The 68628-nt window shown below is 37.9% G+C and overlaps 1 protein-coding gene across 1 annotated transcript; it reads right to left on the reverse strand.

The window, feature by feature from the left end:
• Window positions 1-1604: 1604 nt before the first annotated feature.
• Window positions 1605-43498, reverse strand: LOC133861446 (callose synthase 7). Its single transcript, XM_062297238.1, has 42 exons — window positions 42998-43498; window positions 40490-40590; window positions 39623-39735; window positions 39433-39520; window positions 39227-39337; window positions 38956-39117; window positions 31311-31418; window positions 31101-31192; window positions 30873-30996; window positions 28800-28934; window positions 28637-28713; window positions 28470-28554; window positions 27749-27871; window positions 27548-27665; window positions 26975-27306; window positions 26763-26815; window positions 26465-26525; window positions 17408-17489; window positions 17270-17319; window positions 17070-17156; window positions 16556-16660; window positions 16226-16320; window positions 16053-16134; window positions 15794-15957; window positions 15525-15648; window positions 15315-15412; window positions 15106-15205; window positions 14871-15022; window positions 14366-14475; window positions 14160-14279; window positions 14000-14068; window positions 13711-13888; window positions 13502-13613; window positions 11739-11861; window positions 9611-9729; window positions 9391-9474; window positions 5192-5304; window positions 4887-5116; window positions 3271-4068; window positions 3106-3156; window positions 2615-2800; window positions 1605-1946 (listed from the first exon to the last, which is right to left on the reverse strand). Exons 1-42 carry the CDS (start codon window positions 43200-43202, stop codon window positions 1713-1715), a joined length of 5754 nt encoding a protein of 1917 aa, XP_062153222.1. The 5' UTR covers window positions 43203-43498; the 3' UTR covers window positions 1605-1712.
• Between the last annotated feature and the right edge of the window lie 25130 nt (window positions 43499-68628).

Raw genomic sequence — 68628 nt, forward strand, 5'->3', positions numbered from 1 at the left:
ACTAAAACATTTTCGAGAGTCACCTCTATCTCCTATTTATTAGATAAATTGTAGCAGAAAGTAAACACAAGTTACAATATCACTATATTTTCTTTGTACAATAACAATTACAACGACGTAGTTAGAGTGCTAAGCACCATTAATGTCAACACTTGCAAGACCAAATAAAATTCTCTAACGATAGTTAGATCCGCAATTAGATTTTCATCATCTGCTCATCTGCAGCACCAACTACTTACTTTATAAAACAACAATATTTTATAAGTAAAAAAGGAGACATGTGAATTCATAACTTATTGGAGCTATTGTTTTTTCCCCGATGAATCCCTCCCCAAGTTGATTTAATTTAACCTAATTGACATAGGCTACTCCCCCTTGTGGGCATGTATTTGGAGGTGGAGGCTAGAGTCTTTTCTTTCAACTTCCAACAACCTACATGAGCCTATAAATAGGAAACTTGTGCAAGCATAATTTGCACATTGTGTTGTTAAGAGTTAACGAATACAACTTAAGAGCCCACTGTCTCAGTCATTATTAAATCATTGGAGAGAAGGTTTAGAGGTTCAATAACCTTAACCTAGCTATGTTCTTGAAGTGCGAAGAAGAAAAGCAATTCAGCTCATTGTTTAAAGTGAAGACCAAGTTCTTCCTTTGTGCATATGATGTACATAATGCCAACAACTATATCATTCGTATGAGCGTAAAACTCATCGAACGGCTCATCCTCCTTCATTTTGATTTTCTCAAACTCAGACATTAACATTTGAAGTGTGGAGTTTTTTTTATAGCCTTTGTTCCTTCATGAGTCACCTCTAAAATCTCTCATGTCTCCTTCGTAATTTCACACAAAGAAATTCACTGGAATTCTTTAGGCAAAAATAGCCATGAATATGACATTAATCCCTTACTGTTCCCATTACACTCATTGAGCTCATCCTTAAACCATGCGTCAATAGAAGTAACCGACCTTCTCTATAAACTATAAGGTATGCGTTCATCCAAGGACTTTAGGAAGGCCATCATGCGAATCTTCCAATTATCATAAATATTTCCGTTGAAGTATGAAGAGACTGACATATTGTGACTGAGCCCTGACAACCAGGGTCAAGAATCATACTCAAGAGGTTAATCCAGGAGTAAATCTCACTTTGATACCAATTGAAATTACACCATAAGACCCCAAACTTTACCTTGTTCGGACTTGCAGCAAATCACCATGCGAACGAGGCTCTAGGGAGCTTTAAATAAATACATTCAGTTAGACTACTATCAAACGAGGCACTCAGGGGCTTCTTCAATTTCTTTCGTAAGTGGCTTGCTTGGATCCGTACCGAATGAGTTTCAGAACGATCTTGTCAGCAATGGCTTCTTTATATCAAGACTCGTCCAGATAACGACCGAGATACTGAGCAAAGTTTTTAGTTTTCACCATTTTGATGGATTTATGCAATTATACCTAAATACAAGCTACCCCACCAAATTTCACTTTACACTTGTTTTGGACGATGAATTTTTGCTAATTATAAAACAACGTAACACCTCTCAATCCAAAGAGAGAGAGAGAGAGAGAGAGAGAGAGAAGAAAAAGAAAAAAGGCATGTATGTTTTCTTGAAAAATGTCAATTATAATTTTTGTGAAGAGAAATATTACAAAAATCACCAAATACAAAAAAATTAAAAATTAAAAATTAAAAATTAATGCAATAAAAACTTCAAGCTGCTTTTTCCTTCCTTCCTGCAAGAATCATTGAAATCTGGAGGCCTCTACTAAATGCTTGATTAAAGAGCAGGCGCGTTTGGAACTCTGACAGAAATGGGAACCAAGACAAAAGGGCTATGGGCATGAAGATTATCAGCCCCATTATGCATTCATATCCTCTTGCTAGCTCCTTTATCGAGTCCCAGAATCCTACCCACTTCAACAATGACCTGCATGCTTGCCCAATCTAAGGACAAGATAAAGGAAACATTGATTTAGTGAACTCACAATTCAGCAGTAAAACACATCCATGTCCATGCTAAATATCCTTCTTAGAAAAAGACACTAAAGCTCATCAGCTAATATAAGAAAATTTCACAGGAAGCACAACGTTTGAAAAATGTTTCGACAATTCTTGACACTTTGTCACAGTTCAAATAGGAAAATCACAACTTCAAACAAATTCAAAATCTAGGTCTAGCTTGAAAGTTAGGAAAGTGGAATAGATAAACCTGCAACGTAGTCAATGGGAAGATATGACGTCGATCGTAGTAAACTAGCAGTTAAAAAGATTCTAGGGCCAGAAACAAAAATATGATCATTTCCTAAGCCAGCGCAAGTAAATTGTAAGACAAAAGCACGCAGCATATTAAGACAAAAGCACGCAGCATATGTTGTCACCTAAAGAATATTCAGAATAATTCTCAAAGAAGAATTCCAAGTTATGCAACATTTATTTGGAGATTTTTCTCGAACAATAGTGCAAGTGCCACAACCTTTATAACACTAATTTGGATTTCATCTTCGGCTAAATTAATGGTGATTTCAAAGAGGACAAATGGCATAGTTAAACTGAAAACTCACAAGAACAGTGTGTCCTTTCTACTTTAAGAAGATGCAGTGTTTTAAACTTACAAGAAGAAGGGCCCATCCTGTGGGTGTGAAGGCAAGAATAGCAGCAAATAAATCTGATATAGTGAGTCCACACACAACAAATAAAACAGTCATGACAGACATGAAGCCAAGGAACAGAAGCGCTTTGAGAATCCTGAACATGAGCTGAAAGTCGGTACCAAATCTTCGCCTACCCATTGATACCATCTGATAGCAGCATGGGAAGAATACAATTAGCAAAATACCAAATGAATATGTATGCTTCAGGACTAAACAATAAAAACATAAATGCCAAGGAAAAAGGGGGAAGAACAAGAAGAAAAAAAAAAAAGTTTGATGCATTGTATCTGTAACCTGCTTTTCTTTTCCCTTTAACCTTGTTTTCAAACATAATCGGGTTATAACAGAAGTCCTCAAACATGTTAGTTTCAAAACTGATTAAGCTAGAACAGTTTCATTTAAATTTGCATTGACTTAAATTTAGTGCATATCCATGGATTCCATTTGCATACCTTCAAGACAAGAAGAGCAATCACCATCACTAACCAAGAAAGGCCATAAACCTAAAAAGAAAATTGAAGTAAAAATCAGAAGATTATAAGCTGATACCACATACCTAAACGGACATTGACAGTCCAACAAGAGAATCACAATTCTTTGAAAAGAAGAATTTTTACCAGAATGCTCTTGCTGTGATGAGCAATATCAAGGTGGTAGACAATTCCATACTGGTAAATAAAGAAGCGAAATGCAAGTATTATCTCCAGCACTCTTCCCCTGATAGTTGTGTGTTTGATGTGTTCCTGTTCTTCATCCCACCATGATTCCCAACTTTTGTTAGGTGAAATCCCAATACCACCACGATTTCCCATCCATCTTTTCCAGTCTGTCCAATCATCTACTGTCTTCTGCCAGTCAAAACCAGATGGATTGAACACGAAAGGAGCAAACAACCAAGAAGCAACAAGAAACCACATGGAGAAAGTGATGAATAAATAAAGATTTGAACTTCGATATGATTCCCCATAAACTTGGTATATGATCAATAGAATAAACAGCTCCAACCCCTTCACAAAGTGACTTCGTGAGTACATCCTGTAGTTATCAGCAAACTTTGCATGAAAAACAACAAATCCACGGCCGGTAGCTCGATATTTAGAACCTCCATGCAAAATTGTTCTTCCATAATAATGTGCTTTTGTTCCAAGCTGGAACGTAAAGAATACAGAAGCGAGCTGTAGTTGCATGATGATAAAATCACCCAGGGCCGTACGAAATCCTTTTTCCAGGCCTATTTCCATAACCATGGGTAGAACTAGCAGTAAGCCCAATTGGAAAACAGATTGGGTAGCCAAAGCCTCTTCAAGGGCCTTGCTCTGTTGTATGCTTGGATTCTCAAGGATCTCTCTCTCCACTCCACTCATTACCATGTACAAACGTCCATATAAAAATATGTATACAGTAAGCACAGTCATCTGAAACAACAAAATTTCCAAATCAGGCCGTGAATGAAAATTTCTACATTACACAAAAAGGAGTTTGTGGAAAAGCAATGTGTATGAAATTGGAAGACAACAAGCGTTGCAGCACTACCCTGTAGGCTGGTTGTACCTAGCTGTCTACCCATCTATATCAATTTTTTTTTTTCTTCTTAATTTTGTTCCTTTTCTTGGAAATATAGAGTAAACTCCTTACAGCAATGCCTACCCACAAGTCCCAAGCAGGCCAGAATAGATAGCTTAAAATTAAGTCATGCTCTCTCTGTACCCAATAATATCCATTGTCAATCAATTTGACGGTTAGTGGGTTTGAATTCTATTAATTTTGGCTCAAATTTTTCTTCACTAAACTGACCCACTAAACACAGAAGAAATAAAACTCAGATACAAAAAAATAAAATAAATAACATATATAAATATTGGTTGGGGGACTCAAGAAGCAGTTGGAATTTGCATCAAGTTATTATGAGCACCATTTTCTTTTGTACTATTAATGATTTATTAACATCTTACACAGTAATCACTTTAAAATTAAGGGTTCATTACCTACACACCAATCGACATCACCCCATCTAGTTCTTTAACAGAATGTAAATATCAAACCCTTGATCACATGCAAACACATGAGATAAAATTTGCAAGCTCTCTCCAGTCATGTGTCAGTTGCTATAGTTTTGAACTACATTGGCATACTAAAAAGATATAGAGGAAATTAGTTTTGCTAACATACCATACTACTAAAATAGGAACCCACTGTTGTAAAGATATAGACGAAATTAGTTTGGCTAACATACCATACTACTAAAATAGAAACCCACTGTCGTAAAGTAGAATGACAACATCCTATAGAAGTCAAATCGACGTCCAAGACGATAAACATCACGGCTAAGAGTCTGCTCTCCATTTCCATTTGCAACCTTAGCCTCAAAAAGGGATATTTGATTCATCCCAACATCACGCCCCTTGCCTACTTGAATGTACTCATGATGTGTTATAAATCCCCCACGCAGAGTTGAATTATATCCTGAAGAGATCAGTCCAATATAAGTGAACAGATAATACCAATTTATCAATCATCTTCTGATGAACCAACAACTACCTGCAAATATATCCTCGCTTAAGTTAATTACTTTTGAAGCTTTGCTTATGCCACCTCTTGTGATGTGGAAGATTCTGTCAAATATATCAGGATGTCCATAGTGGAACCGTACCCTGAAAATTAGAATGGAACATTCAATTGACACTCAAAATATAATAGCAGCGAACAAATCTGCTGGAACTAAACCACATAAGTTGTGATTTGTGAACTTTGAACATGCACTGACATATTATATATAAATTAGAATTGATAAAAGATACTAAGAGCTAAGTGTTACAAAGTGCAGAAGAACATACATTTTATCAAGAGCAAAGTGTTTTAAAAGATATCAATATATTTAATCATTACGGGGTGCAAAGGTGTCTCACTGAAGTTGATTAAGTCCATTGTGCTAGCTCATGTCAAAGTGTGCTTAAAAACCAAAGAAATCTCCAAATTAGGTTTAATATTGACATATGGCCTAATTAGAGAACTCTGTAAACAGTATAAAGTCTTATTTTTTTTAATTTGTTGGGTTTTTTGGAGTTGTTAAATTCACGAAATTAGCCTAAGTTGTTTTCTATTTTTGTGATACCCTTGTATACTCCCCCATTTAACAAAGTGCTGTACCTTTTTTGTACTTCATTAGTATCTCATCTTTTCACTTATTATATATATTGGAACCCTGACTCAGTATTTCACCTACCATTTTAGATAAATATTCCATGCTTGGGCTTCACTTGTTGAAAATAATTCACCCTTTCATTTAAGTTAAGCTTTTGGAACAATTGATAATTTAAATATTTAGTGTGAGACTTCAATTTTTTCAAGGTGAGAGTACAAGAATGCCTTGCTGAGAATCCAAGGTCTCTTCCTTTTCTTTAATCTTAAACCACAGTCAGACCCACTCGGATCTCGTTCAACGCCCAAACAATCCATAAATAACTTCTTTTTTTTTTTGATAAGTAATAATTCATTAAAAAGCGCAAAGGGGTGCATCCCTAGTATACATGAAGTATACAAAAGAGCCCTTAGTCAGAGGAAATAAACAAATATGAAAGTAAAAAATCAGCAAACGACATACGACCTAAGCTATGCGCCGACACCCACAAATATAACATATTAAGCACATTTTTACAAATAGCCCCAACTGTAACCTCCACATCCTTAAAAGTCTAGAATTTCTCTCACGCCACAAACCCCACAAAACACATAAAGGAACCTGCTTCCAAATACGGATAGCAGAATCACGACCCAGCAAGGTGCCCCCACCACTCAATAAATCCAAAACACTACTAGGCATAACCCACTCCACCCCGAACAAGCTATAAAAGTAACTCCAAACAATCCGCGCCACGTCACAATGAAGAAGGATGTGATCAACGGATTCCCCATGCTTTTTACACATAACACACCACTCTACCACCACAATACCACGCCTACGTAAATTATCATGTGTTAAAATCTTTCCTAAAGTTGCTGTCCAAACAAAAAACACCACCCGCTTTGGAGCTTGAACACACCATATTCCCTTCCAAGGAAAATAAGCCGCCTTGTGACAAACTAAAGCTTTATAAAAAGTCTTCACTTCAAAATTCCTCTTCTTAGAAAGATTCCACACCACCCTATCAACCTCTCCGTGCTGAATCCGAATAGAGTGTAACTGTTCATAGAAGGATATCACCATCTCCACCTCCACCTCCCAACCCTGAGCATTGCGCGTAAAGGGAACATTCCAATGAGCCACACCTCCTACCACAGACAAATTATCCACCACCCAAGCATCCGGAAAACTAGCAATAGAGTACAAAATTGGATAGCAAAGCTTGAGCGGCCTGTTCCCACACCATAAATCATGCCAAAAGCGAATATAAGACCCCTCACCCACCTCAAAACGCAAGTACTTGACTAAAATATCCCAACCCCTTCTGATGAACTTCTAGACACTCACACCATAAGACCCCGTCGCCGGTAATGAACTCCACCCTCCCGTCACACTCCCATACTTCACCTCAATCACCAATCTCCAAAAAGCATCACATTCCTGCGAAAACCTCCATATCCACTTCCTCAATAAGGCTTGATTAAACTTAATAATATTACGAACTCCCAATCCACCTACCTTGATTGGAGCACAAACCCGATTCCAATTGACTAAATGAAATTTAGTCTCATCCCCCAAACCACTCCACAGAAACTCCCTTTGAAGTCGCTCCAATTTCTTGGCTACACTTACAGGAATGGGAAACAGAGATAAAAAATAAGTAGGAATGCTGGACAGTGTACTATGAATCAACGTCACCCTGCCACCCTAGGATAGATAGAGCTTTTTCCAACTAGCCAACCTTCGTTTTACCTTCTCAATAACCCCATTCCAGATAGAAAGAGACTTAAACGATGCCTCCAGTGGCAGACCCAAATATGTCATCGGCAAAGACCCAATTCTACAACCCAGAATATGTGCCAAAGACTCCGCATCATCCACCTCACCAATTGGGACCAATTCGGATTTGCCAAGATTAAGCCTCAATCCTGACACCGCTTCAAAAAATAAGAAGGTACACCTCAAATTTCGAACATGTTCAGCCTGTGCCCCACAGAAAATTAATGTATCATCAGCAAACAACAAATGATTCACCACTAAAGCTTCATTATCCCTGATGCCTACCGAGAAACCAGACAACAAGCCTTGGAGCATAGCCTCATTCAACATCCTCATTCACCACATAGTTATCCATAAATAACTATGCTAGAATAACCGAAACCCACAATAAACTTCACCCTAAGTTTATTAACAAAAAAAAAAAAAAATCCAAATTAGTTTGTTCAAGGTCATTAATAGCCTCATAATAGTCTGAAACACTTAACTTATCAAGATATGGGTCAACAATGTACTTCAAGCAAATACTCACCTACCAATAAGCTTTAGCTCTAATGGTACTTCCTCCCTTTGTAGCAAGGCGGAGGGGAAGGTCGTGGGTTCAAGTCCCACAGGGTGCGTGTATAACTTATCAATAAGAAAAAGAAAAAAAAAAAAAAAAAAAAAAAAAAAAAAAAAAAAAAAAACCCTTAATACTTGTTTCTAGGCAAATAAGCAACCATGAAGATTGATCTTTCATCTCTTAAGACCATAAACTTACTGCTCTGTTTGCTAATGTATTCTTCAAGTGTTTTCTGTTTGACGTGTGTTATTTCTACATCATCTTGGTGTACATCAAGTGTACACCAATACACATTGGGTGTGGGACCCATGCATGTGGGTTTCATACACCAAATGTGTCTTGGTATACACTTGATGTATACCAAGGGGATGTAAAAAAATCATTAGTCTTTATATTTTTAGTTTGAACAACACACTTTCCTCAAACACTTTTCTTACTTATCAAAAAAAAACTTCTCTCAAACACCTTAACAAACAATTCAAAATACAAAACACATTTTATAAAACTTTCTACAGCTTCTTATAGGAATATTTTAACAAAGCAGATGCTTAACTTTTGCAGGGCTAGGATTTGACTTATTATTATTATTATTATTATTTAAAAAAAAAAAAAAAAAAGAGGGGTGGCTATCTTTTTTTTTTTTTTTAGAAAATAAATTTTACTTTTTATAGGGAGTCAACTCTACTTCTATTTGTGTTTTCTCAAAATAAGCAGGTATAATTCACATGAAACATTTTCTCAAATGTGAACCCCACCAGAAAACACTTATCACATTTATGTCACATCATAATACTTGTTCATAACACTACAACTTATAATCAATTACACAAATAATGTTATCATAATCATCTAGGGGGATAAATCTATTTTCATATTTATCTTGGGTTGAGAAAAGTGGTGAATATACATGAAATTTCTATAGATGTTGTTGCTTCATCTAAACATGCCATATACCTATTTGTAACTGGATTTTTCTTTTAGGGTAGCTTTAATTTGTTTCATTCTTACCTTGAAGCCAAGTACTATAAAAGATTTTTGTTCTCTTTAGTGCTTGGAGCAATCTTCATTTATGAGCAAAAAAGTAACTAAGAATGCTGCTTTTTATATCAGAAAGAAGAATTAGAGAGAGAGAGAGAGAGAGAATCCCATCTGCAGTTGGGGGAAAGAAGAGATAAAGAAAAAGGACATACACAAGACACAGTAAAAGAGCAATTTAAAATAAATACATATCAGATCACATAAGCACCCGTTCGATTTTGATGAAAATTTCACGCTTACCTGAGAGGATTTGCCAAAATTCGTTGCCCAATAGTTACAAAACTGGTCTCCTGATTGGACATGAACCATGCAAGTGATGAAACACTGTAAAATACAAGGGCAAAGGATAAGCACACATACGAAAAAACAAAAAACTCTGCAATGTTTCTCTGTGGAATGACCTTCATCATTGCCATTAACACTCATTAAGATCCAATTTATAATCAAAGACATAACTAACCTTCCAGTGAATATATGCTCCCTCAGACCCAATATTGTGGGTTTCCGCTGACCATGTCGACGTTCTAAGAATTCCTTCAGTACATTTCTCATTTTAAAAGCTTCTTCAAAGTAATTATCCTTGAAAAGAGGAAGAATAAAGACGGTAAAAAAACACAGTAAGGGTAGAAAAGTAGAGAAAGAGAAATATGGTATTCCATGATATTTCTTTATACAGTTACATACGTTAATAGAAGAAACCTTCGAACTAATATGAAAAATAATGACTGGTTTAGCTTGCATAAGGCTGAATGAAAAACATTGCTAGACACTCCATTTGTCAAGATACGTGCAAGTTGTTCTCCTATCTTCACATATAATGTTCAGATGATATCTTCTGAATGACCCCCTCAACTTGTAGGACGGCCACGAAATCTCCAACAAGTCTTCCGACATCTTGAGTCTCGTGTGTGGAGAGTTGGATTCTCACTATGGGAAGTCACCTGACTCTCTATTCCCATTTTGTGAATTTGAAACATCAAACTAAATAGCTCATTTTTGTGTGGAGGGTTGGATTCTCACTATGGGAGGTCATTGGACTCTCTGTCCCCATTTTTTTGTGAGTTTAGACATTCAACTAAATAGCTCCAATACAAAAACAGAAATTATTTATCATCAATACCACCAACGATGTTTGGTGGAACCAACAACAACTTGTAAGCACTATTCTAGTACTCCCCCTGAGCAACAAAGATGATGGTTGCTCCAATCAAGCAATATACCACCTAAACTAACACGAATCAGCCGGAATATGCTCTAAACCGGCAGGAATATGTTCAGAACCCGAAGGAAACGCACAAAACCGGTCAAGAAACGCATTGAACCAGACAAAAACACTTGAACCAGCTCTAAAAGACACTGAACCGGTAAGGAAACCATTAAACCGGTCAGAAAACACACTGAACTAGATAAAAAAATTACTGAACCGGTCGGAATATAACTCTAATATGGGAAGAAACCCAGTGAACCGGTAAGAAAAAACACTGAACCGGGCCAGAAATGAACTGAACCGGATGTGAAACCACTGAACTGGATAAAATATGTATTGGACCGAACGAAAACCATCTGAACCGGCAGAGAACTATCAAATCGGGTTGGGCTGGATTGAATCTGGGCCTCTTTCTTTTATTTTTTTTAAAGAACACAACCCACAAGTCAAGTGACAGCTCATCAAATTATGAGGAGCCCAATACAGAGAAGCCCAACTGTACAGCAAAACCAATAGAGCCCAAACACTACTCCTAGCTATCCTTATCCAGGATAGGGAACACCAAACACCGCTCTAGCTATCCTTATTCAGGATCGGGAACAACAACCAACTGAGAACCAAACAGGGGTCTTCTTTCCAAACAAGATGTCGGAAACTCGCCGACGACAACCGAACCTTGCTGGAAATGCCTATAACTCGCGGAGACACCTCAGAACACCACAGAAGTTGCCAGAAAACTTAAAAAGCCGCAGGAAAAAACCACAACAGGTGCCTAAAATTGCCACTACTCGCCGGCATAGCCACTGAGCACCACAGAGAATGCCGCTGACCACCAAAAACTACTGACAGACACCACAAATGCATTGAAAAGGAACATCAATGACTGCAGCGAAACACCAAAAATTCTACCAAGGATAGCCGTATAACCTGTCGACCAACCAAAACCAATATACGAGTTGGGGTTTGGCTGAAGTGAACGATAGTTTTTTTTTTCTTTCACGTAGACTTTCGGTCACTATGAATAGCTCTTTTAGAGCTTTATCATTGGCACAACCCATGTGGGACTATGAATAGCTCTTTTAGAGCTTTATCATGGCACAACCCATATGGGTATAGCCCACATGGGTGGTGCTACCACCAAGGGGTGCAAAAGCAAAAAAAGAGGGGTTTAGCCAAGGATCTAAACACGCTTTGATACCAAGTATGGGTTAAATAGAAGAGACCTATGAACTAATATGGAAAGAAATAATGACATTAAAATAAGATCAAATCAGAATAATAATAATATGCATAAATCAAGGAGGACCAAATTGCATAGATTGTTCCCATCTTCAATGGTAACTTCATAACATATCATCAAATAATGGAGAAGGGAAGCTACCTGATTCATGTCTATTGTTTGCAAAGCTTCTCCTCGAGTAAAGATAATGGCATGATTTTGATTTTCAGGTTTTCCTTCACCAATATCTACTGGACGACCTGGAAGCTTGATGCGGTATACTTCCTATAAAGGAAAGAAAAAAGATACAAATTGGTTTTACATAGGCACATTATTTAAATATTCAGGATACATAGGATGTAATGCTAAATGAAAGCCTGACTTTTAGCATTAAAAACAATAATTATGTCGACAAGTAAATCCCTCTCTCCCTCTCTCTAGTAGCTTGCTAGCTAGAAGTTCAATTAGACCTGGTATGATAAAAATGAGTTCCATTTTTTAAACATGACGAAGCTTAAAAGGTTTTTCAGAGCAAGGATATATAAGTAGTGCCAGTTCAGTGGAAGTCAAGTCTTTATGTTTACAGGGGCTCCCGGAAGCTCCAGATAATATGTTGAAATTCCGAGTGCACTGGGTCTTTCCAGTTCAGCCTGTCATCTTATTTAGATGATGTGCAGTTGGTTAACCAATTAGATGACTTCTTGTGTGTGAGTCTTAGTGTATAGAAGCCTAGCCCAAAAGAAGAAAACCAAATGGCTCTAACATAAAATCAAGAGGAAAGATATACATACAAAACTAAGCCCAGAACCTACAGAGTAACGTTATATAGGCTGTCCCCAGTAAAGAAAACGTCTTTCTGCTATGAATACTTTTCTTGAGGTACATTGAACTGAAGCCAGACCCTCTACCTCCATTTGATATCAACTCAACCATAGAGGGATTATCTTTTCCATTTAATTTTTTAATGGACAAATGTTTTGAGGAGACAGCCTCTTTGGCCTTAAACACACCAAATAATGGAGTTTCCTCCTACATGATGAAGTTAAGTAAATTTCCATGTGTATCATGCAAATCTGTTACAAAGCCATAAGTTTGAGCCTTTCAAACAATTTTGAGCTTCTTAAAATCCACTTGTATCCTTAGATAAGAGAAAGAAAGAATACAGGCCATGTATAAGGAATGAAAGACACATGAATTAGACAATAAATCATTTAAACTGGGAAATTACTAACTTCACGTCATGCTAGTAATCATTTAAATTGATTCAAGGAACATGATCTCTAAATTTCTTTTTTCAAAAGAAGCGACAGTTTAACAAATAGTAATTAGGATTTCTTTAAACGTGATTTGTTGTAAACAGATCCCAATACCACATGAAGTTTGAACAATTAATGTACCTAATAGCAGTAACCAGTTAAACTTTATATATTTAGCCAACAAACAAAATGCATATGATATTCTGGATTGGATTAGGTTGTGAAAGAGTTGTATGGGAATGTGTTAAGTCCCACATTGATTCTGTACTAGATGGAACTGGGCTACTTCAGTGATTATGACAAGCTCCAATTATGATTAGGTCTTTAAGAGTATCACCCAGATGTGTTTAACACATTGTGCATACCTGACTTGAGGCAAACAATATCAAAGTCAATCTAATAATGTTATGTAATGTGGAGGCCCTAACAAAGTTATCAAGAATTCAATTGGAGAAGATCGTCATCCACTGAATTGGATTGGATTGTGAGGGCATTATATGTGCATGTGCCAAGTTCCATATTGGTTGCCATATGGAACTGGACTATATAAGTGACTATAGGGAGCCTTAATTATGAATAGTCTTCCTGGGGTATTGCACAGATGTGACTAATGCGTCATTAAATTATAAATACAAATACACCAAAAGAGTACAAGTTATTCTTGCATACCTCATCTAACTTCTCCCCTCCCTTGACGAGAACAGAGAAATAAAACTTTCGAGATTTTCCATCTATTGTCTTCTCTGTTTCATCTATGTAAGCAACACGTAGAGATCGGTACCTACACCATTTTTTTTTAATATTTTAGAGATGCCAACAACGTTTTTGATCTCTTTAGAGTAACTATTAATGCTAAATAAATTTTAGCAGTAACTCACGTTAACAAGAGTCTCTGAATATTGAGGTAACAATTTTGGTCTTTAGGATCACCAGATTTTTTCTGATTTCCATAAACCTGACAAGAGACAACATAGGTAAACTTCAAATCAGCCAGGGCTTGTGCAAACTCATAGAAGTGCTTCTGCTGTTCAAAGTTTTGATAGCCTCGAAATATAGCTGCAAAGAAAATAATGAAAAGATGATTAGAAAAAGTCATTTTCCACAATATCAACTTCTAAAATATATTGGTTAAAATCAAAACTAGTATCTGAGACAGAAACCACTGACCTTCATCTCCTGCAAATTCAAGGAAGCACTGAAGTTCTAGAGCCTGCCTGTAGTACATCATCCCTCTCACTGGCAAAAACATATTGAGAGAGAGACATGGATTAAGTTGAAATTTTTATACGCTAGGACGGACAGACCACAAAACTCATCATTATCAAACCTGTTCTAGAAAGTGTCTGCCCTCTGTAAGATACCCAGTGACGAGTTAAATCCATCTCTTCTTTCTCGGGTTCTCCAAGTTTAGAATCTTTTATGCGTTCTTGGAAATTGGTCCATTCATCTAGTTTGTGACCATAGAAGGCAGTTGTAAATTCATAGCTATGTCATATAATGAAAAACATATGCAGCAATGAAATTTAAACTCACCAGGATATATCTTCTGTAGGTAGAACAAAGTTGATATCCCATCCTCATTTTCCTTCTTTAGTTCATCCGCAGAATACAGGACATCTTCTTTATAATATGGAGTTAAAACACTAGCCCATAAATAAGAAAATAGATTAAATGGCATTTTAGTATGAGTTGAGAGTAAGTACTAATCCATCAGCAGTATACGCAGTAATTTGTAGATAAGGGCACACAAGCATTTATGTGTTACCAAATACAGAAAAAAAATGAGAAAATCATGAAGTAATAAAAAGAACCAATTCTTGAAAGTGATATAGCATGTTAGCACAAGAACGATATCAATCCTTCACTTCAGACGTAACTGCATTAATTTGTCACACATTGGTTTTGAAAATAGTTTCTAGCATGGACCCATATCCTTTTCCATATTGGTAACAATTAATCCGTAGAAAGGCATTTCTATTATTCCCACTAAGAAGTCCATATTGTTTTCTTTGACAAATGTATGTTTTCAGTGACTAACCTAAATGACAGCATGTCACGGACTTTGGGAGCACTTGGCATATTCATAAACAAGGAGTTTGCAAAGAAAGTAATTCGGCGGCGAGCCTCCAAGTTCTGAGGCACATTTATTGCAGATTCCTTGACAGTCAATAGCAAATGAAGCCTAACAACCTGTGGAGAAACATAAGAGATAGTAAGACAGAAATCCTAGATAAAATATCTAACATTTTTTAATGAAAAATGTGAATGCAAACCTTCTCCCTCCAAGATTTGTCCTCCAGCAGCTTGATGTTAAGCCTTTCAAACCTTTGCTCCATCCTAGCAACTTGACCAGGGGGAGCACTTTCCAAGCTTCTAATAGGGCATGGCAAAAGCAACAGCATACAGGAGTCATGAAGGTTAATTCTGAAGTTAAAAACAACTTTTTAACGTCTCCACTAAGTAAATGCTTCTCACTACTTACTCATGGCCACCGTCCATAATATCCTTTGTGAGAATCTCCATAATATCCTGGAAGACATTGATTATTTGAGGCTCGGACAAATTCTCACCTTCAGCTTGCTGTCAATGTACAAACATAGGTCATATGGAACTTAGAATTGACAAGTAGAATATTAACTTATGAAGTGTTCAACAATTAAAACAACAGGGAAATATAAGCGAAGCATATTACCAAGAGCTTTAGAAATTTCTCCAACTTGTCACTGAGTTGAGGCAGCTCGCTCATCTTAAACTTACTCAAAAAACTCTTATGGGCTATACTATTATCTACTTCATCACATATATTCTGTACAATTCTGATTCACAAGAAAAATCTAACCATCATGAGTCTCTTACAAAAGGAGGTTGGAAGATGGAGCACAGGGAAGGGGTTGTCAAAGAATAATTATATAGTTTATCAAAATACAATTCAAGCTGGTAATATGAATATTTCTAACTTACATCCTATCCTCATTATCATCCAGAAGGTCAAGTAAAATATCTTTGACTGTCTCGTAGCATTCAGTAACTGCAGAACGCATATAATCATCCGCCTTAATCTTTTTAAACAACTCATCATCTTCCTTCCCTTTAAAATCCTTTGCCATGTCTAGGGCTATAGGAATCTATTAAGTGAACAAAAAAAAAAAAAAAAGTGTGTAAAAAACAAAACTTGTGTTCAGTATAAAACATAATACAACAGACCATGCAAAGAATATACCTTACTAGCAAGCAGAAAAGGAGGCCACTGGACAACAGAGACCTTATTCGAAGAATATGGAACAAGCAACAGGTCTCTGTCCCTGGATGATCACAATTCAAATGAAATAGTTAGAGATATAAAAATGATGCATCAGATAAAAAATGAATTCATGGGAAAGCAACAGTCAGAACCTATTGCTGATTAGGTCTTCCATTCGCATAGAATGTATGAACTCATTCCACACCTGACAAAAATTGGCAATGTTCTTCCGTTCAAGCTCCTCATCCTGCCACCGATAAGTGTATGATATAGCCAAAGAAAACAAAGATGTAAAGATCAAGGTCAACCATGAAAAACTTGATAAGAACACCAATACAAATTTCCTGATCAAGTATGTGGTATGAAAGTTGCCTTCATTTGATACAAAAAACAAATGTTTTTTTCAAACCAAATTCAGTGGAAATTTCAAAGGCTAAAGAGCTCTCTTCAAACATTATGTGATTGATTAAAGTTGAAAGTACCATGTCTTTCCTTTTGGTGTCCTTGCTTTCTAATGGCATAAGCCGACGACTGAAAGCTGCAGGTACAGCTTCAAATCTGGACCGTAACATCCCGAGTGTCCGTATCTAACAAGCATCCGAATGGATTAAGAAATCATCAAGAAGAGAACCATTATTACCAACACAAGTAAAATCTTAAACCAACAATATCACAACTTAGGGAATTGCTAGCCACATCTGTACTATATCCCAAAAAGATCAATCTCAATTAGAACTCCCTAAAGTAACTTATAAGTCCAGTTTGACCTAGTACACAACCAATATAGGAATTTGCAAATGCTCCTACAACATCTTTGCATTCCAATCTAATCTAGTCCAATTTGAGGTATCACAAACAAACTATAAAAAAAATTCATCTCCCACCCCACCCTCAAAAGAAAGAATCATATATCAATTGTGTTTTTACAGGACTATTACTGTCAAATACTGCTAACTATCACTTCCCCAACAGTTTGTGCAAAATTCTGCCACTAACCTCACCCAAATGGCTGAAGGCTCCACGAATTCCACCAAATAGAGTAGAAAATATGGCATACCATATTTGTGTGTCCATAAAATAGACCTATATACCAACAAAACATAGCTTAAGGGTGTATGCAGCATTATAGTATAAATAATACAAAATCCAGCATAATAACTTAAATTTGTCTCAACAAGAGTTGTCTGAGATCTTACTAGGACAATTGGAGCCCATATCGCAATAACAACGCCAATATTATGTGTTACTACAGCAGTTTACAATCACAACTTAGTACAGGGTACAACCGCAAATAAAAAGAAATGAGAAGTGCAATCAGAAGGTTGTTATATTACCATTTGGAAAGAACTCATGCCACTGATAGTTATCCATAGGAATCTCCATAATCAACTTTGTTGGCCCAACTAGTGGCAGTATCTATTAACAGAGCATATAAATAGAGGTTAAAAACCTGACTTTCACATATTCTCAAAGAAACAAATAGTTTCCGCAAAACAAAACAGCATTAAAGAAAAAAAATAATCTTTTTTTTTTTTTAAGAAAAAAATAATCTTAGCAATACACAACAGAGAATCTAATAATTATTTTTTTTATTTTTTATTTTTATAAGTAAATCAAGTCTTATTGAAAGCGTAAGGCGTCGTTAAATACACCGGGAGTATACAAAAGGAAACACCTAACTAGGAAGAGAAAAACGAGCAAAGAAATCGACAAAACTAAGCGACAAAGAGGACAAAAAAGCCATTGTCCAAAGATACAAAGTATGAAGAAACAAAGCTAAAGTATCCTCCATGGAACTCGATGTCCTCGAAACACCTAAGATTTCTTTCATTCCACACATACCAAAAAATGCACATTGACACCGTCTTCCAAATCGCAAAATTCCTCGGCCTTCCTAAATTCTACTAACAGGCAAACAAGTCGATAGTTCTTCTAGGCATAACCCAAGACAGACCAAATCGAGTGAAAAGATAATTGCACAGAGTGGAAGCCACATCCCAGTGAAGAAGAAGGTGGTCTACTGATTCCTCATTTCTCTTGCACAAGCAGCATATATCCACTATGACAACATGCATCTTCCTGAAATTATCTACTATAAGAATCTTGCTTAGGGCTGCCGACCACGCAAAAAAAGCCGCCTTCGAAGGAGCCTGAATCTGCCACACACTCTTCCAAGGGAAGCAACTACCTTTCGAGCAAGCCAGGGAGCTAAAGATGAACTTGACCTTGAACAAGCCTCTCTTTGAAGAGACTCACCAAAGCCTATCTGCACAACCTCTGCTCATAATAGCTGAGTGAAACACCTGGAAGAAGGAAGCAAAGACATCCACTTCCCAATCATGCTCTTCTCTAACAAAGCTCACGTTCCACTAAGTAGAACCGCCTAAAATCTCCATATTATTTACAATTGAGGCATCCTTCACACAAGCAATACCAAAGAGAATAGGAAACACTACCTTAAGAACCGTATTTCCGCACCATAAATCATGCCAAAATTTTGTCATCCCCCACCTCAAACATAACAAACCCAGAAAAAGTGTCCCACCCTTTCCTAATGTTCTTCCACAATCCCACTCTAAATGCACCTACAGGCGGAAGGGAGCACCACCCACCCCACAAACTGCCAAACTTGGAGTCCACCGCAACTCTCCACCAAGCATCTCTCTCACTCCCAAACCGCCACAACCATTTACCTATCAGAGCGTGGTTGAAGGATTAGTAAAGCCAACTGATTTTTAATGTTTGAACCTAATACCCAGCCCCACCTCTGAAATTGGGGTACAAACCTTAGACTAACTCACCAAGTGATAGTTGAATTCTTCACCAATCCCACCCCACAGAAAATCCCGTTGTAGCTTCTTAACGCGAGCAGCAACACTCCTCGGGGCTAGGAGGGGGAATAAAGACAAGGAATACGTAGGTAAATTGGCGAGGGTGTTCTTAATAAGGATGACTCTACCACTCTTGGAGAGGTATAACCTTTTCCAACTGGCCAATCGATGCTCTATCTTCTTGATTACATCGTCCCAAATATGACTGGCCATTGATTCTTATAGTAGTAGCTGCATAAATTCAGCATTTCAGCATCCTGTTGCCAACAGGAAGTAAAGGAACTGCTTTCTTACACGTACATATATAACTTCTCTTCTTTCTTAATTAAAACAAATCCAAGAGGAATCAGGCTTTAGAATCTTCTCATGAACATTAATAATAATAAAAAAATAAAAATAAAAATAAAATAAAAATAATAAAAAATAATAAAAACAAAAACAAAAACAAAAACAAAAAAAAAAAAAGAAGAAAAGAAAAAAATGAAAAACAAAGGACTTGCAAATTGGTATAGGCTCTATATCAATTTGCAGAAACCACACATTTCCAGTCTATGTTAACTTTTAAATGGAAACCAATTAAAACAAATTACAAAAACATTACCATTTTATTTTTTTTCTTTATGTGTGTACGGCAGTAGATCCTTATTCGAAGAAAATGGCAGTCGAAAAAATTTGAAATGAAAAAAATTATATAAATCGGCCTAGAGAAATTATACCTGATTTGCCCATGATAGCATTAGCTTTTTGAGTGGCAGATAAAAGAAAAAAGAAACAGAATTTTTGGAAAGACACTCTATTCCTATTTGCATATGAGGACATAATATGCCAAGTCCTGTCTTTCTCTATAGACATAACACTTGCTCTCTCAATAATCCTTAGGACTAGAAGTCATTTGGTGTTGTTTGCATATCTTGCCCCTAGTTTGCCGATTATAGTATTAATTTATTTATTTTTATAAGGAATTCATTTCATTGAAAAGCGCAGAGGGATACAACCCTAGTACACAAGCTATATACAAAGATAGTCCCCATTAAAGGTCACAAGAAGAATAAAAATCCAAAAATTCAGAAAAGTTAGAAAATAGTATTATGTGTTTCTGATGCTAATGATGACAAATTAGGTAAACTAGCTTAATTTGTATTTTAATTATGGGCTTCAACCCCATCATCCCTGATAAATTTATTGCATGCTCTCTTGCTAAGTTAGTAGAAAAATAGTATATGATATCCTTTGCAGTTTGAATATGATTGATCCATGACACCCTGTCAAAATAGTTCAATGATGTCCACAATTCATTATGTCGTCCATGTTGATGAGATGTGTTATTTCATATTGAGTAGTGCTACACTTGCTAAATTTTTTTTCCAAAAGGTAATTCTCAAATGATGTGTCAATCATGGATAAGATCTACTATTTTGGAAAATGAGTCACCATCTCATGGGATAATTACACAACATTTGGAAACCAATTTTGGGGAATACCCTTAACAACAAAAAGTAGGTGGTTCCTTGGGGGGGTCCTTGGCAACCCCAAATTTTTTTACCAACCCTATAAAAATACTAGAACAAAATTATTTTCTATCTTAGGGTCCCGACAAAGATTTTTTTTTTTTTTTTTTGATAAGTAATAAAGGTTTTATTTAAAAAGCGTAAGGTGCCCATAAGAATACATGAAGTATACACAGAAACAACCAAAGCAGCCTACAACAAGAAAGAAAACCCAATCCTCAAAAACCCACCAACCCTCAAAAACCCCATTCCACAAACCCAAAACCTTCGGGAAACCCCAGCCCTACACCATGTGAGCCTTGTCTTTCCTAAGCCGAGATGACACGCTAGAATCACCGTAGTTGATAGAGCTTCCAAGATTCAAAACTTCCCTCCTACCTTTGGTCTTAGGACGCGCTGCCTTAACTCCCTGATGGTAGTCCTCTTCAATGGCTTTCAAAATCACCAAGGACAGATCCAAATCCTCAACACTATCCAACTTCCAATCCAAGGTCAAATCGGAAGGTAAAACACCCAGAGGGTAAGGGGAGTCACCATCCTCCCCATCCCATACCTCATCGCCCTGCTCCCGCACAACCACCTTCACAGACGGACCAAAACCTCTTTGCCACTTTTACGATTGGGTCAAACTATTCACCCTGAAATCCAATACCTAATGGCGGTATGAGAACCCAGAGGCGATGCACATTCCTTAACAGCTGGAGTAACTTGCACCACCGGGCTCGGATTGAAAAATCTCTGGCGAAGGAAACCCCTCATTAGAGAGGAAGATTTACCCATATCTTTCACAAAAATTGCTACTTTCTCGGTTGGATCACTGATAGGTGGAAGCAGAGAAAGAGACCCTGGCAGTTGTGCAATTGGCCTCAAAGCTTCCATAGAATTGGCAAAAAACTTCTCCATATAAACTATTCTAGCTTCCCTAGCCTTTCGATAATAATTCTGGAATGTCTTAAGAGTTCGGAAACGCAGGAGAAGAGGAATGCAACCTCTTACCCAACTTAGTCGCCCCAGAAACAGACTGAGAGGAGGTGATGCAAGACTGACGAGAAGAGGAGACTTGCAGAGGCCGCCCGTCGGAGGACTAAAGAAACGAACAAGCAGCGATCGAAGAAGAGGTATCCAAAGATAAAGACCCAAAAACATTACTTACCTTAGACCTGGTAGAAGCAACCAGAGGCGCCGAAGACAGCACCACTGGTGACCGTGGAGGGGGGGAGAACCTAAAGAGAGAGTCCCCGGAGATAAATAGGCAAGCAACCAACGACATCTCAGGCTGAGCAAGAACGGAATCGGATTCCAAATCGGACGACAAACCCAAAATACCAGTATCAGAGACCACTGAAGACGACCCAAGGCCTGCAAAAAATTTCTTCACCAAGGCCTTAGTCCTAGCCCGGTTGCCACGCTTGAGCTTCAGACAGAGCCCAGCCCACTTGAACCCGAAAGCTACAACCTGGTCCAAAGCAACCCAAAGCCACTTTAGAAGCTTCTTCCACGAACGAGAAAGCCCTAACTTCTTCTTCCTAGCCTCGCCGCCACCATGGAAGCAGACTGGATTCCTCTTCATCTCCGTCAACCCGTGCAGTTGCTCCTCCAAAGCATAGCAATTCGCCGAAGTAGATCCAACACATGTAGCTCTGACTCTGAAGCTCGCAGCCCAGGATGCTTGACATGAGAAACAGCTTCCCCCAGAACTACTCCTGCAAAAGATGGAGAAACCCCACCCAGACGATTGGATGAGACACCCCCTTCTTTAACCCCTATGATGTAGACGCCTTAGAAACCAACGACCAAGCCTTTGATCTAAGAAAAGTAAGCATCTTCCGCAACTCACACAACCCAAGACCAGCCCAATCCTTCATGGCCTTCAGGGAGCCAAATAACCCATTTTCGACCACCCTCAGCGTAGGCAACCACCTCAAGGTAACGACCGGCCTTATTACCACCCCCACTAACAATCAATGCTTTCACATCTTCACGGTAGGACTTTACAAAGTCCTTCTTCATTGGTTCTTTCAACGCCTCCTCTGCAGTGGTCAACAACAACTCAAAACACTGGAGACCCAGAAAAATATACCCACAAAACCCCTTCCTCCTTTCCTCCAAGCGAATCTCAGACACCTCAGTCTTCACCGAAAAGTAGAAAGCTCTGGCTTCCACGGAGAATCGACGCTCCATCTCTAGTTTACTAAAAGGCCTATAAAAGAAACATCACAGAGACATACCCGCGAAACAGCTTGTCGGAGAAGACGAAAGAAAACTGACCCATAAAAGCTCCAACCCGTTGGTGTAGACAAAGAAAACTGACCACAAAATAGCTTCGATGGAAGCACCGCTGGACACCAAGTGCCGAAAAGGCTGAAAGAAGCAAAGCCCTTGCGTGATGCGCCTCCACGCGCCACCGCTAGGGTGAAGAGAGAAAGAGAGGCGAGGGGTGAGGTGAGAGAGAGAACAAACGTTCTTTTCTCTTATCAAAGGAGCGATTTACCGGATAAGAAATCTTCAATGGTTGATTCCCACACTACAAATTATGCCAAACCTCCAAAGATAATTTTTCACACCCCAAAGTTGATTTTTGAACCGATTTGAACAACTTTTTAGCTCAACAATGTCAAGAACTCTCAAATCTCTCTCAATCTCTATAGCGGATCATTGTGTCCTTTGGCCATGGATGCCGTGAAGATTAGGGGAATTGAAGGTTGCGTAGGTGAGAAGTGAAAATGAAGGAACATGATGCCAAAAAAAAATAGAGAGTTTCAGTAGCTGGAGCGTGGGTTTGAGGAAGAAGACAGAGAAATTAGGGATTAGATTGAATAAGGGAAGAAGAGGAGTGCGATTGTAAAGGGTCTTGGCAAGAGGTGGGCAACTAGTGTGAAAGTTGAGGTTTGGATGGTGAGGATTGACTTAGGGAAATCTAATGATGAGGAAAGAATAATGTGTTGGGGAAAAAGAGATCGTAAGTAGTACTTAATGTGGTAGAAACGTAAAGGCTTGTCTTGAGAAAATGAATGGGTTGAGAAGGTGTAGTTGGTAATCAATAGAATAATAAATAAATAATAATAATAATAAAAAGTACATGTGGGGCTGAAATGGTCTTCAACAATGACTAGAGCGGAGTGGACCAAGTTTTTTGAGTATTTGAAATTGAATGGTGGAAGTGAATCTTGGCTATTACATATGGGTCTAATTTGGTGGTTTATGTTTACAGGTAAGTTCATGGTAGCTTAATCATTATTATTATCTTTTATTTTCAATTAGATGGTTAACTTTACAAATGTGTATTGTTATTCTTGACTAAATGTTCAAATTTTATCCTTTAATACAAAATTTAGATAAATATAGTTAATCATAAAATCTTTACAATTAACATATAACTTCATGAAATGTAATGTAATTAAAGAATGTTTAAATATAATACATAGTGAAATGATCAAATATTTAATTAAAAATATATATATATTTTTTAAGAATTTTATCATGAGCTATGTAACAATAGTAACTTACTACAAAACCATTTGCAAACTGATATATCAGTTCATAAATGAGGAAATGTATGTATCTATGTATCTATTTATTTATGTAAGTCCGGACCCCCCATGCAAGAAATCCTGGCTCTGCCCCTACTGGGAAGGCAAATAAAATGTTGTGGTCTCATGGCTTTGAAGTGAAGAACTATTATAAAATTCTACAAGCAAGAAAGCCTTTCCCTTTTCCTTTGAAATTATTTGGAAATGGTCAAGATTCGCCTCGTATAGCTTTCTTTATTTAAAAGACGGCTTTGGGTAGAATTCTCATAATCAACAATCTTAAAAAGCATGGTTTCACTCTAGTCAATTGGACTTGTCTATGCAAAGGACGAGAAGACCATGAATCACCTTTTCATCCATTATGAGTACACCAGTGATCTTTGATACATGGTTCTCAACTTGTTCAGAATTTCATGAACTATGCCTAGAAACATCTTAGAGCTGCTACAATGTTGGAAGAATAAAGAATCAAGGATGTGGACATTCCAAAGAAGCTATCAAGAAAGTTATTCCTTCATTCTTAATGTGGAACATGTGGAGAGAAAGAAACCCTCGCCACTTTGAGGATTGAGAGACCTCTGCACTCTTTTTAAAATCCACTTTTCTAAGATCCCTAGATTGGGTTGTAGTATTTGTTTCGTCTTTCTCCTCAAATCTTCTAGACCTTGTTAACTTTTTAGATTTTAGACTACGTTAGCGCGGTTGTATCTCTTGTATAAATTTCGTGTACAAGGGTTGTGCCTTTTTTTTTTATAGGTAATAAAAGAAATAGCATTAAAAAAGCGTAAAGGCGCCCCTAAGCATACAGGGAATATACAAGGACACCAAAACAAAAGAAAAACAAAAAACAAAGGAAGAATAACCGAAAAAACCCAAAAGACAAAAGAAAGGCTACATTAAACCCGGCTAGAACCCACACCCCTAGCATCGAAATTGATCGAACATTCTAGATTCTTGACCTCTCTTTTCCCTTTTTTCTTAGGAGCAGAGACAAAGTGATGTCCTTCATCAACTAAAGTCAAGAAATCCAAAAAATCATTCTTAGTCCCCTTGAAAGAAACCCCCATCATGCAAAAACACGACCTAGCATCTTGCACTACCCTAGGGTATACAACAACCCCTCCCTCTGGATTATCCCCCTTCGAAGATTCACTCACCTCGAAAACCCAAGAATACTGATGGTCCCTCCATGACATATCAAGTAAAAACTGGAGAGAACACCCATACATCAAGGAGAACGACCTAGGTGGAAGCAAAACCCACCGAAAATGGGGAGGGAAACCCCCCCCCCCCCCCCCCCCCCCTCCCAATGCCAAACGAATATGAAAAAGCAGGCCCGACACCACCAGACGAGGGCTGGGCAACTGAAACCCCTTCCCCACCTAGTGCCGCCAAGGACTGGTCCACAGCGCCAATAGGAGGCTGAGAAGGAACATCCAAAGACTGCGCTATTGGAATATTGATCGCCGCCACAGCCTCAGCAATAAAAGAAGCATCCACCTGTACTACACTGCCTTTCTTCGCTTTCCAGTAATATCTCTGCACCTCCTTGAAATCCAACGGTAGGTGAGCCCCACACTCCGACATCTCCGGACAAGACAACCGAAGCTTTTCACCCAAGGCAGTCACCCCTAAAAAAGTTGCTCCGAAAGATTCAGACCTACCAACGATGCCTACTGCCTCCGGAGAAAACCCCTCAGACCTGAGAGAAGCATTCAAGGACGTAGAAGACAACTCCTCCGGGGAGAGAAAGGAGTTCTAGTGCATAGAGGGCACCAAACCTACGCTTGACAAGCACCCCATCAAGAAACCCACGTCTACCGGCATCGGACAGAGGAGCTCAGCTGCAAAAAACGACGGAACAGCAACTGAAGAGCAACCCAAGGCTACCTACTGTGAAATAGCGGCAGAAAACTTCTCCACTATGGCCACCGGAGATGAAACCTTCGGTGGAGAGGAAGAGGTGTGCACAAAAGACACCGGGAACTCAACTGACGAACAGCCCAAAGCTTTCGGTGTTGAAGAAGAACCCACGACGACCGCAAAGACACCGAGCCTAAAATTGTACCCGGACTCGAGCTCAAACTCACAGAAAATGCGTTGAAACCTTGAACCGGATCAAGACCTGACTTAGTGGTCTTTTTCAAATATGTGGATCCAGCCCTTAAATGCATCTGGCCCAACCCTAAACAACTCTTAAACAACTGGCCCTTTCCAATAAAATTATTATTTATCAAAACATTCAGCCAACTTGTCTAGAATCCATGAATACCACTAAGGTTATGCATCTATGTTAACACATATATACACATATACAAAGATATACATTTGTTTGTGTGTGTCGTGAAGTATGTGTATTATACGTGTAGGGATGAATTCGTGAAGTATGTGTATTATACGTGTAGGGATGAATCCATACATGCGTATATGTGTGCATGTAATGCCTTTGAACTTAGATTAAAGACAAAATAGAATTCCTAAGGACACTGGAATCAAGCAAAATATATTTAAGGAATATTCACCTCCACGTAGTAGCTAAATGCTAGCTTGCTGACTATCAGCATACCCCAAAACAGTGTATACCTAATCAAGGAAAATGTAACCTTGTTAATTGATAAAAAGCCACCTCCAAATCATAACAGAAATAATACGCCAGATCTTAAAGGAAGAATAAGACAAAAATGGGATAGAAAACTTCCTTTAAACTAACCCCCACAGCCCCCATCCCACTTTTTGGAGCCCTTTCTCCAAAATTATGAGTGCAAAAAAAAGGGAAAACAGAAAAGAAAGCGAAGGCCAATAAAAAGCTTCCTTCCTTACTTCAGCAGTGAGAACATGTCCTCATGCATGCCTCTTCCTACATAAAGTTTTGGCTGCAAGATGGTAACAACTGGTGAAAAACAGTCAAATTTAATAGAAAAGAAAGATTCAAAAGACAAAAAAGGAGAGAGAGACAGAGAGACAGAGAGAGAGATGTACAACAACAAGAACCCGACAAATAAGGTAAAATAACAAATGTCAGACATGCTTGCCTGAGCCCACCACATAAGAAGAGTGACAACCCGGAAGTTTGACCGCTCCACATGCCTCCGTAAAGGTGGAAGTAAAAAAATTATAGCAGCAAGTATATTGGGCATCAAATAAAGTGCAACAGCATAATTATAAAATGACTGGTTCCTCCAATCCCTAGCCCAGCTACTGAAGAATTTCACCAATCCTTTAGGGTTCTGCACAGAACTGGAATAACCAATGGGTAGAACCACAGCCCACGCAGCTGCTGCTGCAAACTTCAGAAGGTATCGTAGTATTTGGCTGAATTTCAAACTCTTCCAGGCATTCCAACTAAGAATTATATCCAGGGTAGCTGCAGAGATGATATAGAAAATAAGGGAGCATCACAAAAGCCATTCAACCACACATAATGCCGTTAAAACAGGATATAAACGCATGCATCTTACTGCTGCACTGAAAACCAATACAGCAGTTTCTAACAGGCACACAAATATAAAAAGTACCTTTCATTTCGCGAATAAGCACACAAATTCCCACCAAAACAATGGTGACATGGAGAAAAAACTTGAAATACCTTAAGATAATGCAAATACCTTGCAGAAGATTAAGAAAAGCAGAAGTAATGAAGATGCTCAAAACACTTTTGAAGACGTCTTCATCAAAAACAGCAGCAAGAGATCCAGAAGGACTCCATGCAACAATTACCATTGCCTGAAAACCAGAATTTATGTAGATGAAGTAAATTCCCCTCCGAGAAAGGTCAAAAAGTATTCATTTTCAAATATTATGGCTACCTGGAAAGCCAATATAAAAAATATCCACATTCGATCAAAACTTCTGTAAAGGTGCCAAAATGTACGGACTTCTACAAAATTTGTTTTAGGCTTCCTCTTTCCAGAAGCAGCTTGATTAGCTCTCTGCCAAAAATATAAAAAAAAAGGTCAACAATATATATATATAGGCTTAAGTTGCACCCCTCAACCTCTTCACATTAGACTAGTATTTTCTTTATCATACACACCAAATTTCTTATCAATCAGATTTCATTTACTATCCAATCCATATATTTCATGCAGTTAGTACTTCGGAAAACATAAGAACTAATATTCTGGACAATTTATAGATGAGATGGTTCTTAAACTCTTATCATTACAGTATTTAATAGACATAAAGGGTATGGGGAAACCAATGATTCGAAGGTAGGCTTGATAAAATACTGGTTTAACATTAACCAAAATTTACACCATGTGTAACTTAAACTTAACCCATACATACAAACACAAATATGCATGGGAGGGTGTGCAATTTTAAAGTTATGCTTCACACGATAGCGTCCAATTCATAGGACAATAATGATTTCCATGGTTTTCAAAAACCATTGAATAATTATCCCATAAAATACAATAATAAAATTAGAACATTGACAAATAAAAAATATTACTTAATCACAAGTTGTTAACTAAGCCAAAAAAAAAAAAAAAAAATTAAAATATTTTAAATAAAAAAGTTAAGTACCTCATTTGCAAGTTGTACATCTGAACGCCTAAAAAAATCTGCTTTGGTGTCCATTGGCCACCCTAGCCTAAAACATCTCTGAGACCTAGAGGACAAGGAAGATATTTTTTTCAGCCATTAAATATTTGAATGGAGTATAAGCAGAATTTAAAATTCATGAAACATACCAGAAGTACTCATTTAGGTCATCATAATTTCTCCATTCTGAATGGCTTGCCTTGCCTCCTTTGGTTCTCTTAACTTCCTTTTGCATCAAATAGAAGTCAAAATTCAGAATAAAACTTGTATATATGTTGCAAAAACTAATGCACGGAGAACTATGGTAGTTACCTTGAGCAAGACCTGGTAAATGGGGGTTATAACTTCCCTCAAAAAAGATTCTTCATCACGTGCTGCTGATTGATATGTAGCTCCACTAACAGGATGGACATTGCTATATAAAATCCCATAGACCTCATGGGCCATCTTACACAATTAGGAAACAAGGAATCAGTATTTAAAAAAAAAAAAAAGAGTAAAGTTATTCTGCACTTCTAAATATACAGTTGATTAAGATAAATTGGTTGGAAGACCGTAAGTAAAATTATGATGCTATTTGCAATATCCAACCAAGTCAAAACAAAAATAATTTGGGGCTCTATTTCTGGCATAACTTCATCTAATTGTAGGGTCCATAACTCCCATGATTTATGAAATGCTGAATTTCATTTGACTTGGAATTTGAATAAATAGGTTATGCTCATCACAATTTATCTTTTGCACTCTCCCTCCTCTCGCCCCTCTCTAATTCACACAACCTCCCCCTCCCAAAAAAGAAAAAAGACTAATCACAATTGGGGCTCTACATACTTGATTACGTAGCCTAAATCAACATAGTACATGCTCCATGCAACAGATGCGTAATACCAATTTTGTCGTGATACCACAATCTCTCCACTTAAAATCTCTAGCATCCTTGTCAAAAAAAAATTCATACTCTACAATATCATTAAACTACATAGCACTATCAGGTTGACTTTGATACCGTTTATCACAACTCAGAGACTCACTAACTACTTCTATGTGATTCTTAAGAGGACTAGTCACAATTGGGGCTCCCCATACCCATGCATATATAGCCACCTAAGAAATGCCTAGTGTGGGAGTCGGTTTAGTAATGCTGTCATATAGCCAAACCCACACAATCCTAATGGGATACCACTTTCTCTCTCCCTAAACATTATGATCATAATGTATTGGAGAGAGTTTTAGTAAGATCTTTTATTGGATAGAAGGAACAAGTTACTTCAGCAATTCCATGGAACCTCAATGTATTTGGCACCATAGCAGGAACCAAACTTTTATTGTTCATAATTCTCCACTCACAAATATTTATTGGTCTTTTGAGGTTTTTTTACTTGGGTTTTATTGCCTAGTTACAATCTGTTTCATTTAAGTAGCACATTAACTTTTACATGGTATTCACCTAAAAAGGGCTGTAATTTTCTCCTAGAAGGGGATTTATTTCATTAAGAATACAGCTCTTAAGTTTAGATTCACCCACTAACTTCATCTTCTACCTCCTCTTTTTTCTTTTGGGTTGGCCACGCGGGGAGGGTGGTTTATTCTTCACCACCTTCACCCGTTCCTGCTATTAAGTGGCATTTGTTGTTTTGAAACCAAAGCAATACTCTGAATCTTCCAAATAACCTTTGTTTGCCCTTGTTCAGATTGGAAACCTTTTCTTAGAAATTCTTAATTAGATTTGAAACCTTTTCTTACCAACCTTTTTCTATTGCTTGATGCGTGATGCATTTCCTATTGTATGCACAGAGCCAGTGCAAAAACAGGTTCCATTCTATCTTCTTTTATCTCTCTCATTACTCTCTACATGCTGTGTTTTAGCCTCCAACAAGAATTCCAGTCCCAAAATACAACTGAAAGCCTAAGCTTTACTTACCTATCATAGTATCCAAACCATCTACCTTCAATTAACCACAAAAACTATCTTCCTGCCATTTTGGTGCTGAACCTAAAACATTCTTGCAACAGATTTAGCATCAGAGAATATGCTTGATGTCAATCTCTTATTTATTTACTGCATAAATCTATGCATTAATGATTTTCTGCTTTATATATTCTTTTCTGAGAAAAAGAAGGATAAATGAAGTATTAAAAAAAATTCATTGGCGTAGAGATAAGCAATGGCAACAAGAATGATAGGTCTCTTAATAAATAAAGAATAATCTAAGGATTCATGTAATAATGTGGGAAACAAATCTTGATATATTGTTGAATGGAAGTTTGCTAATGGAATTAAAGAAACCATATGTTAGCATAACAGTAACTCAAGAAACTAGCACCATCTCAAAATAAGAAAAGCTCCATATTGGGTGTACTGGAATGATTTTACAAGAAACATACATTATGGAAAATATAGCAAAGGCATTCAGGCATGAATCGGACATTTGAAGCTTCACCCCATATAAGAAGATAAAGTCCAATGTAAATGAGCTCTAACTGTTGTCTGTCACAACCTTGAGGAAACCTGTAAAGTGCACACATAAATGAAATATCCTAGTGCTTGTTGAAAAATATGGCGTGCTAAAACATTTTAAGGCTTATGATCTGGACGGCAACAAAATCACTTACCTAAGATTTGGTTTACAGCGCAAATAGTTACACCATGAAGAATAATTCTTAAAAATTTTGTCCTTCAACTGCTGGACGGTGACTCTATCCAGCTGCAATAAGATTCTTATCAATCCTCAATATATAATCACATAAAATATGCAACTTATGGAATTACATGACCAAACAGAGAAATAAAACTCAAATAACAGAAAGAAATGTGAAGCAGACCACAGCATTATGATGTGCATCAGTAGGATCTTCAGTTTTCTTATTCCTTCTGTGAAAATTGGCAAGTAGCAATATTAGGTGCTCCCTCTGATTTGCTATATTCCCTTTCTTCATAACCCAAAAAGATAAAAACAACACAACATAGTAAGATAAACTGATGTTCCCCTTAAAAGCAATTCATATGATGGAATCTTAAAACTAGTAGCAGCACAATGGAATTAAAGGATCATTGCCAAAATACCAGCACAGGTATGAGATCTCAGAATTTACATGAAAGAACGTATTATACTAAGCAGTGTAGAATTCTCAAACAGTTACATAGATTACATAAGGTAATGATCATTCTATTCTCTCTCTCTCCTTATGAAGAGTAGCGTGTGAGTGTGGGGGTGGCGCGTGAGGGTCGTTGGGTAGGAGTAGATTCAGAATTTTGTTACGTTCAGGAGTGAGAAGTGTGTTATGGAGCGGTGGTGTTGTGTGGAGGCTAAGACTTTCGTTTTCACGGTGGTAGAAGGTGCTTCAGTGGTGAGATTGGAAGAAAGGAGGAAGTCATTCTCCGGGCTGGTTCTTCTTAGTGCTCAAAGCTTAGAGTGGTTGGCGTTGACAATGGAGAACTTGCAGTGGTGCCCGGAGGAGAAGGACTTTATCAGGTCTCTCAAAGAGGGGTCTAAGGTACTCATAGTCAGACGAGGTGGCAATGCAGCTGGAAGGTTTCTTGAAGTGGCAATTTATGGGGTGGGTGGTCGGAGAGGTATTATCTTCATTCCAGAAGGTCGTGATGGGAGGGGCTGGAGGAGTTTCGTCCTTGAATTGGATAAAATCAGTGCATTCCTAAAAGTTCCGCTTAGGTTCGGAATGGGCCGTCATGCTACAGTTATAGAGAAGTCAAGGAGGAATGGTGATGGTGCCATTGGAGGGTATGATCAAGGTGATCATTCTAGAACTATCAACAAAGATGATGTGCCTTCCTTTGCAACAGTTCTGCGTTTAGGACCCGGCCGTTTGGAGGAGGAGAGGTCGCAGTCTCAACCAGCGATTCCTCTGGCTGAGGACAAGGGTGACCACCCGGAGAAGCAGAAGCTGCCGGTAGCGATTTCGAGTGGTTCTGAAAAAGCGATTTTTCAAACGAACCCGGGGGGTAAAGACCACTGTTACCATTGTGGCTCTGATTTTACGAAGGCCAAGATGGTCTCTACTGCTCGTGACAAGACCGGTTGCGTCCATGGCAAGACTTCCGCAGGAAATCAGCTGACAGGAGAGCTGAACTGGTTTTCCTCTCTTTTGACCTGGAAAAGCCAGCTGGAGAAGTTGAAGGCTGATGTGGACCAAGCTTACAGCAGGGTGTGTGATGGGCTTCTTGAGCTTGGGCCTGGCCTAAGGCCCAAGATTAATGGGCGGAAGAGGAAGAATAAACCCAAGAAGAAGAGGAGGCTTCGTTGGATTCAGAAGGTTCCGAAGCCCATTGCCTTAGACCTGAAAGATCGGGCTCTGTCTCCCGAGGAGGATAGGTCGCCGGCGAAGGGATTAGTGGGCTCAGGTAATTCTCCTGCAACTCCTAAGAACTCCGGTGGGCTGGGTTTTCTTTCTTCTGATACCCATGCTCCGGGGAATCAGTGTGTCGGGCGTTCTTCTTGTCCTGAGCGGGATTCTCGGCCAGAGTCTGACGGAGAAACGTCGGAGGGAGAAAGGGGTATGATTGAGAAGTCGGGTCTGGCTCCAAAGTTTCCAGAGGCTGCCGGAGATCCTGTCCCTGTTGTCCCTGTTCCAGTTAGACCCTCGGTACTGAGCTCGGGGACTGTTTTGTCCATTCCGGTTCTGGAGATCTCTCCCACAGACCCGGTTGATTCTGCCAAACCCATTAAGGATTCTCTTGATATGCTGACTGTGTGGGCTGGTTCGGGCTCTCCGGACTCTCTGGTCTCTGCAGGTCTCTCTCCACTTGATTTGACTCGTAGTTCTGGTCCAGGAGTTAGGAAAGGGTCAGAACTTGCTTTACTTCCAGAGGAAGAGCCTGTACCTCTGTCTTTTATTGATAAGGTCAGGGGAGTTTCTGGTAAGAAGAATCCAGAGGGCTTTTTGAGAGAGGTTCTAGCGTATTGCCAATGGGTGGGGATTACTTGCGATGGCTTTGAAGATCAGCTTTCAGCTGTGTTCGAGGCTATCATCGTCAGTAATGATAAGAAGGAAGCGGATCCTAGCTCTAGCTTGAGCATCAAAGGTAAAAGGGAATTAAACAGATTAGCTTGTTCTGTTAATTATGACGTTCATAGTGGCAGCACCTCACGTGGTAGGTGCAAAGGAAGGGCTTATGGTGGTGTTTATGAAGCCTAAAATCCTCTCTTGGAATGTTAGAGGGTTAAACGAGGGTGCCAAGCGGTTGAAAGTCAGAAATTTATTAAGGCAATGGAAGGCTGACATTATATGCTTGCAAGAAACTAAACTGGATTTTGTGTCTAATAGTTTAGTGAGAAGTCTGTGGAGTTGTCACTTTGTTGATTGGTGCTATTTAGCTTCTCGCGGGGCCTCTGGTGGTATATTGATTATGTGGGATAGAAGGGTTGTAGAGAAGATTGAAGTGTATGTGGGTGAGTTTGTTGTTGCCTGCTCTTTCAGAAGCGTTGCTGATAATTTCTCTTGGGCTTTTGCTGGAGTCTACGGTCCTAACTTTGACTCTCTAAGAAGTTCCCTCTGGGACGAGTTGGCTGGCCTTTCTTCTTGGTGGGAGTTACCATGGTGCATCGGGGGTGATTTCAATGTCACTCGCTTTCCTGCTGAAAGATCTAGAGATGCTCGTCTTAATGCGGCTATGATGGAGTTTTCGGACTTTATCTTTGAGCAGGATCTTATGGATTTTCCTCTCGTAGGAGGGCCTTTTACGTGGTCTAATAATCAGGAGATCCCCTCTTGGTCTCGCCTTGATAGATTTCTTGTTTCTCCAGATTGGGAAGTCAAATTTCCAGGTTCTCTTCAGAAAAGGCTTCCAAGACTATGTTCTGATCATTTTCCTATTCTTCTTGATTGTGGTGGTGTTCATTGGGGTCCCAGACCGTTCAAGTTTGAGAATATGTGGCTAAAGGCTGAAGGGTTTGTGGATAGGGTGCGTTTGTGGTGGGAGTCCTATCGTTTTCAAGGTTCGCCCAGCTTCATCTTTTCTCAAAAGCTTAAGGCTTTGAAGATTGATCTCAAAAGATGGAACGAACAGGAGTTTGGTAATGTGGAATTCCGTACGAAAATGCATATGGAAGAATTGTGTGCTCTTGATTGCTTGGAGGAACAATGGGGTTTAACTCCTGAAGAAAAGGCGAGGAAAATTGGGGTTGTTAGAGATTTGGAGAATTCTATTTTGCAGGAGGAGATTAGCTGGAGACAGAAGTCTAGGGCTCTTTGGCTTAAAGAGGGTGACAAATGCACCAAATTCTTTCATCGTATAGCCAATTCGAATAGGAGATCCAATTCCATTGAGTCTCTCTCTGTCAATGGCTCTATCTCTTCTGATCAGCAGGTTATTAAGGATCATGTTGCTCAATATTATAAATCTCTTTTTGCAGAACCTCTCAGTTGGAGGCCTAGGATGGATAACCTTGTTTTTGACAGTTTGGATGTGGGTGAAGCTTATTCGTTAGAACTTCCTTTTGAGGAGAGGGAGGTCTTAGAGGTGGTTAAAGGTTTGAATCGTGATAAGGCTCCAGGTCCTGATGGGTTTACTCTTGCTTTCTACCAAGATTGTTGGGAGGTGATCAAGACCGATCTCATGGGGGTATTCCAGGACTTCCACACTCATAGTAAGTTTGTCAAAAGCATTAATGCCACTTTTTTAGCCTTAATTCCGAAGAAGATTGGGGCTATGGATCTTAAAGATTTTCGGCCTATTAGTCTTGTAAGTGGTGTCTATAAGATCATTGCTAAAGTTCTTTCTAATAGACTCAAAAAGATGGTGGCGAAGATTATTTCGAATCCCCAAAATGCTTTTGTGAAAGGGAGGCAAATTCTTGATTCTGTTCTTATAGCGAATGAGTGTTTGGATAGTCGCATCAAATCAGGTGAGCCTGGGTTACTATGTAAATTGGATATTGAGAAGGCTTATGATCATGTTAACTGGGACTTCTTATTGTATATGTTGAGAAGATGTGGCTTCGGGGAGAGATGGTGTTCATGGATAGCGCATTGTATTTCATCGGTGCGTTTCTCGGTTTTGGTGAACGGCACCCCTTCTAGTTTTTTTAGCAGCTCTCGTGGTATTAGACAAGGTGATCCTCTGTCGCCTATTTTGTTCGTCATTGTGATGGAGGCATTTAGTAAGCTGTTCTCTATTTCTGTTCAAAGGGGTTTTCTCTCTGGCTTCTCTGTGGGCTCTAGAAGCACTGGAGTGATTAATGTTTCTCACCTTTTATTCGCAGACGATACTTTAGTTTTCTGCGGGGCTAGTCCTGATCATCTTCTCTATCTTCGAATGTTATTACTGTCCTTTGAAGCTGTTTCAGGTTTGAAGATTAATTTGGACAAGTCAGTTTTGGTTGCTGTGGGTATTGTGGATAATATGGATGATTTTGCTGGCATTTTGGGTTGTGGAGTCTCGTCTCTTCCTTTAAAGTATCTTGGTCTTCCATTGGGGGCTCCTTATAAGGCTAAGTCTAGCTGGGATGAGGTAGTTGGGAAGATCGAGAGACGCCTGGCTAGCTGGAAGCGGTTGTATCTGTCGAAGGGTGGCAGAGTAACCCTGATAAAAAGCACTCTCTCTAATCTTCCGACGTACTTTCTATCTCTATTCCCTATTCCTTCCAGTGTAGCTAGTCGTATAGAGAAGTTGTATCGAGATTTCTTGTGGGGTGGCATAGGTGAAGAATTTAAATTTCATCTGGTTAATTGGTCCAAGGTTTGTTCCCCTATTTCAAGTGGTGGCTTGGGCATCAGGAATTTGAGGCTCTTCAATAAGGCTCTATTAGGGAAGTGGCTGTGGCGCTATGTCCATGAGAGAGATGCTTGGTGGAAATCAGTTGTGGATGCAAAGTTTGGACCTACTCGGGATGGTCGGTGTTCTTTAGACCCCCCTGGGTCTCACGGAGTGGGGCTTTGGAAGAATATTAGGAAGGGTTAGAGTTCGTTTCGCAACCATATCAGACTCATGTTGGGAAATGGATCTAGGATCCGTTTTTGGGATGATGTGTGGTGTGGTGAGGCGCCTCTCAAGGAAGCTTTCCCAGTTTTGTTTGATATTGCACGTGACAAGGACGCTCTTGTAGCAGACCATTTGGTTGTGGTGAGTGGGTCTTATCAGTGGGATGTTAGCTTTTTCCGAGCGGCCCATGACTGGGAGGTGGATGTTTTAGCCTCTTTTTTCTCTTTGTTGTACTCTTCCAGAGCGAATTACGATGGGGAGGATAAGCTATGGTGGTCTCCTTCTCACAAAGGGAAATTTGATGTTAGATATTTCTATAAGACTCTTGCTTGCAAAGAGTCTATTCATTTTCCTTGGAAAAGTATCTGGCGGACCAAGGTTCTTCTGAAAGTGGCTCTCTTCGCTTGGACGGCAGCGCATGGGAAGATCCTTACTTTGGACAATCTCAGGAAGAAGCGGGTCATAGTGATTGATAGATGTTGCATGTGCAAAATGAATGGGGAGTCAGTGGATCATCTTCTTCTCCATTGTGAGGTTGCTCGCGCTTTGTGGAACGCCATATTTAGTCGCTTCAGTTTGTCTTGGGTTATGCCTCTTCGGGTGGTAGATTTATTCGCTGGTTGGTGGACGGGTGGCCGCTCTCGGAGTGCAGTCGTGTGGAAGATGGTCCCTTGTTGCCTAATGTGGTGCTTATGGAGGGAACGCAATGATAGGCAGTTCGAGTACAAAGAAAGAACTACTGAGGATCTCATTTCCTTTTTCTTTCATTCTTTGTACTCTTGGTCGGCTGCGTTTCTCGCACCCTTATCGTTTAGCTTTAATGATTTCCTTGTATTGTTTTCTTCTTCCACTTAGATGCCTTTCTTGTATACTTTCTGTGTACTTGATTGCGCTTTGCGCTGTTTAATGATATTTCTCTTACTTATCAAAAAAAAAAATTCTCAAACATAAGTTCTCAGCAAAAGAAAATGTAAAACTTTTCATTTGGGTCAATGTAAACATGTATACATGAGTATATCCTAACAGACACTTACACACACTCAAACACAGACTATATGTATACACACACACCTTGAGAAACTTCTTTCACATCACATGGATTTCTATATATAACTTTTTTTATTGGCTCTATTTCATAGTTCCTTGAGGGGAAACTGATTTAGAATACCCTGGTGGGAGTGATAGTCAAAATCCCTGGAAATGTGAAAAGCAGCACATGACCTGCTAATGTGAGTGCACTTGTGAAGTTTGTGTCCCATGTTACTAAGATGTAAGAAGAGTGAGTTGTTTACATAATATAGTTAGGCACAAACCCATGGGCTTAAGCTTTTAGGTTAAGTAGTATCGCAACATGCCATATTATGGGCTCACTAAAAGACTTCCCTAGGTGTTTCTCCCCTCAACAATTGGTATCAGCGTCATGTTTAGCTTCTGCTGCTGCATATACGAGTGTCTTAGTTTTGACGTGTTTGGTTTGACTCCGGTAAAAAGAGTGTGACCCCAGCTCTTGGAGTACGTGTGACACTCTTGGTTTGTAAGTACTCACACACGAGTGGAAATTTGGGTCAATGTGGAAAAGACTCACAAGGAGGCAATTGTTGTGAGTGCACTTGTGAGGTTTGTGTCCCACATTGCTATGAATGGGGCCCAAACCCATAGGCTTAAGCTTTTGGGTTAAATGGTGTCTCAACATGCTATATTATGAACCCACTAAAAGACTACCCTATGTGCTTCTCCCCTCAACACTTGTTGTAGTGCTTAGTAGTGGAAACAACCCCTTTATTGTTACCAGATTCTCATCATGTTAAACAACGGTACTTGGTATTGGTAGCTAGCAGCCAGAAATGTGAGAACCAGATTTCAGTAATGTAGAAGTCATAAAAAAGGAAGACAGTCTAAATTAATATGATATTCAGTAGTACTGTAACAGGCTGCAAGCTTTTAAGTTAATGAGTCAAAGAATCCATAGTCTAGGAGCCCTTAAAGCCTTTTCTTGGGAAGGATGAAGTAACAGACGTGTGGTAGCTTCTGGGTATCTAGTAAACTGAAGTTTAGAGTATTAAAGAATGTATTGCGTTCCATACAAAGGTTAGAAGGGACAATTGAGAAGCAGGTCGTCAAAGGCTGAGGCCTAGACCCTTCTTAAGTGTATCTTTGAGTGTGCTGTGATCTGTGACAGCAGGCCTTAAACCAAGATTCATTTTGCTTCACTACTTTGGTCTACATCAAATGCTCCTATATGAGGATTAATAAGACAAGCAGACTGCTGTTTTTCTCGAGCAAACAATTTCCTTATTTGCCCTCTCTAAATGAATATCATTAATAAAGTTGTGGCCCAGTGATACAGGCTGTGTCTCCATCTTCAGGAGATCCAAAAACCCAGATTACAAAGTCCATTTAGCAACTTAAATTTGGTGCAGTGGAAGCCTACATAAGGCACAATGCTGAGGGTAAGGTTACCAGCCCATGCCATGTAAAAAAGTAGATATGAACTAAAATTAGAAGGGAGAGATCCAAGATACAATTTACCTGAAATCCAAAAATAGACGAAAGCCAATCAAGTATATCATTGATGGATTTGACCCTCTCCATAACCATTACTGAACTGTCCCTAGGGACACCAGTAGTTGCTTGGATTCTTGGCATTGGAAGATTATCCAGATTACGTAGAGCATGAAGCGCTGCTTTGATCTAATTATTGTTTGAAATGAAGGAAGCAAGAGAACCAAGGTGAAGGATTAATTAGAACAAATTCAATGAGCAAAAAAAACCAAGATTAACATAAGCTGCATTTTACAACCTCAGCAAGTTCCATAATTTCTGGTTTAACCCCAGCTGCATTCAGTGGAAGAATGTTATAGTGTTCATGCTGTTCCCTTCTCATCTCAACATCTTTAGCATATCTTTCTGTCTGTAATTACAAAATCAATTGAACATTATATGCTCAGTTTTGATAACAAAATTACGAGAATTCCTGTCATGATAACAAAATTATACAAATCAAACCTCAGCATCAAGTCTCCCAGAAGGTACAACTGTCTTCAGCACCTCATACAACACAGTTGCAGTCTGAAAAATCTTTGCCATCTCCTCCCTTCATCAGTTGAAAAAAGTGAATAAAAAAGAAAAGTAAGATGCATGGAATAATGTGCTTGGCAAAATATAGTTATGTGAACAGTTCAAAATCAAGCCTCACGGTCTTTTTGTATGTTCTGCATCTTTGATATTCTTCTCATAGAATCTCTGATAATACAACTGAATCTCTCCTGCATCACTTGATGCAAGGGTACAGGTTGTTTCGTCTCCTTCCTGTGACAAATAGATTCTAAAATATTAAAAATCACTTCAATTTGCCATTAGAACCTGTCAAATATGAAACAGATTTTAGTCTTCAAAATAAATTTTATCTTAAAAGTTGAGATGAGGATGCAATTATTATCTTTCAATTCAAGTTATACATTATTTGCAATTTTCCTACTAAAAATTGCACATCTCACCTTTTCGTAAAAATTAATGGTGTAAATCAGAGCAGAGATGGTATTAAGCTGAAAGCAAGAAAACAGAAAACGGAAAGATTTCCTCCTTCCTACTTTATAAACTATGCAAGAGAGATACAGCCAAGTAAGCAATAAGATGCTGAGATCAAGTATAGTAACAACAAAGCAGCTTACAATTCTTGACATAGTTTTGTTGCATAATATAATGATCAGGAGTTTGTGGGAAGTCTCTTCACCACGACATCTTCTAGCTATTAAATTAGTGGCATCATAGAATGAAGCTAAGATGGTGCTAGAATACTGGGTTTTCATGAACACCTAAAAATAAGAAGAGAGCAAATAGGAAACCAAAGAACAGAATCCTTGCAATCAATCAAACAGCCCAATGTCTTTTACTATAGCCACAGTCTCACATTAACAATTAATAACACATACCTACTTCATACACAAACATGAAATAGGAAGATTTTCATTAGAAGCTTAGTATACAAACATTGTGAACAAATAAACCAAACCATCCTCCAATGAAGGAAAGATATTTACAATAACCCATAAAAATTAACTACCCTTTCAAGTCTGTGCAACAGATACGTCTTGAATTGGCGAACACCTCGTCCATTTGAATTTGGATCCATCTTATGTGCCTTCTCAAACGCATGGAAGCGGCCTAATTGAACAAAATTATAGAAGGTTCAGAAACAAGAATACCATTGGCTACAAAAGCATCCAGAAAGCAATTATGTGCTTGTTGGAATATCCTAAATGGCGAGATCCTTGTCAGTGTCCATTAATATATATCTATGACATGATTTCTCGCTCAACTATTCCATTCACAGTTAAAAAGCATGCGATTCACATAATATGGTGCAGATTCAAATTAATTTATCATCGGAATAATACCAAATATACAAGAAACAAACAGAAAAAAAAAAAAAAAAAAAAAAAAAAAAAAAAAAACCAAAACAAAAAAAAACAAACAAACAAACAACGTGCAACCAAAGAAGCTCAAGTCCAGAATATGGTGATAAAATCTATGCATGCAAGATCTTCATTACAACAAGGTTAAGACAAAAGAAAAGCAATATATAAGACAAGCCTAAGGTAAAATTGCTCAAAGAAGACAACCAAACGGCTTGACAGAGTAGCATGCCCATGGAATAAATATCCAATTCAACTAAGCCTTATTCCCAATGTCCAAGGGGCAGCTACATGAATCCTTTGCACCCTTCCATTCTGTATGGAGCAATGTCCAACTCTTTCCCTTAGGATGCATGTTTCTTGTGACTGAGTTCTACAATGGCTGTTTACCAAGCACAGAGTCCTTTAGTAGGGATTGAGACCAGTATAGTAAGTTCAAATTAGCATGTCCAACAAAGAAATGCTCTGGTAGTGAGAAGATCACTTCTCATACTGCGGTTTTTTATTTCTTTTTGTTTTCCTTTCTTGAAATTCTTTATTTATGGTGTTCTCCATAAGATCTTGCATCTGCTCCGTCCCCCCAGTAACAGTTATTATTCCATGTCGGTCTTTTTTGTTGAAGAGTTCCCATTTTTGTCACAACAAGGTGTGAGCTGCGTCACTCATCTTTCGTTTTTGCTCATCCTGGCATTTTGAAATGCTTCTTTCTGATGTTTGGGAAAGAATTTCATGCTGTAAATTCAAAATTACACTGCATCTCCTTTGTTTCTCAGATTGTTGTATTAAGCTACGTCGCAGTTTGTGGACTCTTGGCAGCTGGTAGTACTAAACCTTGCTTTAGTCCTATATTTATCCTCAGTAAGTCAAACGTGTCATCTCCTGTGAAAAGCTTCAGTGCTTCTTCTTTTACCTTGTACAGGGGACTGATAAAATTTGAATAGGTTGAGTTGCAAAGTGTGGAGCAAGGCAATAAGATTACCACAATTACAGGCAAGTTTGTGATGTGTATTGAGTAGAACGCAGGGTAGTTTCCAATTTCTGATTCATTGTTTTCAAAATACCCTGGGATTAGCAACATATACATATATCTAAGAACAAGCAACAGAATAGAGTTGCTTCTACTAATGACGTTTAGCAGGCTGGCATTTCAGTCTGCTGGTGTCATCTTAATTCTAATCAAACTGATTTTCCAAAAAAAAAAAAAATTCTAATCAAACTGGTAAGAGTCTATCATTTTTATAATATTCTATTAAACCCCATGGTTATTTTTTCTATATCAGGGGAAAAAGAAATACCTGAAGCAATTTATGGGGAATCATCAGTATCACCTTTCATTATAATCTCATCATCATAAATGCCATTAATCAGAGTTATATTTTTGGACTTCTAAACTTGCTACTTTCAAAAGTCCTTTTTGCTGCGTAAACCAAGACCTTTATGAAGTCACCACACTTTCAGTTTACTGAATTCTTGAATTTTCTTTTAGAAAGAGAACAGTTCTAATACATACTACAGACCGGAATGGATGCTAGAAATTTATCACAATCAGAGACAAGCCAGGAAAAAGAAAAAGAATCTTTTTAGAATTACAACCTTTACCGAATTCGGGTTTTCTTTTCCTTCTCTGAAGTAATGAATTTGGTTAAAATTCACGCCAGAAGACCCACCACTAGATGGTTCAGAAATTTTCCGATTAAAAATTCAGACAACCCAAGAAAATAAACAAACAGCTCTAACATATTTCACATGAAAAATATTTCTGATAATTTCCATATCTCAGAAACAAATATCTAATTTCAATTACAATTTCATTATCTTATGATAAATTATTAAAAAATTAAAAATTAAAAAAAATTAAAAGAGTTCAAATAGTTTGCTGGATGATTCACCATTCAATTAAATTCAGAGTGAGCCCACTCAAAACAATAAGAATAAAGGCACGTATATATTTAAAAAATAAAAAAATAAAAAATCATATTATTAACCCCTACAATAATAATATGACAGAAAATAGTACCACAATCAACTTAAATAAGTGACTTAAAAAAATAAAAAATAAAAATAAAATAAAAATAAAAATAAAAATAAAATAAAATAAAATAAAAAAAAGAGAGAGAGAGGAAAGATTGTGAGTGCGTGCGTGAGCTAGGGCTTACAGAGATAGGCAACTCTGAGGTTTTCTTTCTCGATGTCATTGGCGACGCGGAGGATGGGGACGATGGGCGAGAGGGACGAGGGCAATTGTTCGCTGTCATTGATGGGGTTGTCCTCGTTTTGCAGGTCCACACTGCGCGTCGGCAGTCGCGTCATCCGCCGCGACAGACTTCTTGGCGGCCTGCCGGTGCCGCTGGAGCTCGCCATCGCAAAAAGCTCTCCCAATCTTGGGCAATGAATTCAGAGAGTTTTGCTGTCTAATTCTGTTGTTGTTGTTGGTTGGGTTCGGATGAGAGCGGGTGAAAGTGGGAGTGAGGAGGCTCATGTTGCCTTTTTGTTAGGAAATAAAGAGAGATACTTAGGAAGTGGGGTGGGGCAAGGGATTGCGGTGGGAGGAAGAAAAGAAGCAAAGGCCAAAGGGACTGGTGCCGGTGCTTTCTGCTTTAGAGCTTTTGTTTCATGAATTGCTTTAGTTCACAGAGTTTGATAAACAAATCGCCAAACCCTTTTGCTTTTTGAATTGCAAGAGCTTTCTTTGTTTTATTCACATTCGAGGCTACAAAAGGGCGCGGGAACTGGGATGGAGTGAGAACCCAAACTAACTAACCCCTTATTAAATTAATTTTTAATTTAAAAAAACAAAACAAAACAAATTAGGATAAGACGTTGTTTTTAATTCATTTCTTTTTCTGTTTTTTCCTCTCATAACTCAAAATCAGCATATATTGTTAAATTTATGCAATCATTTTGTACTTCACGAAAAGTTCCTCATTCTGACGTTTACTAAGGTCAAAACTAGTTCTCAATGAAAATATGAAAGTCTAGGCATAATGACTCAATCGACTAAACCAATGCATCAAGTCCCAAAATTGAAACCCGGTTTAATACCCAAGAAATAATTTGGGTATTTGTATGCACATTGTTAGAAAATAATACACTTAGAAGTCTTAGTATTGCCCAAACATTTGTGTGAAGTCAAAATCAATCAAAACGAGCCTTAGAAGTAGAAGGAAAACTTAGTTCAATGTGCTCGTTTGCAATGGGCGTTTGAACGAGGTGCTGACGAGCAGGTGTAATACCCCAAACATTTATTAGGGTTAAGAAAACCTTGATCACTATTGATGAAGGATTGGAGTTTGATGAAGAGGTAATTTTGATTATTTGTCCTTTCCGAACATTCAAGCAGGTACCACCGAACGCTCTATATCAAGGTACGTCAAACATTCGAAGCTTATGTCACGAACAATCGAGGAAATGCCTTTGATAAGTTCTTAGTTCAATAAAGAACAAGTAGAAAAAACTAAAAATTCTCTATGAAAAAAACTTTATTCGTTATTAAATTCTGTTCTCATCAAGGACCCAAAGGGTCTTTAAATAGAAATACAAATGGATAAAATCTAAAGTGATAATATCTAGAAATCAAATTCAAATAAATTATAATCCTAATAGAACAATTGGATATAATCTAAAGTGATAAAATCTAGAATTCTAATATTCAAATTCAAATAAATTCTAATCCTAATCTAATACTAATGAGTTGGTATTCTATTCCATCTTCATCTCTTACTCTAATCTTATTTTATCCTTATCAATAATCTTATCCTTTTGTAACTTAGATCACATGGATTAAAGCTGGTTCATCTTCTTTCAAGCCCATCTTGAATATTGGGATCTTGCTTGATAAATTAGCAAACTCGGCCCAAGTGGATTGCACCGCCATTAAGTGCTTTTTTGATCTTCTTGGATCTTCTTGAATTTTGCTCTAGTAACAGGCCCAACTGGAACATACAATGGATCTTTTAATAGTGCTTGTTGATTCTCATCATTCCCCCTCTCTTCAAAATGATTCGACCTCGAATCTTCACCTTTTTCTCCTTGGAGTAGTTGTGGCACTCAAAAATCAACTCCACCTTCATCTCTCATTCCAAGTACGCTTTAGAATCATTTTTTTTTTATCTCTCTTCTCTTTTCTTTTTTTCTTCTTTTCTTTTCTGACGACTCTTCTCTCTCTCTCTCTCTCTCTTTTTCTTTTCTTTTCTTTTCTTCTTCTTTTCTTTTTTGGCGTCTCTTCTCTCTCTCTCTCTCTCTTTTTCTTTTCTTTTCTTTTCTTCTTCTTTTCTTTTTTGGCGTCTCTTCTCTCTCTCTCTCTCTCTTTTTCTTTTCTTTTCTTTTCTTCTTCTTTTCTTTTTTGGCGTCTCTTCTCTCTCTCTCTCTCTCTCTCTCTCTCTTTTTCTTTTCTTTTCTTTTCTTTTTTTGACGTCTCTTTTCTCTCTTTCTTTAAATAAAACGTCAACTCAACGTTTATAAATAAAACGCGAACCAAAGGTATAAAGCAACAAATCCCAACCCAATGATTATAAGTGAATCACGAATCGAAGTTATAAGACCTAATTTGGTACTGAGCTTTGATACCAAATGATGTGAACCCCTGGGATCAAACTTCCTTAAACCCACAATCAAATTGAAACCTATCCAAGAAAGCCAAGACGAACTAGACCCGTTGAAATCTTGTTTCAAGAACCTAGATTGTTGAGAACGCCACAAAGGAAACGCTTTTGATAAGTTTTTAGTTCAATAAAGAACAAATAGAGAAAACTGAAAATTATTTATGAAGAAAACTTTATTCATTATCAAATTCGATTCCCATCAAGGACCCAAAAGGTCTTTAAATAGAAATACAAATAGATAAAATCTAAAGTAATAATATTTAGAAATCAAAGTCAAATAAATTCTAATCCTAAGAGAACAATTGAATAAAATCTAAAGTCATAATATTCAGAATTCTAACATTCAAATTCAAATAAATTCTAATCATAATCTATTACTAATGAGTTGGTATTTTATTCCATCTCCACCTCTTACTCTAATCTTATCAAATTGAAACTTACCCAAGAAACCCAACAATCAAATCAAGAAGATCTAGACCCATTGAAATCTTGTTTCAAGAACCTAGATTGGTGAGAACACCACAAAGGAAACGCCTTAAATAAGTTCTTAATTGAATAAAGAACAAGTAAAGAAAACTAAAAAAAATTCTCTATGAAGAAAACTTTATTCATTATCAAATTCTGTTCTCATCAAGGACCCAAAAGGTCTTTAAATAGAAATACAAATGGATAAAATCTAAAATGATAACATCTAGAATTCTAATATTTAAATTCAAATAAATTCTAATCCTAATCTAATACTAATGAGTTGGTATTCTATTTTATCTTCACCTCTTACTCTCATCTTATCAAATTGAAACCTACCCAAGAAAGCCAAGAATAAAGTCAAGAAGATATAGAACCATTGAAATCTTGTTTCAAGGACCTAGATTGGTGAGAACGCCAAAAAGGAAACACCTTTGATAAGTTCTTAGTTCAATATATAACAAGTAGAGAAAACTGAAAATTCTTTATGAAGAAAACTTTATTCATTATCAAATTCTATTCTCATTAAGGACCCAAATGGTCTTTAAATAGAAATACAAATGGATAAAATCTAAAGTGAAAATATCTAGAATTCTAATATTCAAATTCAAATAAATTCTAACCCTAATCTAATACTAATGAGTTCGTATTCTATTCTATCTCTACCTCTTACTCTAATCTTATTAAATTGAAACCTACCCAAGAAAGCCAAGAATCAAATCAAGAAGATCTAGACCCGATGAAATCTTGATTCAAGAACCTAGATTGTTGAGAACGCCACAAAGGAAACGACTTTGATAAGTTCTTAGGTCAATAAAGAACAAGTAGAGAAAATTAAAAATTCTCTATGAAGAAAACTTTATTCGTTATCAAATTCTGTTCTCATCAAGGACCCAAAGGTCTTTAAATAGAAATACAAATGGATAAAATCTAAAGTGATAATATCTAGAATTCTAATATTCAAATTCAAATAAATTCTAATCCTAATCCAATACTAATGAGTTGGTATTCTATTCCATCTCCACCTCTTACTCTAATCTTATCAAATTGAAACCTACTCAAGAAAGCCAAGAATCAAGTCAAGAAGATCTAAACCCGTTGAAATCTTGTTTCAAGAACCTACATTGGTGAGAACGCCACAAAGGAAACGTCTTTGATAAGTTCTTAGTTCAATAAAGAACAAGTAGAAAAAACTGAAAGTTCTTTATAAAGAAAACTTTATTCATTACCATATTCTATTCTTATCAAGGACCCAAAAGGTCTTTAAATAGAAATACAAATGGACAAAATCTAAAGTGATAATATTTAGAATTCTAATATTCAAATTCAAATAAATTCTAATCCTAATCTAATACTAATGAGTTCGTATTCTATTCCATCTCTACCTCTTACTCTAATCTTATCGAATTGAAACCTACCCAAAAAAGCCAAGAATCAAATCAAGAAGATCTAGACCCGTTGAAATCTTGTTTGAAGAACCTAGATTGGTAACATCGCCAAAAAGGAAATGCCTTAAATAAGTTCTTAGTTCAATATAGAACAAGTAGAGAAAACTAAAAATTCTCTACGAAGAAAACTTTATTCATTATCAAATTCTGTTCTCATCAAGGACCCAAAGAGTCTTTAAATAGAAATACAAATGGATAAAATCTAAAGTGATAATATCTAGAATTCTAATACTCAAATTCAAATAAATTCTAATCCTAATCTAATACTAATGAGTTGGTATTCTATTCCATCTCCACCTCTTACTCTAATCTTATCAAATTGAAACCTGCCCAAGAAAGCCAAGAATCAAGTCAAGAAGATCTAGACCCGTTGAAATTTTGTTTCAAGAACCTAAATTGGTGAAAACGCCACAAAGGGAACGTCTTTGATAAGTTCTTAGTTCAATAAAGAACAAGTAGAGAAAACTGAAAATTCTTTATGAATAAAACTTTTTTCATTATCAAATTCTTTTCTCATCAAGGACCTAAAGGGTCTTTAAATAGAAATACAAATGGATAAAATCTAAAGTGATAATATCTAGAATTCTAATATTCAAATTCAAATAAATTCTAATCCTAATTTAATACTAATGAGTTGGTATTCTATTCCATCTCCACCTCTTACTCTAATCTTATCAAATTGAAACCTACCCAAGAAAGCTAATAATCAACTTTCAATAGAAGAACCAAACATTCGATGTCGATCGTTGGACATGAATACAGAACATTCAATGTAGATCGTTCAACACTAGTAGCGAACGGTAGATGGTCATGCAGTATGACCATTTTGCCTTTAGAATAGGTTTAAGAGTATTTTAGTTTAGACTAAGACTGATGGTAGACCCTTCATAGATTTGGACGTTGTTCACTGTCAAAAGATTTACCTAGTGAAAAAATCTCGACTAAGGTGAATTAAAACTCACGTAGATAATTGTTATTATTTTTTCCGTATATCATGATTATTTTGTGTACCAAAATATTTATGTTTACAACTCACATGAAATATATTTTTAATTATTGTAAACTCTATTTTTGTGAAAAATGACTGATTAATGACAAGATAATAAAATTGATATGTTTATGAAAAGCATGCAAGTAAAAGACGGTGAATATTAAATTGCATCGTATGACATGGTACACCGATATATGTGGGATAATGGTCATGGGCTTATTATTATATAGGTTATTCTTTACTGTCAAATGTTTATTTTTATAGAGTCTTAGATCTAATGGTTCTTGTGACCGGCGCAACCATGCTTGAGTGGTGGTCACAATAAACAAACGTCATTAGCGGTGTGGGCCACTTGAGGTCGATCTCGGTCGAGCTGCTAATGATGGACGATAGCGTACAATATCTAGGGCACCAGTATTGTATTAAAGGTCCCTTAGGATAGCGCCAACCCTGCTGAGAAAGAGTTAAAATCTTAGATAGGCCATACAAAATTGAACAATGACATGATTATCTTGTTACAGCATATATTATACCTATATTGCATTCATGATCATTTTGTCAAAACGGTGAACTATAAATTTACACTGCTATATGTGATTTATATCTTAAATTGAGTTCACCATATGATAACATTTGTATCATGCGTATTATTACTCACTAAGTCGTGGACATAAGGTTGTATATTTTCCTCCTATAAAAAATGTGTTGTTGTATAGTTGACCACCTTTAGATACTGGATTCAAGACGGATCTCGAAGCAGATGTGGCTGTTTGGTGTAGTGATATCAATTCGGTTATACTTGAGCATTGATTGCAGGATTTTGAAGGCCGTTCATGGTAATTAATACTTTTGGGTGATGTTGTAGGCTTAGCTTTTGAGACTCAATTGTGCATTGAGGTTAGTATTGATCTTTTAAATCGATGATATGTATAGTAATTTCAGTTAATGTGATGACTTGTGGTAGATGCTCTGGTTGTAATTAATGTTGATAGAATATTTTACGTTTCCACTGCGTCGTATTCTCTTTTTGAGGAGTAAGAGCTCCTTGAGTCTTATTCATTGTGGAATAGAACTGGAAGGCGAACCGTTAAGTTAATTACCAATTAATTAATTTTTCAGGGCGTTACAACAAGTCTGTGTTGATCGTCCATAGCTAGCATTCGCACGAGTGTCCTAGTTCTCTCATTTGCGATTCTCATTTAGTCGAGCCGCATACAAGGGTTGGACAGAATAGTTCGTCTGCAATGGCGCACGGATGTGTTGCAAATGAGGGTGAAGCAGAGAGATTCGTTTGCTAACTCGTTTGTAGACAAAGACACTTATTCATTCGTACGAGTCACATGTTGGGGATCATGCACATACAGAGTAAGCGCAGCAAAAACTGATCCCAACAAAAATTTTGCTTCAAGATAAACAAGGCTAAATAAAATAATTACACAAGTTCGTGGTACTTATAATTGAATTTAGCCTTTCCTAGGCATGTAAGGCTATTTTTCTATGGCTGAGATTCTCCTTGCATGTTGAATGATCATGAACACGTTCTTGACGTTCTTGGTGTTCTTGATTAAACCTTCATATATTCTCTTTGATGACTAATTATGACTATGAGTATGGACTCACAAACTATTCTCAAATTAATAGAATAGGTAGAAAAATAAACTATAAAAAACAAAATGTTCTCACTTGAATTTTTCTCATGACTCTTTGCACGTTCTTGTGCATTTCACAAAAATATTTGTGAAACTTGAGTCTCGCAGTTTTTCAACTTACTAATCAATGAATTTCATCAATCAGTGAATTGGTGAATAATGCTTCACTATGGTCCTATATTTATAGACTTGGATTTACAATTATGATTGGCTTAAGAGATAAAGTAGAGATGTAGTAGAACTTGGACTGGAGTCATGGATGAACCAAGACTAGAGTAGCAGGACTGGAATCATAGAAGAACTAAGACTCCTAATCCTATCCTATAGTGTGCACGACCAAGAGGAAAAAAGTATTCCCTTTGCCCCTGCACCACACGGCCATGGGGAGAAAAAAATCTCCCCATGCGCCTAGAGCTAGGGTTTAACCCCCATTACTACACAATAAGGTCGAAAGTTCGTCCTTAACATCGAATGTTTGGTCTAGTGAAGGGTCGAACATTCAGTGCTGGGGCAGAATCCCAAATTCGAACTTAAAGACCACCAAACCACTTCTAAGCAACTCCTAAAGTCTTAATATGATCCCTAAGCGACAATAACACCCTCATGAAGAACTTAGTATGTCAAACCTCATCAAAATACTAATATAGTATTAAAACCAAAACCAACTAGAGATACAAGACCATAAGCTAGGACACAAAAACTAACTAAACAACATAACAACAACTTAAGAAACGAGTTGGATTAAGAATGTTACCTCATTGAAGAACAAAACCCAAGAGAGCTCATTCTCTCTCTCTCCAAAACACTCTCTCACTCTCACTCTAGGATCATATTATGGAAATGGGCAGAAATGAGGTGAAAGGGACAAGGGTGGGGATATTTATAGTGCTTAGTCGGCTGAAGATAAGGATGAGTTATTCTTACATTTTTATGCCAAAAATCGAATGTTTAGGCAATTTTGTATAACATTTGGTGTACTATTTGTCCAACGGTTTTAGGTTAGGTCAAACGTTTGGTGGTCCACACTCAAAAGTTCGATGTATTGTATGTCACACCAGATGCGTGGTCTGTATGTCTAACATACGGTCACTATAGCATTTGACAAATACTCGAACATTCGAGTATCCCGCATCGAATGTTTGGCATTAGGGTTGGACATGAACGTTCGGCTATCCTACTTCGAATGTTCGATTAAGAACAAAAGTCAACTCTTCAACTATGAGTACTTTTTTGAACTTCCGCCAAAACTTGGCTTCCCCATCTAATTTTAACCCTGCATAGTCGACCTTGTGGCTATCAGTGCACCTTAGCACATCAACAAGGTCTTGGAAGCTGGTAATCCAGTTGTCAGCTGTCAAGGGCTCTTCACTCACATCAAACACGGGTGAGTTGTGTTTGAAGAAGTTGTTTGACGAGCAACCAAACATATCATTGCACGTGGCATAGCGACCATCATGGTGGTCATAAATTGTGTAGTGGTAGCCCAAAACTGGGCCGCTTCAGATATATGAAGAGGTGGCAGAGGAGGTGGTGGAGGAAGAGGGGGTTGTGTACCACCATCCCCTTCATTCACCGATTCCTCGTCCTCACGTAGTGGAGGGGATCTTCGTCTAGGTGGCATAACTCTGTGCAATCACATTGAAGCTATTCTCCTAATGACCTTTAGAGCAAACTGCTCTAATACCATAAGCTGAGACGACCTTTTTTTTAAAAAAAAAAAAAAAAAAAAAAAGAAAAAAAGAAAAAAAAAAAGAAACGAATTATTATAGTGGCATAACAATTAGTCATAAGCCAACAACAACACAACACAACACATCTCATAATATGTGCATAACATATCAGAGACTAAACACATTGCAAGGGAAACTAATATCATTAACTAACAATATTAATTACAACATCATAGCCATTTAACTATCTATGAAATTAAAGCTTAATAATGTATTAATTACATAACAAAAGTATGGCTATACAAAAAGAGTGTTACATGTGGCACATGCCATGTATATAAAATGCTCTCAAAAGGGACTATTCACAAATCTGACACAAGCGACCGACGTGATAAGCCTCAGTTGTAATATCCAAAATATAAAGCCACAGGGTCCTCATTAACTTCTGCAGTACCTGCAGCCACAACATCAACATCTACATGATCGTGGGGGTCGCCATGTTCGCATAGGTGAAATAATGAGTCCTCAATCTCAGTAGTACAAAACTCACTTCGTGTTGCAATGAGCCAACATTTCATTCTTCAACAATACGTTTATAATAACAGCTACTCTTAGTAAACCCTTTTTTTTTTTTTTTCTTAAAACGTTTCGTAGCTGATAAGGTAAATACTGGTATCTTATAAGAAAATAAAATCATTTATATACATATATATTATGCGGCTCGGCTATACTCATATACAAGCTTTCCAAACCTTCAGGAAATACAGGCATGTGTACATCTAAGCATAACATCGCATATAAATCATCATATGCAATCTAGCCGTAACGATATACATATGTTCTGTTCCATTCAAACTCATAGGTATATAGGTACGTCTAGTATGAAATTCCACATAAATCATTCTATTCATTCCAATTGTAACAATATATATATGCTCTGTTCCATTCAAACATATATAGATATTGGTACATGTAGTCATAAAACATGTCACACATCATCATCATGTTATGCTTGGCTTTCCTTTGTTTCTCATAGTTTTGTTGCTGATGCCGATGTAACTTCAACCCAATCGATCTTACACTTAAGCTGCCGATGGGACTTCAACCCAAATGGTCTTATGTTCAGCGTTCATGATTTCATTTCCATGCTATGCATCCGTGCCATCATCATCATATACATACTTTCACACATTTATGCATCATTTACTTTCATATGCTATTCATTCTCTTTTCAAACATATCATGAAAACATTGATCCATCATAAAATTCATTAAATCATATGTCATACTTGTTTCCATAAATATACTTGAAACTCATGAAACCTCATCCAACCAAATCTTAACATAATTTAAGATATTGAAAGCATTCTTACAATAAATATTATCACAAAATATTATCGGCTCGAGTTATCACAATTATAGCATTTTAAAATATCACAAAACCACTAAAAAGTAGTATCTTTTCTCAGTGAGTTAAATACTCACATTGGCTGCTTGAATAATGGCTAATAAAGAAGTTCTCCACACAAGCCTTGCAATGTACTCTCTGTAACACATTGCAATGACACATTATAACTAACCGAACATATTTCTAACTCTAAATCTTCACTTAGTTTCTTGGATTTCCCAAGAGCCACAACCATGGAAACCCATAAAAATTATAGAGTTCCATTTGACAACCCAAAAACTAAAAACATTAACCCATAAGAAAATTTTAGGGTTAGACCCCAAAAATTCCAATTTACAACACTTAGTAAAAATCTAGTGTAGCGCCCCAGATTTTAAGACATAAATTATAATGGTTTAAATTAATTTTTAAAATATTTTAATAAGGAAAAAGAATAACTACGATTATTTATGAAAATAAATGTGTATTTTTGTTTGTAGAAATGTTTATAGTTACCATTTGATAAAAACTCAAAACAGACCTTAAACTTTGGAATAACGAAAACAGGGTCAAACGAACTCCGTTTTGGTCGATTCAAAATTCTGAACGCTCGTCTTGAAGTCCTCTAGCTACCCTCCAAATTTCATGATTTTTGGACGTCGTTAAGGCTATGAAAACACCCGTGAAAAATATGACCCATGTTCTGGACGGAAATTCACATTATTCTTTAATGGGCTATCTTTGGACTTAACCCAACCCACATTTCACATGTTAAATTCACATTATTCATTATTGGGCCATCTTTGAACTTAACCCAACCCATTCAAATTGCTATCTACAAACCCAACCCACCTTTGAGAAAATAGTAATTTCCTTGAGTGAGAAACTAGGCATAGTAGATTAGTCTAGCAATGAGAATGGTTAAATAATAATAATAATAATAATGTTAGAATAATATATTAAGGTTGAGTGCATTATGGTAGGTAAGTTTGAGTGCATTTTTGAGTGCATTGTGGTAGGTAAGTTTGAGTGCATTGTGGTAGGTAAGTTTGAGTGCATTTTTAGTGCATTGTGGTAGGTAAGGTTAATTCCCATCCATTGGATCAAAATGTGTCTACTTGATCCTAACCATTCATTCTCTTATAAATAGAACCCAAAATGGAAGACACAATACCCATCAAGCTTCACTCACACACACACCTAAGGCCAAGAGAGAAAATTGTGGGATTTGTGTAGTTCTGTGTGGTTTAAGGCTTGAAGTGTGTGCAAGGAAGTATTTTGGTAAAAGCTCGATCCCGATATTAATGGGAAATCCAGGTAAGGGAACCCTCTACCCCTTCTCAAATTATTATATTATTTTAATTATTCCTTTATTTGAAAAATTTCGATTGACTATTTTGATTCGGTATTTCAAATTATTTTATTTATATAAAGGATTTGTTGGTTTTGATGAGTAAAAAAAAATAATATTCTTGAAATCGTGATTTTGAGTAAAAAACCCTCCAACACGTTGCCCTATATATACTAGTAAAGAATGAGAAAGTTTTGTGAGAAGATATACAAGAAAAGAATGAGAAAGTTTTGGGAGAAAAACTCTTTGAGTTATATATAAAGGAGAAAATATTTTTGAAAAGGGCACGTGTGTGGAGGAGACTATTATTTGGGCCCTAGACCCGCAGAGATTCGAGACCCTTCAAGATTTAGCTCGGTACCGTAGCTCGAGATGGAAGCGCACCCGCTGGTTCGCTTAGTGACAGCGGTATCTGTCTCTATGTCAGTCTAAGTGCACTTCAATTAATTAGCTGACGGGGGTGGGGCCTGTGGCCACAGGTAAACCGCGTTACTCACCCAAGGTCACAGCAACGACCGCGCAACCCTACGTACACAGGGCGTAATAGTGTATTGGGCATACTATGAGTAATGATTATTTCAAATATATATATATATATATATATATATATATATATATATATATATTATCTTGTGTATAAAAAGGGAGTTTTTGACAAATGTTTTGGAGATTTATAAAAGGGAGTTTTTGACAAATGTTTTGGAGATATTTAAAAGGAGTTTTTGACAATTGTTTAAAGATTTTCAAAAGAATTTAACTCAACTGTTTTATGGTTGAGGATTCCTTACTGAGCATGTTTTTTTGTGCTCACCCCTTATTTTGTTTTTTTGTTTTCAGGTTATGAACAGAGAGACGTAGGTGGCCGGGATGGGATCTAGGAATGCATTAGGACATTTCATTTATATTACCCAAAATTTTCAGTTATTGTATCTTTTACAATTAAATGACCGTTTCCGCATTTATTAAAAAATCTGATATTTTGAAACCATTATTATTTTTATTTATTTAATTCAGCATACTAGTTAAGATATTTGGCAGACCTTACGAATCTTTGCAGTTTAAAGAGAAAAGTGACGAACCTAACCCTTTGCGGTTTGGGGGCGTTACATCTAGGATTTTAGGTCTTACCTTGATTTCTCACCAAAATGAAACCCAATTTTTAGAAGTTGTTTAGAATTCAACAAACACACCAAATACATAAAGAGATTTGAGATATTAAGCCCAAACTCTAGAAATCAAGCCTAAATGTAAGAAAAGCTATGGTTTTAGATCTTACCTCAAATCAATCGTTGAAATTGGTGGTTTTACACAAAGGCCACCTTTCCAGTGTCGGATTTGTGTTTGCAAGCTTTGAAATGCAAGGATCTAGGGTTTATGTGTAAACCCTAGGAGAGAGAAGAGAGGATTTCCGTGAGAGAGAGGAGAGAAAGAAGAGAAATGAGCTGAAAATGCGTTCAACCAACTTTTATCCAAACTTGTCTGGACAAATTAGTAAGCCGTCCGAATACACCAACGTGTAACCCGCATCTTGACTCTCGGGTTGCACCGTCCAGACACCATAATGTCTTGTCCGGACGTGCATGAAGAAGTGAACTCTCGGCCCAAACTGTTCGGACACTCATGAAGTCCTGTCCGGACACTCTTGCACCTGGGACTCTCGGCCAACACTGTTCATAAGCTGTTCGAACATGACACTAGACATGACTCTACTGCCTGACCCATCTGGACACAACGAATGCCATGTTCAGACACTCAACCTAGAAACTAGACTCCACTAAATTTCTAAGTGTTTTTTTTCCTCATTTTACCTCATTAATTACTTAATTAATCTAATTTGTGTTTTAAGCTATAATTTAATATATTGGATGTTACAAATGATCTAGCAGAGCGTAGGATGGAATAATTTTTAAATGGAATGTAGAGTCTTGACAAGAAGAATTTTGAGGATGTTGGATTTGGGGATTTTAGGATAGGATATGGTACTAAAGTCATGATTAAGATCGCTATGTTGATGTTGATGTTGATGTTGCTATAGGAATCATTTGAACTGGGATAGTTCGATACAAGTGTTAGATATAGATCTACAGTAAGATATATGATAAGTTGGTATTAAGGTAAAAGCTTAGTAGGGTAAGGTTCACAATTGGGTTCACCGTCTTAAGAAAGGCTCGATGTAGTATTTTGAACCAATAACTAATAATTGTGGTAACTGTAGAAATGTTAACACAACCAAGACGAGACGAACTGGGCAACGATTATTGGAAAGGACCCTCCTAGTTCGATGAAAGGACGAGGAATGTGCAGGACGCCACCCAGGCATTGAAGAAGGTGACAAGACTTCTGGTGGAGGCTTTGGTCAATGTTCGAGGAGAAGGGAATCCGAGTGGAAGGCAATGTTGCTCATTTAAGGATTCTGATGAGCATCCCTTCCTTGTGTTTAAAGGGAACCTAAACACTGAAAGAGCAAAGAATTGGCTTATGAACCTAGAGGAGTTACTACGAGCTATGAACTGCACTGAGGAGCAAAGAATCAGGTACACGACCTACAATCTATGAACTATAATGTTGTTTAGTTAGTTTTTGTGACCTAACTTATGTTTTTCTGTCCCTTGTTGGTTTTTGGTTTTAATACTAGATTAGTGTTGGATTAGTAATTTGATGAGGTTTAACGTACTAAGTGCTACATGCAAGTGTTATTGTAATGACCCACCCCAACAACAAAATATTGTCCACTTTTGGCTCCCCCGAATCAGAATTTTCAAAAGGTCATCCATCCTGGTATTACTCTCGCAAAAGCACGCATAACTGCGAATTTTTGATAGGTTCATAACCATCATGACTTTAAAACGTGTTGTGTCAAGAAGGGTACGTTTATACATATAAGCACATCCTTATTCTTAGGCGATGTAAAACATCATAATCACCCTCATCTTGGGACCTAGCGTCCCTGCTGGCGACCCTCATGGAATCAACCCATTCTTGGCGTCCCAGCAGGTGCCCGCTGGCGACCCTCATGGGCTTGTGCATGGTCCCCCCATCTCAGGCTAGGAAATGGCCCTGATACCATTTGTAATGACCCACCCCTAATGACACAATATTGTCCGCTTTTGGCTCCCCCAAACCAGACTTCCAGGAGGTCACCCATCCTGGTACTACTTTCACAGAAGTACGCTTAACTGCGAAATTATGATAGGGTCATGGTCATTACGGCTTTAAAACGCGTTGTGTCAAGAATGATGCGTTTATACATATAAGCACATCCCCATTCCCAGGCGATGTGGGATGTCACAATGGTCATCACGGCTTTAAAATGCATTGTGTCAATAAGGATGTGTTTTATACATATAAGCACATCCCCATTCCCATACCCAGGCTATGTAGGATGTCATAATCATTCCCTTTTGGGACCTAGCGTCCCCGTTGGCGACCCTCATAGATCACCCCATTCTTGACGTCCCAGTAAGTGCTTGCTAGCGACCTTCAAGAGTTTGTGCAAGCTTCTCCCATCTCAAACTGGGCAATGGCTCTGATACCATTTGTAACAATCCACCCCCAATGGCACAATATCTTTTGGCTCCCGGGAACCAAACTTCTCAGGAGGTCACCCATCCTGGTACTATTCTCGCAGAAGCACGCTTAACTGCGGAGTTCTGATAGGTTCATGGCCATCACGGCTTTAAAACGCCTTGTATCAAGAATAGTGCATTTATATATATAGGCACATCCCTATTCCCAGGCGATGTGGGACGTCATAATTTTTGTGGCTTAAGATTCTATTAGGGATCATGTTAAGACTTTAGGACTTGCCTAAAAGTGCTTTTTTTTTTTTTCCAAATGGGTTTTTGCCAAGCACCAAACGTTCGACCCTCCCTAACCAGACATTTGATATCATGGCTGAACGTTCAACACTCTCGGTTTCGATCATTCGATGGTCAGGCAAAAGACCTATTTTGAGCGGAGGTTGTGGAGCCTCACGAAGATTTTGTGGAAGAGCTTTACGATACAAGTGAGTAAAAACTCATGGATACTTATTATTTTTCCCGCATCACATGATTATTTTGTGTACCAAACATGCATGTTTACAACTCACATGTGTTAGGTTGTAATTGGCTACATTCTGTTTGGACAAAATCACTTGTATGTAAAGATGCTTTTAACAGGGATTCCGATATTCAAAAGTGACTCAGAAGACTCTACACTGATTGCAAGTCAGAAGATTTCTGGTTCCCTGTCAGCCGTCTGGACGAAGTGTCATCCCGTCCGGACGCTCATCTGTCCACTGTTCCATCCGTCCGGACGACGTGCCATACCGTTCGGACGTCCAAAAAACCAAGCATCATCTGTCCGGATGACGTGAATTTCGTCTGGACCCTTCACTGTGTCGAGAAGCTTCTGTTCCAGCTTGCATCCGTCCGAACACCTCAACAGCTCGTCCGGACGCCTCTCAGTACTCGACCAAGTTTTAGATTCTTTCCAAGTTCATATAAGGGAAGATTGATACAACCGTTCGGACAATTTGGATTCCCGTCCGGACGTGCTCATCCATAAGGCAAGAATTGCAATTCAAATACAACCGTCCGGACGTTTGTCAGTATGATTCGGACTCGCGTTCAACAAATATGGAAATTGTGTATTCAACTTCAACCATCTGGACGCCTGCCTACCTTGGTCCGGACGCGCGCTCGAACAGTATGGAAATTGTGTGTTGAAGATTAACTGTCTGAACGGCCATCCCCTTTGGTCCTGACGCGCAAAGCCTTATATGAAAATTACTTGCAGCGGACGTATGACCGTCCGGATGACAGTGCCTCACCGTCTGGACGCAACTCTCAAACAAGAAAGATTTTCAGCTAAAATCTCAGAAATTCTGGTCGCACAGCTGTCTGTCTGGACGGCCCATGTCCACCGTCTGGACGGCGTCCATATATTTTACAGCAGTCGCCCATTTGAACCTCAGCCTATAAATAGAGGCCCCTGGGCATTGAGAACTACAAGAATTCGGTATTGAATTCCAGTAGAGCTTAGAGAGTATTTTGTGAGATTATTGGAGCTGATCTGTTCTCTTTATAGCCGTTGCTGTGTGTTATTGCTGCGCTTAAATTGAAGCCTATCTTAGGGGTCGGCCCTAAGGTAAAAGATTCTATTGAAGACACCTTTAGGTAGGAGACCTGGTTGGGAAGCGTTTGTGTTGGGTTACACGTTAAAGAGCAAGGTACAGCCACTGCATCAGGGGCATGTGAGTGTTACAGCTTTGTATCTAACTTTGTCTTCTGAATAGTGGATATCCTGGGTTTGGCTGCCCCGAAGTGGTTTTTCTCATCTTGAATTTCCACTTCGTTAACAAAAATTCTTGTGTTGTTTATTTTCTGCAATTGTTATTTTTGTTAACACTTAAAGCACACACTTGCCTTTAAATTAGAAGTCAAATTTCATTTTTCAATTGGTATCAAAGCTTGGTACACTCTGTTGAGATTTATTTCTTGAGTGTTATTTTTTTGACTTCTATATTTTGATATGTCTCAAACTCTTAATTCTGTTCCTGCCTTTGATGGTATGAACTATGTCTATTGATAAGTGCCAAATATTGTATAATTGGACCCCCTTAATTTGCATTTGTTAAGCTTTTAGTTTTGTTACTTTCTAATATTTTTGGTTAGTTTTAATGTTTTAGTGTTTTGCAGGACATTGAGATAAAATGACGGTATTTTAAGTAAAATTGCAAAGAAGTGGAAAAACCGTCTCAGTTTGGCCTACTTTCAAATGTAGAGAGAAATATATATATATATATATTGTAGAAAAGACAAAAGTTGGAGGGCCAACATTTCTCTTGTCTTTAGAAAGACACGATCTGGTCAACACAAATGCAATGGCTCAATTCTTAAATCACATGAAAGGTGCAAGAGCCTAGCAAGAGAGGACACGTCAACACCTGAAGCGCCTTGGAAGTGAACGTGTAAGAGGAAAGGAGGGTATAATCGTCATTTTAGTCTTTTTCTACCAACCTTAGTAGCACCTAATTATAAAGAGTGAGCTTTTCTTAAAAACAAGCGACGAGGGGGGAGTGGGGCGCAGCCCCTGTTCATTTTCTTCTTGCAATATTTTCATTTTGGCATTTCTCTTCCTTCGTAAGTCTTTAACTTTTATGCTTTTAATTCAAGGTTTTAGATTTTATTTTTTTTATCCATGTGTAGCTAAAATTTTATCTACGGCTGAGGATGAAACCTCACCAGTGAAGAGATACTATGTTTTCTTGCTTGTTCATGCTATTTGAGTTTATGGGTTTTGATTTCTCATTGTTCTACTTCAATTATTGAAATTATTCTTGGATATCTCTTGTGATTTCCGGATACATGTGATGATTTGAGATAGTTTCATTAAATTGATAGCTTTTTTTTTTTTTTTTTCTTTTTTTATCAAAATGTTGGATATTCGGTGTGTTTCATTCTACGGATACATTTGATGATTTAGTAAAAACTAGACATCTTTTGTGATTTGTGCAAGAATGGATTCATTGAATGATTTAAATGATTTTTTAAGCAAAGTAGAACAAACATAAGATTTGTATGTTAAGAACTTCAAATGGTGTAGATGAGCATGAGAATATGTAGCTATGATTTGGTGGGTGTAGATTCCAAAACCTTAGAACCCTTTATTTTCATTATTTTTGTTTATGTTTTCTTTTGTTAAAAACCACTAAATTTGGAACTAGGTTAAAATAGGATTAGTTTGAATATATATTAATTTTCGCAACACAATTCCCTGTGGGATCGAACTCGCACTTGCAAAACGCTATATTGCAAACGATTCATGCACTTGCGAGTTAAATAAATTTGCACAACAGCTATTGGAAAGCCCGGATGCGTTTCTTTTTAAAATCTATTGACTGTAGGAGTATTGTTGAAACTGGTTGGACTAAACCAGCGGATGCAACCCTCGAGGCAGTCCCTCAGAAAAACACACGGCTTTCCAATGATAAAGCCCTCCATGCTTTGTGCCAAGCACTTTCACCATCTGAATTCGCAAAAATTTCAAACTGCGAATCAGCCAAAGAAGCATGGCAAATTTTGGAAACAACATATGAAAAGGCACCAAACTTGTAAAATCTGCCAAACTTCAAATGTTGATTTCAAATTTTGAAGAGATTAAGATGTTAGAAGATGAGACATTTGGAGAGTTTTACTCCAAGATGAGTGACCTGAGAAACTCCATTGCGAGTCTTGGGAAACCTATCTTGGACGTAAAACTCATCCGAAAGATTCTAAGATCTTTTCCTGAGCGTTTCAGGATTAATGTGACCACCATCGAAGAAAGCAAAGATCTAGAAGAGATGAAGATTGAAGAGTTGGTGAGATCTCTTCAAACTTATGAGCTATCTCTGCTCCCTGTCAAGAAGCTGAAGACCATTGCCCTGTAGGCTTCCAAGAAGAAGGTAGAAGCTTCATCTGAAAATGACTCTAAGGAGGAAGGAAAAGCTGTGGCAATGTTAGCAAAAAATTTCAGAAGACTGATGAAAGACGACCGGTTCAAAAAGAATTTTTCTGAAAAAGTGAAGAAAGCTCCTGGAGAAGCTGAACCTGAGGAAGAAGAAAAGAAGGATCCCAGAGGGCCCCGATGTTTTGAATGCTCAGGTTTTGGGCATATCCAGGCCGATTGCAGGAATCTTAAAAAGGGCAAGGGAAAAGCTTACAATGTGACTCTCAGTGATGAGTTAGAAGAAGAAGCTTCAGAGTCTGAGAAATTTCTGGCCTTTGTGGCTCCGCTCGTTGAAGAAGAGGACTTTTATTACTCGGAGCACAGTGATAGTGGGGAGGAGCTCAAGGAGGCTTATAAGACACTCAACATAGAGTATGAGAAGCTGAGGGAAGGTTGTAAGCAGCACCTTTATGATCTGAACAGTCTTCAGACTGAGAAGAGTTCATTGCTACTCAGAATACAAGAGCTCGAGGAAAAGCTACTAGAGACGCAGCTCCAGCTAGAAAGAGTCACTGATGAGAAGCTGACTCATATGCTGTCAATTCAGAACAGTCCAACTGACAAAACCAGTCTTGGGTATGTAGCTCTCTCTTCTGATGCTCCCTCAACTTCAAAGACTGTATTTGTGAAACCTCCAGTCCCAGAGCTTCCTCCCACTGCTGAAGATAAAGGGAAGGACAAAGTCAATGATGATGTTCCAGGCACTCAGAAGCATCATTCCATCAGAAGACCTCCCATATGCCATCACTGCGGCCTAAGTGGGCATGTTCGTCCTCAGTGCTCCCTCCTAAAAGCTCAAAAAGCTAAGGCCAAGAAAGAAGTGCCCCGACAGGCTAATCATGGTAATAGACCTATAGCCCAGTTTTAGACTCCATGGTATCAGGCTCCTTATCATCAAGCACCAAGATATCAAGCTCCTTGGTCTTAAGCACCACGATACCAGGCATCTCAGCATCAACGGCCTCAGCAGCGGTTTGTACCAGCCAATCACAGTGGCAACTCCAAGAACAAATCCAAGCAGTTTAGAATGCCCCGGAAGGTGAAAGAAGATCATTATCACAGTGAGCCACCTATCTGGATGCAAAGCATGATGGAGTGGATGATGTCCTATCAGCAACCACCCTCAGGAAGACAGGCTTGGGTCAAGAAGGGCAATCACCCCACGAGGGGGAACAGACGCACCTAGCAGGTTCGGGTGTTCATGCCTAGGATTCGGTTCCTGATCCTACGGCATCAGGTTTGATTGCTTTCCTTACTTGCTATTTTTACGCAATCTAGGAACCAGTTGTGCTTTTGCCCTCTAGTTCTCTTGAGAGAATTTTGCAGGTACTTGTTGGGGAAGACAGAAAAAGCAGGTCGAGCGACTGCTTTTTTGTATTGGCATCACTAGGTTTGATCTTGCCTAGCATATGATGTCGTTTCCATATTGCTTTTTGTTTTATTAAAAAAAAATGGGAGTTTTTTGTAGCAGGGTAGTTGTTCGCAAGGTATGTCAGCTATCTCATGTATCCTTTTCTGGTTTACTAGTTCATTGAGCTTTGATGTATTATGCTTACATGTGGCTGAGAACATAAGTCTGACATATGCAAAGTTTTTCCTGCTCATTGTTCTGATTGATAGTTGCTTGTTTCATGTGATGACTTCGTACACTATCCTAGATTCCCCAAAGGTGCGTACTTTTCCTTCTCTGACTTTTTGCTCCTAGAAATTCTAGATTAGAGAAGAGGTTTTTTATAAGATGGTCAAATTGACCACATGCTAGTTGAACCTAGAACCTAAAAACTCTGGCACTTCCTTTAGTTTACAGCACCATAAGAATCAAGCAGTAAATCATATGAATTTTGCGCTTTAAATTGTTTTTCACTGCTTATGTGCTGAAATTGCAAATGTGCCTTGTCCTCTATGAGCAAGTAAAAATTTACCTTATCCTTCATGGTACAAGTAAAATAATTATGTGCTGTATCTTAGGGGAGTGTATCAGATGAGGGTAGCTAGGCCCTAGTAAGTTATAAGGTTTGACTTTTGACTAATCTTGCATTGATTTTCTCTTTCATCTAAAAAATCTGGTTGCTTCTTGTCATATTTGTAAAAATTAGACCTTGTGGGAAAAGAGTCTTCACACACACTCACGCATTGCATGAGTTGAGCAAGTTATCTTCATTATATGTTTGCAGGGTACTCTTTGTACATGTTATACTTGTCTATCAACTCCATGTTTGCATAATTCTAACTTGCTCCTTGACTGATCTTTCTGACGGATATACATGTGTGAGCTACTATACTTGTGAAGAACCTAACCTTGTTGCTTACTCTCTTTTCAGCAACTTTTTCAGTCCATGTTTGTTTAATTTTTGGACTAATATTATTCTGTTTACCCTGGTCCTTCTGAGATTGTTAGGGGGAGTAATTTTTATTTGTAGTTGGTTTTTATTACTCTGTTTTACCCTTTGTCCCTCTATGACAAAAAGAGGGAGTAATTTTTTATTTGGACCGGGAATGTATTTTCAAACCGGTCAAGTGATTTTTGTCCCAGAATGGCCAAAGGAGGAGTTTGTTAGGTTGTAATTGGCTACATTCTGTTTGGACAAAATCACTTGTATGTAAAGATGCTTTTAACAGGGATTTCGCTATTCAGAAGTGACTCAGAAGACTCTGCACTGATTGCAAGTCAGAAGATTTCCAGTTCCTTGTCAGCCGCCCTGACGAAGTGTCATCCCGTCTGGACGCTCATCTATCCACTGTTCTATCCGTCTAGATGACGTGCCATACCGTCCTGACATCCGATAGACCAAGCATCATTCATCCGGACGACGTGGAATTCCGTTTGGACCCTTCACTGTGTCGAGAAGCTTCTGTTCCAGCTTGCATCTGTCTGGACGCCTCAACAGCTCGTCCGAACGCCTCTCAGTACTCGAACAAGTTTCAGATTCTTTCCAAGTTCATATAAGGGAAGATTGATACAACCGTCCGGTCGATTTAGATTTCCGTCCGGACGCACTCATCCATAAGGCAAGAATCGCAATGCAAATACAACCGTCCGAACGTTTGTCAGTATGGTCCGAACGCGCGTTCAACAGATATGGAAATTGCATATTCAACTTCAACCGTCCGGACGCCTGCCTACCTTGGTTCGGACGCGCACTCGATCAGTATGGAAATTGCTTGGTGAAGATTAACCGTCCGGACGGCCATCCCCCTTGGTCCAAACGCGAGAAGCCTTATATGAAAATTACTTGCAATGAACGTGCGACCGTCCGGACGACAGTGCCTCACCGTCCGGACGCAGATCTCAAACAGGAAAGATTTTCAGCGAAAATCTCATAAATTCTGGTCGCACAGTTGTCCGTCCGGACGGCCCATGTCCACCGTCCGGACGGCGTCCGTATATTTTACAACAGTCGCCCATTTGAACCTCAGCCTATAAATAGAAGCCACTGGGCATTGAGAACTGCAAGAGTTCGGTATTGAATTCCACTAGAGCTTAGAGAGTATTTTGTGAGATTATTGGAGCTGATCTGTTCTCTCTATAGCCGTTGTTGTGTGCTGTTGCTGCGTGCTGTTGCTGCGCTTAAATTGAAGCCTATCTTAGGGGTCGGCCCTAAGGTAAAGGATTCCATTGAAGACCCCTTTAGGTTGGAGACCTGGATGGGAAGCGTTCGTGTTGGGTTACACGTTAGAGAGAAAGGTACGACCACTGCATCAGGGGTATGTGAGTGTTACTGCTTTGTATCTAGTTTTGTCTTCTGAATAGTGGATATCCTGGGTTTGACTGCACCGAAGTGGTTTTTCTCATCTTGAGTTTCCACTTCGTTAACAAAAATTCTTGTGTTGTTTATTTTCTGCAATTGTTATTTTTGTTAACACTTCAAGCACACACTTGCCTTTAAATTAGAAGTCAAATTTCATTTTTCAACGTGAAACACATTTTTTTTATTATAGTGAACTCTACTTTGTGAAAATGAGTAATGAAAAACAAGATAATGAAAATGACGAGTTTGTAAAAACATGCATGTAAAAGACGGTGAATATTAAATTGTATCATATGACATAGTATAACGGTACATGCAGGATAATGGCCATGGGCTTACTATTATACTAGTTAACGCTAGGGTTAAAGGTTTATTTTATGTTTGGCCTTGATCCAATAGTTCTTATAACCAGCGTAATCATGTTCGCTTGGTGGTCACTATAGACGAACTTCATTAGTGGTGTGGGCCACCCAAGGTAAGACTCGATTAGGCTATTAATGATGGACGATAGCGTACAATATATGGGGCACCGGTATTGTATTACAGGTCTATTGGGACAGCGCCAACCCTACCGGAAAGGGGTTAATTCCTTGGGCAGACCATATGGTGTTGAGCTATGACATGACTCACTTATTATAACATATATTATACATATGTGCATTCATGATGAAATTGTCAAATGAAAAACTGTAACCTTGTATTGCTCCATGAGTTCACTACATGATAACCTATCACCATGTGTATTATTACTCACTAAGTCGTAGACTTACACTTGTATCTTCTTCACCTTTGAAACATTTGTTGTTTTATAGTTTGACTACATTTAGATGTTGGATTTCTGATGAACCTTGAGGGTTGATGTGGCCATTTGGTGTAGTGATATCAATCTGGTTATCCTTGAGGACTGATTACAAGATTTTGAAGACCGCTCATGGTAATCAGTACTTTTTGTTGATATTGTAGGCTTAGCATTTGAGGCTCCATTGTGTATTAAGGATTTAGTTTGGATCTTTTTTATTGATGATTTGTATAGTGTGATTTCAGTTATGTAATGGTTCTTGGTAGATGCTCTGTTGATAGAATATCTTATGTTTACGTTGTGTAGTATTATATTTTTTAGGAGTAGAGATCCTTGAGTTTTATTCTTTGAGAAATGGGACTGGGTAATTTTCCTTAAGCACAAACTCCCATAACAACCCATGATGTTCTAGGGTTCAATTCACTACCCATAAACTAATGGAACTAACCCATAGAGGAACTCTAGGGTTAATACTAAAAAATTCCTAATTTATGACACTTAGAGAAACTTAGGGTTTAGGTCATACCTAATTTCAAAAAAAAAAGAAAAGAAAAAGGGTTTAGGTCATAACTTTTACAAATGGTTAGATAGAAGTTCTGGTCCACAAAACTAAAACCTGATGCCTAACCCAAGCTTAGAATCCTCCAATAAACAAAAGCCCCAAAGAGATTACAATGATTAAGCCCAAGATTTGAAAATGTAGCTTAACTTGGAGAAAATTAGGGTTTTACGATTACCTCAAATCAATATGTGAAAATGACATTCTAACACTGAGAATTGTGTTTCCGGTGTCAAATTTGGCTTCATAAATCTCTTGAATCAAATCCCTAAGGTTTGACTTAAACCCTAGAAGAGAAAATGAGAGAGTGACATGAGAGTGATGAAAGAATGGGGTGAAATGGTTGAAAATTTTGTGTTTCAGCCTTTTATAGTCTAATTTTTGGTCTTCCGTTCGAACTGGTAAAAGTCCAGTTCAAACTGACCCTTAAAACACGCAAAAAAGCATGAATTGTGGGTTTTCAATTCAAATAGGAAGTTAGTACGGAGAATGGATTTTCAATTTGAACTGAACTTATAACAGAAGGTTCTGTCAAACGTCTAACTTACCAGTTCAAATTGCACTTAAAACGAGAATTAGAACGAACCTCTTTGGAACAGTTTTTAATTCCAAGTTTGAACTAAACTTAGAACAGGAATTAGAATGAACGGTTTTGCCAAACTTCTAAAATTATTTTCTTGATGCCTAAGGATACAAAAGAGGTTTTGATCATTATAGCATGTTTAAGAATTTTATGGGTTGCATTTATGATGGTTGGACCACCATACATAGTGGTGATATGGTTACGAACTCTAAGACCACACCACAGTTAGCCATGAGTGTGACTCATGACTAAGCCACCTTGGGCTTTCACTCATGGATTTTGATTTATGGTTGAAGCATCACCCTAATGGTGGTGGCAATGAGCCCTATGAGCTACCGCCACAGCATAGTGATGCCTAGGTGGCCGAACCCCCTTTGATGGAAATCCAGCCACCATAAGTAGCACTTGGATTTTTGAAATCTTAGCTCCTACTACTAACCCTAAAACTAAATATGTTTTGAACATTAAATTTTTTATTTGTCTCAAACTTATTTAGGTAGTTAATTTCTTGATGGGATTAGTTCAGATTACTCCCCAGCATTAGACGAGATAGATTTCAATTTGGTTGCTATTTGGTTTTCTAATGAGATTGGAATGACCTAACTATTTACAATTCTATAGCACAAGAAATTTTAATCTAGGGACATGTTTCCTAAATGGAATGGAGTATAAATCCTTATACCTAAAGCAAGATACCATTCCCATGAGATTGAAATGTGGTTTACCTAATGGGATTAGGACAACCATATCTTGTTTACAAAGAGGTTCCATCTTAGGAAACCATTTTCCAAGTAAAATGTGTTCTAATATGATTAGAATATAAATGACCTAGTTGATAAGGAACCCTAATGTATGATTAGGATTTTAAAGTTCAAGTTGGTTAAGGGTTCTTAGTGTGTGACTAAGATCCATAACCTGATAAGAAAGCTTGGTTCAACTAGGAATTTTTATCAAGACTTGAACTCCTATTTTAAGTTAGACTCCTAATGAGACTAGGGCTGTTATATTAAAAATAGGACTTTATCGGGATGAGTTAATCTAGTTTAACCAAGATTACTACTT

Source organism: Alnus glutinosa, chromosome 2 (assembly GCF_958979055.1).
Source record: "Alnus glutinosa chromosome 2, dhAlnGlut1.1, whole genome shotgun sequence".
Classification (NCBI taxonomy): Eukaryota; Viridiplantae; Streptophyta; class Magnoliopsida; order Fagales; family Betulaceae; genus Alnus; species Alnus glutinosa.

Excerpts from the sequence above, each read along its gene's own strand:
- LOC133861446 (XM_062297238.1), bottom strand. The coding sequence starts at position 43,202 with ATGGCGAGCTCCAGCGGCACCGGCAGGCCGCCAAGAAGTCTGTCGCGG. Across the intron at positions 13,889-13,999 it reads TGAATTTGCAGGAGATGAAG|CTATATTTCGAGGCTATCAA; the intron begins GTCAGTGGTTTC and ends TTTTCTTTGCAG. Across the intron at positions 1,947-2,614 it reads CAGGATGGGCCCTTCTTCTT|ATTGGGCAAGCATGCAGGTC; the intron begins GTAAGTTTAAAA and ends TCTTGTCCTTAG.